This window comes from Osmerus mordax, chromosome 17, assembly GCF_038355195.1.
Source record: "Osmerus mordax isolate fOsmMor3 chromosome 17, fOsmMor3.pri, whole genome shotgun sequence".
NCBI lineage: Eukaryota > Metazoa > Chordata > Actinopteri > Osmeriformes > Osmeridae > Osmerus > Osmerus mordax.
In genome coordinates, this window is record NC_090066.1 from 2,328,786 (window position 1) to 2,392,794 (window position 64,009).

The following is a 64,009-nucleotide window of genomic DNA, read 5'->3' on the forward strand; positions in this document are numbered from 1 at the left end:
ACACACACGCATCACACACACACACGCATCACACACACACACACACACACGCATCACACACACACACATACACACGCATCACACACACACACACACGCATCACACACACACACATGCATCACACACACACACACACACACGCATCACACACACACACACGCACACGCATCACACACACACACACATGCATCACACACACACACACACGCATCACACACACACACACGCATCACACACACACACACACACATGCATCACACACACACACACACACATGCATCACACACACACACACACACACACACACGCATCACACACACACACACACACGCATCACACACACACACACGCATCACACACACACACACACACGCATCACACACACACACACACACACGCATCACACACACACACACACACACGCATCACACACACACGCACACACACGCATCACACACATGGACATACACACACACACATGCATCACACACACACACACATGCATCACACACACACACATGCATCACACACACACACATGCATCACACACACACACACACATGCATCACACACACACACACACACACACACACACACACACACATGCATCACACACACACGCATCACACATTCATCACACACACGGACATACACACACACATGCATCACACATTCATCACACACACACACGCATCACACACACACGCATCACACACAGACGCATCACACATTCATCACACACACGGACATACACACACACACATGCATCACACACACACGCATCACACATTCATCACACACACAGACACACACACACACACGCATCACACACACACGCATCACACATTCATCACACACACGGACACACACACACACATGCATCACACACACACGCATCACACATTCATCACACACACGGACATACACACACACACATGCATCACACACACACGCATCACACATTCATCACACACACGGACATATACACACACATGCATCACACACACATACACACATCACACATCCATCACACACACACGGACACACACACAGACACATTAACCACATGGCAACACTTATCGTTTATTTTTGTTTTTTAAGGGAGTTTCTGCCATCTGTCCAACAGATGGCGCTGGGATAGTATCAGATGTTGGAAATTGGTTTAATCTGTGTGTGGTGGAGAAGTCAGTCACATCGCTGTGTGTCTCCGTGATCACATTGCTTTGCTTTGACTCATATACATGAAAACGACCACATGACCACACATCTGGGGGGTCAGATGGCTGAGCGGTTAGGGAGTCTGGCTAGTAATCAGAAGGTTGTTGGTTCGATTCCCGGCCGTGCCAAATGACTGTGTCCTTGGGTAAGGCACTTCACCCTTCTTGCCTGAGTGGGGAATGTCCCTGTACTTACTGTAACTCTCTCTGGATAAGAGCGCCTGCTAAATGACTAAATGTAAATCTGATGAAACACAGAATCCTGCTAGCGAAGCTAACAAGATTAATGCTAGTGCTGGCATGAGCAGTGTGTTGTTACGGTTTAATATCTGGCTTCTTTGCACTGTGTAATACACTATCTGTCTCTCTCACGCACACAGACACACCGCAATACACCAATCTCTCTCTCTCTCTCTCTCTGACGGTTCTGGTCTTGCGTCCTGCTGCCCCAGTTCATCACCAGCATCTCTTCTTCAGCAGAACTGGGTCACTGAGTCACAGAAAGGATGTCAGCTAGAGGCCCCTCTCAATCTCTCTCTGTTACAGTCCAGCCTCTACCTCCACTCCCCCCGCCACTACACCAATCCACAGCCTCACTGGCCTCACTGACCCCAGCCTCACTCACCCCAGCCTCACTCACCCCAGCCTCACTCACCCCAGCCTCACTCACCCCAGCCTCACTGGCCCCAGCCTCACTCACCCCAGCCTCACTGGCCTCAATGGCCCCAGCCTCACTCACCCCAGCCTCACTGGCCCCAGCCTCACTCACCCCAGCCTCACTCACCCCAGCCTCACTGGCCCCAGCCTCACTCACCCCAGCCTCACTGGCCTCAATGGCCCCAGCCTCACTCACCCCAGCCTCACTGGTCCCAGCCTCACTCACCCCAGCCTCACTGGCCCCAGCCTCACTGTTTGAGATGTGCCGTTAAACAAAACAGAACCCTGGGCTTACACATACAGTCCTGTAAATCTTACTCCAAACACACACATACTCTAGTACACACACACACACACGCACACACAAGTCATCTGCGGTCATGGGAAGAACATTAGATTTTGACTTCACACGGGGCATAGCGTTTCCTGTGAGGTCCCTCTCCTCAGAGCAGCACCACATGCTCACTATTCTTCACTTCCTGTCGTGTGGTCAAGAGAAAGAGAGAGTGTGTATGTGAGTGTGTGTGTGTGTACCTGCAGTATGAGGAGCATCTGGATGATGGAGGGGGGGGTGCGGGCACGAGGCCGGGACAGAGAGTCCTCCAACTTGAGGTTCAGAGTGATGATGTTCCTGAAGTGAAGAAGAGCTAGCTGCCTCACTGAGGGTTCCTTCCCCTGGACACACACACACACACACACACACACACACACACACATACACACACACACACACACATACACACACACACACACACATACACACACACACACACACACACATACATACACACACACACACACACACACACATACATACACACACACACACACACACACCCATACACACACACACACACACACACACACATAAACACGCACATACAGAAGAAACATTTATTTTGGGTTGATATAAACCACAGCCTTATCTAGAAGGTTGTAACACAGTGTCAGCTGAACTGTGGTACAGCATCGTGTAGGGAAGCAGCTGGGGCAGAGACCAGGGGAAAGAGGTAGGTGAGTGGATCGTCCTGGTTGTACCTGGACAGGGTAGAAGATAGCCTGCAGCATGGACAGCACGTCACAGAAGAAGAAGTCCCAGGTCTCAGCCAAGGAGTCCAGCAGCTTCTGCCCTGCACACACCCAGGGGCACCACAACCAACCAATACCTTCAGCCTAAACAACATGTTAACATTAAGGTCGTTCTTTCAGAATAACCAGTGATCCTAGACTGACTGTTGCAAGGTTTGGTTTAACCTATTGTAAGAGACTAATGGTTCTCTATGTGTGTGTGTGTGTGTGTGTGTGTGCAGCAATGGACATGGAATCAGATAACACTAAATTATTGCATATTGTGAATGGTCAGGGGACATTGGCGTCAAAATGGTTCATTTCTGCATTGTTAATTATTCATCCTTGACCTGAGCTACTTCACACACAGAGAATGACGCAGTCATAGTTCTCTGGTACCAGACATCTGCAGCTTTACCATCACACGCAGGCTTGTAGCCAGATAAAGCTGGGAAACCGTGCGTGTCACTTCCTGTTTGGTCGCCGTGACGACAGCACCTGAGCCTAGATGCGTGTGTGTGTCTGCCCTGTGGTTGGAGCCCACTCACCACTTAACAATACATGAGAAACATCGATTTTAAGACCACACAAAGCGGAGGTAAACCCTCTGTTTGGACCACATCAGTTCTCCTGCCACTATCTGATCACACCCACCTTCATAGAAGCGTAGTTTATCTCTCAGTATGACCATCCCCTTCGTGAGAAGCTGGTTCTGCAGAAACAACAAACACACAACCATGACTCATCACGGCTCGTTACAGAACATCACAGGCTATTAGACTATCACCACTACGTTACATGACACCACGAGGTAATCTACACATTTCACCTGACAGTGTGCACTTGTGTTGGGTGTACCAAGTAATCGTAGAGCTTAAAGCAGGCTTTACTGTGAACAGAGGTAGAGATGGGTGGCCGTCCTACCTGGAGGTATTCAGTGAAGAACGATCCCAGCTCAGTCTTCAACAGCTGCCTGAGACAGGGAGACAGAGAAACAGACAGTATATAGAGAGACAGAGAAACAGACAGTATATAGAGAGAGACAGAGAAACAGACTGTATATATAGAGAGACAGAGAAACAGACAGTATATAGAGAGAGACAGAGAAACAGACAGTATATAGAGAGACAGAGAAACAGACAGTATATAAAGAGAGACAGAGAAACAGACAGTATACATATATAGAGAGACAGAGAAACAGACAGTATATAGAGACAGAGAAACAGACAGTATATAGAGAGAGACAGAGAAACAGACAGTATATACAGAGAAACAGACAGTGTATAGAGAGAGACAAAGAGAGACAACATATATATATGTTTATATAGAAAGAAAGATACATATTTATGTAGAAAGAGAGACAGAGAGATAGAAAAAGAGGTATTTATATATAGAGAAAGAGAGAATAATGGATAAGAAAAATGGATAGAGAAAGATAGAGAGACATAGAAAATGAGAGATTTATATAGAAAGAGAGATATATTTATAGTTATACAGAAAGATAGAGAGACATAGAGAATGATAGATTTACAGAGAAAGAGAGACATTTATATTTATAGAGACAGAGAGACATAGAGAATGAGGGATTTATAAAGAAAGAGAGAGAGCGAAAGAGATAAAGACATATTCCACCTGCCTCTCCTTCTAGTACAATGTGTTGTGTTGTATCAGTCTGTTTGCAGTGGCTGGATGAGAGGAAATGAAACTTCTGCAGTGTCCACATCTACACTGTATAGCAGTGGACAGAACAAAGTTGACCAGAAATACACACAATGTGTTGGTGTGTGCGAGTGTGTACGCGTGTTTGTGCGCGTGTGTGTGCGCGTGTGTGTGCACAGACGTAGAAGAGAGAGAGAGGGGTTTCATTTTTAATTTTTCCACTCCAACCAGCTGTTACACATCACACCTTTAAACAGGAAGCCAGACAACGTCCACTTCCTGTTCAATGAGATACGAGAACCAGATGATATGGTAATCTGAACTCGAAACTGAGAGAAAGAAACTAATAAAGAGACACAAAGAGACAGAAAGAGAAACTTAGAAGTGGAAAAAGCAGGAGAGAAAGGGACGTTTTCCCTTTCTGCCGCAAAGCAAATTATTTGCGTGTTTGCATTGACTTTACATGTAATTTTGACGCACAAATAATTGCTTTGCAGCAGGAGAGAAAGTAAAAAAAATAAACCAAGATAGAGAGCGAGAGAGAGAGATAGGTCGGGTGAGATGTGCCGGTATGAGAAAGTGTGAAGAGACCGAGAGAGTGTTCCAGACAGTTGAGAGGTCAGAGGTCACAGATTAGGGGAAGAGAGGGAAGAGAGAGGAGAAGAGAGAAGAGAAGAGAGAGGAGAAGAGAGAGGGAAGAGAGAGGAGAAGAGAGAGGAGAAGAGAGAGGAGAAGAGAGAGGAGAAGAAAGAGGAGAAGAGAGAGGGAAGAGAGAGGAGAAGAGAGAGGAGAAGAGAAAGGAGAAGAGAGAGGAGAAGGGAAACCAGAGAGTTTGAGGTGTTGGGCCTGTCCTCTGCCTGAGCTCCATAGTCTGGACTCAAGGTCACGGTCAGTTGAGAGGTCAGAGGTCATAGATTAGGGGTTCTTACCGGACTCCCTCATTGAGGATGTAAAGCTCATTCTCTCCCAGGTCTTTCTTCTGGAACACGGATATCACGGCATTGTGGATGCTACACACACACACACACACACACACACACACGCACACAGACACACACACGGGAAGAGAGAGATGCATGTGATGATATAATCTCTCTTACATGCAAACATCCATCAATGCATCCATCCGTGCATTCATTCATCTCTCCAGTACTTCATCCATTCACCCTCTATTCTCCCATCCTGTCTGCTTCTACCCACAGCGCTTGTGGAGTGACTAAGTGGTTTATCCAACCTAACCAGTACTATCCCCAACCCCTGAAGTGAGAGAGCAAGTCTCCAGTCCTACTAAGACTACCAGAGCTAGTTCCCTGTCCTACTAAGGTCTGATGAGTGCAGAGCAGTGTGCTGTCATGCATGCTCGATGCAGCATAACATTTCCAAGGACATGCCAGACAAGCCTTGGAATCACCTGGAGGAATGGACCGCCAGCAACACACACTCAGATTCCAACTAAACAACTAACACTCACGCATAGAAACACACTCTATAAATCATTCACAAATGTTGCAAGTGTGTGTGTATCTGTATACACGTACAGATACACACACACTCACACATGCATGTACACAGACGCGATGCACAAATGATCCTACAAATCCATCTAGGTGGGGTAGGGTTAGGTATTGTACCATCCCCTCCACCCAGCAGAGCCAAGCCCACTAACCTGAGCACTACCTGAACACTGTTCCTGCAGCACCCACCCCTCCACACACACACACACACACACGCACACACACACGCACGCACGCACACACACACACACACAGGCACGCACACACACACACTCGCGCACGCACACACACACAAGCACACACACACACACACACACACACACACACACATACTGCCTGTACCTGTTCCAGGTGGCGTTGGCTCCAGGCCTCCTGTGCTGTGTGGCCCTATCCTCCAAGGCTGCAGCCTTCTCACTCTTCCCCAGGTCACTCAGACTGGTCGAACTCATCAACTTCAACCTGTGGAGGGTCCTCATGGTCAGCACGACACACACACCAGCCAGAGAACCAGTCTCCTACTGCCAGGACAGACCCAGGCAGAGGAAGGGAGGGAGACAGGAGAGAGAGAGAGAGAGAGAGAGAGAGAGAGAGAGAGAGAGAGAGAGAGAGAACAAAAGTACCTAGCACTAAATAGAGAGAAGAGGAGAGATGCAGGGAAATAAAAGGAGACAAAAGCATCCAGGCTGCAAGCTAGTCTTCTTCTCACTTTCTCTCCCTCTCTCTCCCTTCCTCTCTCTCTCCTTCTCTCTCCCCCTGCTTATTGATTGGCAGGGAGGAGTCATGTGACCTGATATTGTTCTTTCTTGCTTGACAAACCAACTCGTCCCTGCTGCTAGACCTCAGTACACTTCCTCTCTCTCTCTTTTTCTCTCTTTCTCTCAATCTTTCTTTTGCTCCACACACAAGACACCCTAAAGCTAATGTACCCACATACCCCCCCACACACAAGCTTGGTACATACAGGCAGAGGAGAAAATGAGATGATGGTAGAATCACTAAATCCCATTCAGCTGAACTGACTCACACTACACATTAACAACACACATTAACAGCAGTAAACAAGCTCTGGGGGCATTCAGATACACGTTAGTGTCACTTGTAGTGGGAGAGGATCTGGAGAGTTTGTTCAGCGAAGAACAAGAGGAAGAGAAGGGTTACAAGGGCTCTTTCCTGTCTCATCATTACGCTAACATGTCTGTCAGACAAGGGACTGTGTGTGTGTGTGTGCTTGTGTGTGTCTGAAAGCCTTCAGGGTAAGAGGAACTGAACTAGATTCATTTGTGTGTGTGTGCGTGTGTATGTGTGTGTGTGTGTGTGTAGTAGAGAAAGGAAGAATGTGATCAACATGGCACTTCCCTCCAGGATCCAGTAACAGTGAATCTTCAGTAGTTTAAGAGGTATGTGATCACAGTATGGACAGCGATGGACAGACAGGGTTAGGTTAACACAGATGAAGGGATAAACGGATGGATTGAAGAAGAGGAGATACGGCCGCTCGCCGGCCTAGTTTCTTCTCATGCACGCCTCATCTCCCATGTGCCCTCTTTTCTGCTGTTCATCTTCTCCCTCCCTTTCTCTTCCCCCTCCCTCCCTCCCTCTCTCCCTGCTTCACTCTCTCATCCCCCCTCCTCCCCCCTCTCTTTCTCCCTCCCTCCCCTTCTCTCTATCTTTCCCTCTCCCTCCCTCCCCCTCATCCACTTCACCCCCCCCCCCACCCGCCCCCTCAGCCAGCCATCACCAGCCTTGACCCTGTGAGAGTTGCCAAACAATGGCTCTCTTCAGCTGGAGCTGGCATGGTGCAGCGACTGAAAGGTGGCACACAGATTTTCTCTCTCCCCCTGTGTGTCTAAATGAGGTGTCTAGGGCTAGGCTGGGTCGGCCTGGGTGCTAGGCCTAGAGGGCTAGACTGGGGGCCCTGGGACAAGACAGACATCCAGGGCTACACTGTAGGGGTCTGGGTTGAGGTTGGGCTGAGATGTGGGTCAGCAACAGTTCAGTCAGTTGTGTTGTACTAAGCCCTGGGTTTCCCTGTTTATCAGAGATACGGTCTGGTGTAATGACCATGGCCACTGGCCCAGTTTCAGGGACACAATGACATACCTCAGAAGAGCTTCAGAATGAGGTCACTGTTGTTGGCATGTTTGTGATCTGAAACGTGGGAGCCCACACACACACACACACACACTGCAGAAGCTAGGGGTCAAGGAGAACATTCTGGAGCATCATTGCTCCCTCTCATTAAACTCACCTTCCTCTGGTTATCTCTCTAAATAAACACACCTTCCTCTGGTTATCTCTCTAAATATAGCTTTGTCATGTCGACTTCCTTCATCTCCCCAAACTCGCTCCACAGTCGTGCGCTGCCTGCCTTAATAAATTATTTAAACTGCTGAGACGACTGCGTTAGCTCACTGATCTCAAGACCTCACTGATCTCAAGTGTACTGCAGAACCTCAGTCCCTGGGGTTAGCGGTAAACGCAGGTGTGGTCGTAAGAGGCTGTGTTTGTTTCACCTTGTGTCCTCAAAACCCTTTCATCAACACCACATCTGTGTCATGTTTTGTTTTTCCTCACACTGAAATGTTACAACAGAGTTCTCGATGCAGAAAAATTGTGTACATAGCGACTAGTGCATAGGAGCTTGTAAATGGCAGTGTGTTTGTGTGTGTGTGGTTGTATCTCACCTCCTAAATGGATGATCGTTTCCTTCCATGCCAGGGCAGGGGGTGGAGCCTAGATGCTGACTGAGCCTCACCTACCGACAGATATCCAATCAGAACAACAGGTTGACACCAGATACAGTTCAGAAAATCTCACTTTCATGGCAACAGTCTCAGAGGCCCTGTGATTTAACAGGATTTGAACCTGGATTAACTGCAGGGCACCTCAGTTAGCCTTCAGTCTTTACCAGCTCCAGCTCCAGTTCATTTCACGGAGTGAAACCTTGGTCCTGTGTGGACCTGCACCCCTATTTCCTTTTCTCCAGGAAGTCTCTCGTTTTGACAGGAAGTCCTGAAGTGACACCATAGGGTGGAGCCAGCAGAATAAAATACACATCAGCACATTATAACCAGATCCTGGCAGATCCCCATTTCTGATCCCTCTTTCTCTTCATCTCTCCCTTTTTCATCAAGTCATCCTCTCTCTCCCTCTCCCTCTCCCCCTCTCTCTCTCTCTCTCACACTCACCCTCCCTCTCTCTCTCTCTCTCTCTCTCTCTCCCCCCCCCCCCCCCCTGGTGTTCCAACATTTGTTCACCCACACTTCAGAAAGCTACTACTGTAAACAGCCGCTAAAAGACACAAACATACACACAACACTCTCTCACACACACACTCACACAATTCCAGGTAGGAACTCATCCCTGACAAAACTAATCCCAGCACTCAAACCACGGTCGCGCTCCACCAGTCGCCTCGAGCGGTCATTGAACTTTGGCGCCATCTGCTGATGGAAATGTGTCGCGCACCCAGAAGCGTAGAGTTACAACCATGCAGTGTAAATAATCTGCTTTCCTAATTAGTGGTAGCCTACATGTAAAGATAGATCAAGTGTTAGAGACTAGCCTACATTCACCAAAGCACACTCTCATTATGGGAATAAAATCTAGTAGCGCAAGGGGGAAGCAGGCGATGACAAGTCTTGAAGCCTTATCTGCAAACTGACCACTATACGCTAGTTTAACCACAGAACTAACCGTGGTCTCCATAGTAGGTAGTTGTTAAAAACCTGCCACTACCCTATACCATATCTCAAAGGTAGGCTAGACCAACGGCAGTGATTGAAACACATCGTTTAGAATGACAGAGTGGGCTGTAGAATGTATAAGTTTGTCAAGACGTTTCAAATGAACTTGTACACTTATTATAATAACAAAGGTCTTTCTCGGCACTGCCAAAATGTGGACCACGTTCAATGCTTTAATCATCCATTTCCTACCCACCGTTTTTAGTCTCCACTCCGTTCGTAGCAGGTTATTCTACATGCCATCGAGACGTAGCCTATCAACAGTCTTCAAGGGCGGTTCGGTCCAGACAAAACACCATCGACATTTACAGAAATGTCAGTCTCGCTTGAAGTTAGGGAACGCAAGCGGTGAAACGGACCCTTTCATCGCTTGAGTGGAACAGCCGTCTGGAGGTTGAAGTGCAGTTGTGAGCCAGACTCTGCGTGTCGAGTACAAGATTATTTGTTTGTGCGTTCAAGAAAGAGAGAGTGAGAAAGAGAGAAAGAGAGAGAGAGGGAGATATAGAGAAAAAGAAAGAGAGAGAGTAGGCTACAGTAAGTGTTCACTTCGCCGACTGTGTCCTCCCATCTGAGAACAGAGAAGCAGCAAAGTGAGCAACGGTGCGCCACAGGAAGTTCTGGACTCGCGCCAAACAGACACCAAGGTTCCAAGGCAAAAGCGGCGCCATAATTTCTACAGCAATTTATTTCATTATGATCTGTCAAAAGTGTATTGCCTAATGATGTCTTTACTGCCCTACACGGCCTTAACATTAAACTAAGTGCTGCAGAATGGCCTCACACAGATGCTCTTAGCCAGCCCTTGATTGTTCTGGTCATCAGCAACTTTTAATCACGTTGAGCACTCAGCTAATCTAAAGATAACCCCAAAAAATTAAAGATGATTATTCAGGTATTACAAACCGCATGACATCTTCAAGTAGGCTCTGCTTGGACTTTGCCTCTGGCTCTGGCAAGTGGTGGCTTCCTACTGGTCACCAGACACCCTATGGCAAAGAGGCACAAGCTACTGAAGTGCTGTGTTTTGACAAACAACAACCTTGTCTTCCTCATTCTTAGTGTTCCTGGATGTGGCAAAGACACAGAGTCAACAGTCTAACGTACTAAGGTCTAAGTCCAGATGTTCAGTATCTGGGGTAATAAAACCTGTGGCCATAAAACAGATGGACCACATCACCTGGAATGATACACAAAAGTACATGACACAACACACACACACACACACACACACACACACACACACACACACACACACACACACACACACACACACACACACACACACACACACACACACACACACACACACACACTTATAATCATACACACACGTAGTTTGTCACATGTTGAGTAACCAATGTCCTAAATGAATGACAAATGTTTTGTTGAAGGCTGCTGCAACACTAAAATACAAACCCACCATTTGACTACTTTTTACTCATATTTCTACCGGCAACTTCTGAAAATCCACTCGACACAAACCCACAGACAGGCAGATAAAACAAGACAGCACCAGTTCTGCAATTCGGAAACCCAACTTGTTTATGCATGAATAAGCTCCTATTGTATCTGCCCTCTCATCCATATTCATGACTGTGATGGTTCAGTCTATCCCCGGCCCCGGCCAGTCTTCCCTCAACTCTCGGGAACGTGAAGAGAGTTTGTCTCGTAACACTCCTCTCTAGTTTGGATTACGGTGTCGTTATGGAAACTGTCACCACGTCAACACGCCTAATCCTAAAAACGGGACAGAGGATTGGTGAAATTAGACGTGAAGATTTGGTTACTGTCTAAGGCTTCTGAGGCTTAGAGAAATGAAGGGATACAGGGTAGAGTGTTCATGCAGTATGTGTGTGTGTTTTCTGTGTGTGTGTGTTCTGTGTGTGTGGTTGTGTGTGTGTGTGTCTGAGAGAGATAGTCTAATTCTGTCATTGCCGACTAGAAAGAAAGCAATCTTAAAGAGTCTTGAGTGTCTGAGAGATTCTGTGTTGGGTAGTGAATCTTGTGAGGAGCATGCAATCCCAACAGCTGACTGTGACAGTGAGACTGCAGGCTCAGATCTCAGAAAGGGGTTTTATTCGCAATGAAAGTTTGCATGGACAAGGAATTTACTTTGGCAGGAAGGTGCATAAATTAAACATATAGGAATCTTTAAACTGAAATATAAGGTCTAACTATACTAAAGGTACATAGTGTAACTAATATTAAAGGGATTTAGAATAAAAAATATACAATAAAACATAAAGTAGCCAAATAATTTACAATATAAAAAAAAGGACTTGATATAAATACAGGACTTGATATTCACTCGTTCTGATGAAGCAATGTGCCTTGTTTTCACGCTGGGCCTAAGATGCAGAGCTCATCAAGTAGGGAGTCAGGTGGCTGAGCGGTTAGGGAAGCGGGCTAGTAATCAGAAGGTTGCCAGTTCGATTCCCGGCCGTGCCAAATGACGTTGTGTCCTTGGGAAAGACACTTCACCCTACTTGCCTCGGGGGGGAATGTCCCTGTATTTACTGTAAATCGCTCTGGATAAGAGCGTCTGCTAAATGACTAAATGTAAATGTAAGATGATATGAAGACTACCTGGCTGCCAAGACTGTTGCCATGGGGAGGTTAGGGAGAGAGAGAGGGAAAGAGAGACCGAGACTGAGACAGACAGAAAGAGATTAAGTGGGGTTTCCAAATAACAATTAGAGTGAACCATGTCTCCATTCAAAACAGACATTAATAGAAAGGAAAATGGAATGACAAGATGAAAAGACAAAAACAAATCTTAATTACTATCAGGGCCTTCACGGACATATAAAGTATCTGGGAGCAGAGACACATTGTTTTCTATATATACTAGATACATTATTACATATTATATATACATATATACTGTATTATTAGACAGTCAGCCTATTGGAATCCTGCTGTTTGTATTAGAATTGCAATTGAATTGTGTGTGTTCCAACATGCAGAGAAGGCAATAAAAGATGGGAAGAGAGTGAGACAGAGAGAGTGAGACAGAGAGAGTGAGACAGAGAGGGTGAGACAGAGAGGGTGAGACAGAGTGAGTGAGACAGAGTGAGTGAGACAGAGAGAGTGAGAGAGAGAGAGTGAGACAGAGAGAGTGAGACAGAGTGAGTGAGACAGAGTGAGTGAGACAGAGAGAGTGAGACAGAGAGGGTGAGACAGAGAGAGTGAGACAGAGAGTGAGACATAGAGAGTGAGACATAGAGAGTGAGACATAGAGATTGAGACAGAGAGAGTGAGATAGAGAGAGAGTGAGACATATAGAGTGAGATAGAGTGAGATAGAGTGAGTGAGATAGAGTGAGTGAGACAGAGTGAGTGAGACAGAGTGAGTGAGACAGAGTGAGTGAGACAAAGAGAGATACACAGAGAGAGGAAGAGAGACAGGAGATGGGAGAGTCTGATTAGTCAGTTTTCCCTCTTATCTTCAGATCATCCACTGTGTTCTCTGGGCTTTGATGGCTATCATCTGTATACAAAACAGAGCTGAAGACACACATATAAACAAACACGCACACACACACACACACACACACACACACACACACACACACACACACACACACACACACACACACACACACACACACACACACACACACACACACACACACACACACACACACACACACACACGGCAGAGATACACTGCTGTACTGTGAGAATCAGTTTGACCCTCATTTGTTACAAATGTCACGTTCTTCAGTCCAGTGGAGAAAAATCCCCAAAGCAGATGAACAGTGTGTGTGTGTGTGTGTGTGTGTGTGTGTGTGCGTGTGTGTGTGTCCTAGCAGTGGGCTGGGCACACTCCCTGCAGCACCAGGGAGCTGCTCTCCTCTCCTCAGCCCAGACCACCTGTTGTAGTGCCGGCCAGCCCAGGCCACATTCCTGCAGATCTGCTTTCACAGGAACACTTCACGGTGGGATGGATGATGCGTGAGAAATACTCTTTTGTTCTGTGTGTGTTCTCTGTGTGTGTGTGTTCTGTGTGTGTGTGTTCTGTGTGTGTGCGTGTGTGTGTTCTCTGTGTGTGTGTGTGTTCTGTGTGTGTGTTCTGTGTGTGTGCGTGTGTGTGTTCTCTGTGTGTGTGTTCTGTGTGTGTGTGTTCTGTGTGTGTGCGCGTGTGTGTTATCTGTGTGTGTGTGTGTTCTGTGTGTGTGTGTGTTCTGTGTGTGTGCGTGTTCTCTGTGTGTGTGTTCTGTGTGTGTGTGTTCTGTGTGTGTGTGTGTGCGCTCGTTATCAGCAGAGGCAGCCGGACCATCCTCTTCCTCATCGTGTGAGGATGATGACGGTCTGAGAGACACGACTCAGGGTCAGAGCTGTGGGTGGTTGTCATGACAACACGGCCGAGTGGGTGCCGTTTACCTAATCAGACCTCTCTCTTTCTCTCCCTCTCCGAGAGGGAGAAGGCCTCTTGAAAGTAGCACAGTTAATTGGTCACGAGTGACAGAGAGAGAGAGAGAGAGAGAGAGAGAGAGAGAGAGAGAGAGAGAGAGAGAGAGAGAGAGAGAGAGAGAGAGAGAGAGAGAGAGAGAGAGAGAGAGAGAGAGAAGGAGGAAGGGAGGGAAGAAAGAGTGCTTCATTCACCCACCATTCATTTAAGAGGGATTCACAACCTTTTTTGGGGTGGTGGTTAGAACGTCCTGTACTTCCAAGTGGTGCTTAAGTAAATAACCTATATTTATGTCCTGCTTCTCCAGATTGGGGTCAACACAGCTCATACTGTGCCCTGTCCCTAACCTGGCCTTAGACCTACCCTGAAGTACACAGACAGGAGGAGTGGAGGGAAAAAGAGAGGAGGAGGAGGAGCGAGGGTGGAGGGTTAGGATAGGAGAGAGGAGGAAGAGAGAGGGTGGAGGGTTAGGATAGGAGAGAGGAGGAGTGAGGGTGGAGGGTTAGGATAGGAGAGAGGAGGAAGAGAGAGGGTGGAGGGTTAGGATAGGAGAGAGGAGGAAGAGAGGGTGGAGGGTTAGGAGAGAGGAGGAGTGAGGGTGGAGGGTTAGGACAGGAGGGAGGAGGAGTGAGGGTGGAGGGTTAGGAGAGGAGGGAGGAGGAGGAGTGAGGATGGAAGGTTAGGATAGGAGAGAGGAGGAAGAGAGAGGGTGGAGGGTTAGGAGAGAGGAGGAAGAGAGAGGGTGGAGGGTTAGGAGAGAGGAGGAGGAGTGAGGGTGGAGGGTTAGGAGAGAGGAGGAGAGGAGAGAGGAGGAGTGAGGGTGGAGGGTTAGGAGAGAGGAGGAGGAGGAAAGGAGAGAGGAGGAGTGAGGGTGGAGGGTTAGGAGAGAGGAGAAGGAGTGAGGGTGGAGGGTTAGGAGAGAGGAGGAGGAGGAGAGGAGGAGTGAGGGTGGAGGGTTAGGAGAGGAGGAGGAGAAACGTAATGGAGAGAAAGTTGAGAAGGAGGAGAAATAAGCAGAGAGAGGGTTGTGATTTTGGCAACAGGAGTGCAATGAGGGAGTATGTCTGCAGGGAACAGAGAAGGCACAGCCAAGGACAGACACCCTGCATGCAGCCACATGTATGCCAACACAGGACACACAGGCCTGGTGGACCAGCAGTGTAGGTAACCTTATCCTGTTTGTCATGTAATCTGCTGCTAACAGGGTGACTACCCCCATGTAGGAGGCACTGGACCTAAGCTACAAGCATGAGAGTGACTGAGTGGACCAATCACACAGCTCCTAATTGTATGGTGAAACAATGAGTTTCCATGACTTCACAACCCTTCAATCAGTCTTGGTATTAGCTATAACCAGAGCATGTTGATATAAACAGACCATTCTGGCCAGTTTGACAGCTAAGTGTTTCCTTACTGATATAGATCATGGCAAGACAGCATTGTGGTACAATGCTGGTACAATGTGATCCTCCATCCCTCCCTCTTTCCTTCCTTCCTTCCTCCCCCCTTTTCTCTTCCACTGTCCCAGTTCATAATTTCCATGGTATCCATGACTTCTACTAATAAAACAACTTTCGCACACACCAACAACCTGCTTCCTGATTGGTTAAGGGCAGCTGCAGGTGCAATTAGACAGGTCCGTGATCTGTAAATCAAACCATAAACCAAGATCCATTCTACCAGCCACGCTGTAGACGTCCTGACTTTCTCTCCTTCCTCTACAGCATATATCCTGTCCCCTTCTTCATAACATGTTGACTGGCCTTGCCCCTCCATCAAGCTAACTGCATGGGCTTACTTTAAGTATCTCTTAGAATAGTCTACATGGAGATTTCGTGCTGTGTTGCTTAAGAGCCTCCCCACCCCCAAGTGTGAGTCAATGAATGCACACATAGTAAATAATTAGAGGAGAGAGAGAGACAGACAGAGAGAGAGATTGAGCTGATCTGTAAGCAAGGGAGGTCACTGGTAACTACATTCCCTTTCTAGGTTGAATGTGGCATTGGTGATTTCCTGACAACAACAAACAAACTAACGTGCAGCTCAGCTGGGCTCAAAGCTTTGCCTGTTTGGAGGACAAACATGAGATATGGGTGACTAGGTTACGACAGCCCAGGGTTATAGGTGTCTAAAAGTTTAATAGTAACTTGTTTAACCCTTCTGTTATCTTCGGGTCATTCTGACCCATCAGTCATTGTGACCCATTTTTATTGCAACAACTTTACTGCATACAAAAACAAAGTGAAGCATTTTCTTTTAACCGTCGGGCTGTCTCAGACCCCTCACATTGTGAAGGTTAAAAGAAAATTATTTTTATTTGTTTTTGTATTGGGTAAAATTGGGTAAACACAACGATGGTTCGTTATGAACCTTTGGGTCATGTGACCCGAAGGCAGCACAAGGGTTAACTACATGCTCTTATGGTTCTTCCCTTTGGCACTTATTTTGGTTGTTCACAATATGTGCTTCATGTTTTGGCTACCCGCAATGTTTTTGGGGCTATCTTGTTGTTATATGTGACCTATGCTCTTTTGTAAAGCTCTCTCTTGGAAGTCGCTTTGGATAAAAGCATCTGCTAAATGAATAAATGTAAATGTAAAAGCGGTCAAATATTAACAGTGTCATGTGATACAGTTTATAATAACACCATGTTCTCTGTTCACCAGATTCCCCCGAGACAGTAGGATATACTGCCTCCTAGTGGCAGGATGTCCATAAAACATTCCCGAGGATTTAGTTTAAATCACAACTTTTCCAAAATGTTTTACAATAATACTGAAACATGGCACATGATTCAATGTGAACGATTCATATTTTGAAGGACTTTTGTTTATTAAGTTTTACAAATAAGGTAACAAATTCATTTTTATTGGAGCGCAAAGCGCAGTTTTATGATGCTAGGACACCCTATACTTAGTGCAAAACATACAGGTAAACACTGCCAATGACATCCCTACATGTTTTTGGTTGCCTTTGATTTTTTTTATTGATTTTTTTCCTCTCCAAACATTTTTTACAACGTTAAATAGCATATGGAAAAACATGAATGAGGTCGCTAAATGATCTAGCGACACAGTTTCAAAACATGAGAACTGATTATTTTTTTTTACCAGAACACATAACTTAATTGCAGCTCAGTAGCACTGAGAACTCTCCACTGTTCTGTTGTAATGACTTTCCACAGGAGAGCAAAATAGCATTAAAAAGACACAAAAGACTTCAAACTGAGTAACTGAATCAACAGATTGTTTTCATCTTGTGTGTGTGTGCAAGCGAGCACGTTTGTGATCCTGTAGGTGGAGCAGGTGTGTGTATAAGCGAGCACATAGTTGTGATCTTGTAGGTGTAGCAGGTGTGTGTGTGTGTAGGTGGAGCAGGTGTGTGTGTAGGTGGAGTAGGTGTGTGTGTGTGTTTGGTGGAGCAGGTGTGTGTGTGTGTGTTTGGTGGAGCAGGTGTGTGTGTGTAGGTGGAGCAGGTGTGTGTGTGTAGGTGGAGCAGGTGTGTGTGTAGGTGGAGCAGAAGTGTGTGTGTTTGGTGGAGCAGGTGTGTTAGGTGCTGAGGCAGCATGCAGGAGCAGAAGGAACCAGCAGCCAGGAGACAGACACCAACACGGGGGCGCTCTGACGGGAGCGCTCTGACGGGGGCGCCCTGACGGGGGCGCAGCAGAGGGAAGGCCGAGGGGACTACAGCAGAGGGGGGTCCAGTGAAAAGATCGAAAAGGATCCCAAGGAAACACGAGATAACTGATATTTTTCCCAACGTTAAATCAACCGTTGGCAAACGACTCCCAACTACTCAATGTGAAGTATTCAGTTCTCTCACCACTGGCTGAGGCTGCGCGCCTCCCTCACTGCTACCTGGACACAGAACTGTCCCATCTGGCTCCGCCGTGTCACTGCAGGATGATCACCAGCTACATCATCCACACACAGTCCCACTAGGAGCACTGGTAGAACCGGGGGTTATGCTAAGTCTATCTGTGGGCAGATCCACCTCGTCATCACCTCTGACAGCAAAGTAGAATCAACGCCACAAAATCAAAGTGGCATCACGTTGAAGTTCACAGCTTTGACCTTTGACCTAACGTGCTAAGGCTGCGCTGCTCTGTGCTCTAAGGGAGGAGAGGACAACCACCTCCATCTAACCAACAAAGCAGCATTTTACAAAGCCAACAAATGAAAGTAAACTTTGTTCAGTTTTTTTTTGTATATTTTACATACTTTATAGACATCCATAATCACAACATACTATAGCGACTTCCAAAATGACAAATGTTTGCTTAAGAATCTCTATTGTTTGAAGTTGAGTTACTTGTGTAGCAGGCAGCCTTGCTGCAGACCTCTGGGTGGTAATCTGCTGTCAGATCTCAGTAGTTCAGAGTTTCAGATCCACTTCCACTTCTCTACAACATGTGACCCTCCAGCTTCTGCGGTTTATGAACAGTTTGTTTCGGGAAGATGGGGTAACTGTTGAAGCTGTGATGGTCCAGATTGGACCAGAACTTCAGAGACACAGCAGACCTGAGGGGTCAGAGACACAGCAGACCTGAGGGGTCAAACCCAGAAGGAAAAGATCCAAGTGGAGAAAGACAGAAGAGACAGACTGAGAAAGGAGGGTAACAGAAAAGGGAGGAGGGGGGGGAAAGGAGAGAGGAAGAGAGACTAACAAAGAGAAGGAAAGAGAGGGAGTCACACGAGTAGAGGAAGAGAGAGAGAGACAGAGAGAGAGACAGACAGAGACAGAGAGAGACAGAGAGAGAGGACAGAATGCTTGACTGTTGAGGTGTGTTGTCCAGTGTGACTCCACTGTGAGTGCTTCTTCAGTGTGGGCCGGCCTTGTGTCGGTGAGACTCCTCTCCCTGCTCCTCTTTTGCCATCACACACATCTACAACTACCTCTGATACGGGTTAATGCTGACAGCTGGGTACCTGAAACCTCATTCCTCACACACACGTCAACTAGTAACTAACTATGGTCAGATCCTAAGCTACTATGCCATTCACACTTATGCATTGCTCATTTCTTTTCTCTGCTACTTTCTGAGCCAGCCTTCCCCTCTGTCCTCCTCTCACCAACACAAGGCCTTTCTACAACCGTGTGTCTGGCACCACACACAGTGGAGTCTCCTGTATTAACAGCCCCTGCTAGTGGTCTACCAGCTATCCGTATATCGAACCAATGGTTCCAGCGTCTGTTGTCTGAAACCAGACCCAACTACAGGAAGGGAAGCGCCCTACTCCAGATGTGGTTGTGTTGTTCAGTTCTGGGCCTCCTGGACCTGACACGGGGCGGGGGACCAGCGTGATGAACCTGACTGGACCGGTCCACTCAGGAGGGTTAGGGACCGGTCCACTCAGGAGGGAAGCGCTCAGCTGACTACATCTTCATCACCCCCCCCTCCCCCCCGCTACACGCCTGGCTCTCCGGCTCTGAAGGATCAGCCAGAACAGAAGAAAAAAAAACATGGCACCAAGAAATGATCCCCACATCTCTCCCCAGTCTGTCTGTCTGTCTCCCCCCCAAAACAAAAGAAAGGATGCAAGGCACTAGAAGTCCAGCGAGCTCACTGGGCAGTACAGGCGCGGAGGATGAGAGCAGAGCAGTTATTCAAGTACGTTAATTGAAACCGTGTTTTTTGACGTCATTTTTTGTTGTTTTTATACATTCACATTTATCTAATATAAAGAGTAGAAAGGGACAACAAGGTAAAGTGTTTCTGTATCTAAGTACTATGTATGGAAATAGCTAGCCTTACTACCAACAGCCCTGACACCACAGCGCTTACTCATCCTCCTTTTCTTGTTTTCTAATGTTGTCCAACAACATTTATAGTAATCACAGTGTTTCAACATCAAAACTGATGGGTAAGTACAGGTCCATAACAGAATACATCTTTGTCTCTTTAAATAGAATAATAATTATAATAAGAACAACAACAATAATAATAATAATGTACACATAATCCCAGGAACAGCCCCTGCCCTAACGCTGACATGAATATAGAAGCTCTTACATTAGTCAGCCTACTAGGTCAGTTTAAAGCCTTTGTTACAGGTTCTAGGCTCTCCAGAAAAGCGTGTGTGTGTGTGTGTGTGTTAAGAGAGACAGGATAGCTGTTCGCCCACCTTATAGACCCCTCTAATCCTCACCCCCCCAGGTCCTCTCCCCCTCACTGGGCCACGCAGAGCAGACCGACCCGCTTGTTCCATCACTAACCCCTGGTCTTCCCCTGGACGCTTCTGAAAACCATCAACTTTATTTAATTTTTTTCTCACTCTTTCCTCACTTCTCTCTTTCTACCGTTCCACACCTCCATCCCTCTATTATCTCTCCTCCTGCATGTATATCTCTCTCTCTCTCATCGAGAGGGGCTGTGGAATATTGGGAGTTTGCTCTGAACCTTTGGAGAGGGAGAGGCTATGATGACACTAGGGATATGTAGTTCTTTGGAGTGACTTGAAGTCCTAGTCTAGGAGAGAGGGGATAAGAGGAGGAGTCTTGAAGGTGGAAGCCTGTCACAGCAAACCTCTCAACTCTACTGCATGAAGGCCTGCGAGAAGGGGGGCGAGGCAGTGAGGACAAACAAAAAAAAACAAATAAACAACAACAACACAAATGGAATCATAACCAACATTCTAAAAAAGAAGAACAGACATTCTGTACATGGGTTTCACTCTGCTGAAGGCCACTGGTATTGGTTCACTTTCACAACTAAGTTGGTTTTAAGGTCCTACCCCTCAGGTCATTATTGCATCAAACGGCAAGGGGGGGGGGGGGGGGGGAGGAGTGGGTGGGTGGGGTTGCAGGGTTACTAGGGAGACACCAATCCAAAAGCACATATTAATGGATGGCGCACAGCCCAAACATTGCTTGTTTCTAGTTGGTATGCCAGTGTGGGTGGAACATCAACCCTACTACTGGTCACCCAGCTAGAGAGCTACAGTCACAGCTGTTCCAGTCCTCTAGTACTCTAACCTGGATCTAGTACTGTGACGAATGGACAGCATGGGGGATGTTGGCTGGAGGTGATAGCTCAGCTAGATTGCTAGATGTGGGGGAGGCGGGGGGGGGGGGGTGAGGGGGTTAGGAGGGGAGGGGTGAGGAGAGGGGAGGAGGGATGGGGGGGGGGAGATAGAAAGGGACATCTTCTATTTCTTCTTAGGTCAGCTAGCTGCAGCCCAGCCCGAGGCTCCTCCCCCTTTAGGGCTGTCCCGCTACCACCCTGAACCTGGGCTATCATAACAAGCACACCCTCTTTGGCCACGTGAGATTGCACCCCTCGTCCATTTGGTTTTCTAGAGCATTCATCCCGCTGTACCGTCTCCTCCTGTTCCTCCTCATGTCACTGCTGTGGGTTAGGGTTAGGTGACACGCTCACTGATAAAGCCCTCCTTCCATCCATGCCCCCTTCCTTCTCTTTGTCCCATTCTCCAAGTCTGTATCAGTCTCAGCCTCTGTTCCAAGTCCCAGTGTCAGTTCAGGCTCGGGATCCTAGAGCCAGACCAGACCCCAAGTCCTCCAGATCATGTCCCTCGGGCCCCCCAGCCCCCCCAGCCCAGGCCCCAGCCCCCCCAGCCCAGGCCCCAGCCCAGACCAGGTCCCCCCAGACCAGGTCCCCAGGCGCCCCCAGACCAGGTCCCCAGGCCCAGCCTTACGTGGTCCTCAGGTTTGGCCCCCCAGGGTTGCTGACGGGCTTTTGCAAAGTGCTAATGTGGAAGGCCTGCAGGGTCGGCTGTCCGGGCCCCGCGGAGCTCCCGGAGGCGGGGTAGGGCCCCAGGGGCTGGGAGGAGGCCAGTAGGCCGGCCTGGGGCTGGGAAGAGGCCAGCAGGCCGGCCTGGGGGTGGGAGGGGGCGGCCCACTGTGCGCTGTAAGGTGCGGAGGGGGGGTAGGCGTACTGGGACTGGGCGGTGGGGGGGCAGAGGGAGCCCTTGCGAGCAGTCAGAGAGGTAGCCGGGGCGCTGGCCAGGTGAGACGAGCCCATACTGGGGCTCAGCTGACCGGGAGCGGAGAACTTCCTGCCTGCGTTGGCTGACTGGATCACCTGGGGGAGGGAGACAGAGCTGTCAGAGTGGCTCTTTTAGCAGGTGTGTGTGTGTGTGTTAGCAGGTGTGTGTGTGTGTGTTAGCAGGTGTGTGGAAGTGTTAGCAGGTGTGTGTGTAAGAGTTAGCAGGTGTGTGTGGAAGTGTTAGCAGGTGTGTGGAAGTGTTAGCAGGTGTGTGTGCGCAGGTGTGTGTAAGTGTTAGCAGGTGTGTGTGTGCAGGTGTGTGTAAGTGTTAGCAGGTGTGTGTAAGTGTTAGCAGGTGTGTGGAAGTGTTAGCAGGTGTGTGTGCGCAGGTGTGTGTAAGTGTTAGCAGGTGTGTGTGTAAGAGTTAGCAGGTGTGTGTGTGTGTGTATGTGTTAGCAGGTGTGTGCAGGTGTGTGTGTGTGTTAGCAGGTGTGTGCGTGTAAGTATTAGCAGGTGTGTGTGTGCAGGTGTGTGTGTAAGAGTTAGCAGGTGTGTGTGTGTGTTAGCAGGTGTGTGCAGGTGTGTGTGTGTGTGTGTTAGCAGGTGTGTGCAGGTGTGTGTGTGTTAGCAGGTGTGTGTGCTGGTCACCTCGTAGCTGTGACCCTGCGAGGGGGCCTGCTGGGGTCTGGAGCTCCTCTTGCCCTGGGACAGGCTGATGGCGTCACGGGCCCAGTTGTCCACCAGCTTGTGCAGGTCGTCAGTGAAGGTGCCCTTGCGGCCCTGGTGGGCAGCACTGGGGAGCTGGGCCTGGGTCGGCCCGCTGCCCTGGCCCTGGAGGCTGGTCCCGGAGGGCAGCCCGTGGTTCTGACTGGCCCCCTGGCCCGGACCGCTCACCGCATTGGTGCTGCTAGTCCCTGTGGAGGAGGGTGGGATAGAGGGAATAAGAGAGAGAAAGACAGAGAGAGAGAGACAGCGGTGGTGGGAATGGAGAGGGGGAGGAGAATAAAAGAAAAAGAGAGAGAGAAAGAGAGAGAGAATGATATTTAGATATTTGAAAATATTATAACCTCCAATGAGGGTGCTGTTTGCTGTATGGCCAGTAGATGGCGACCCTGCGTTACTACTGCTAGTGGACATGGGCTGAATGATGATGGGTTCTGCCTGAACACACCGTATTTCCTCAGAAAATAAAAATGCTGGTGCTAATATAAGCATAAGCCCCGAGCAAAGAGGGATTCTCACTGCTTGGTCAGCTTAAATGAAACAGAAAGCTGCGGACACACACTGATTTATGTTTAGGAAAGCTGTCTGGCCCAGCGGACAAAGGAGAAGTCAAATAAAAAATACAATAGCGAGTAAAATAAATAAATAATGGAGCGTAATTAAGACAGGGTGAAAGGAAGTGAGAACACAGGGAGAGGAGACACTGAGTCATGGCTGTCAGCAAGCCCAGTGGAACTCTGGGAGATGGAGTTAGAACAACACGCCATGCTCTGGGAGGGAGGGGGAGGGAGGGAAAGCAAAGGACTCCATAGCCTGACTTTAGCAATGTTTTACTGGAACCCATTCACCTAAAACACAGTTTGTGAGAGGGTCTAGAACTGAAAACCCAGCGACCGCATCGAGACCACATCAGGGTTACAGGGACTCTTACAGGGATAACTGGTGCATGTGTGTGTTTAACAGGGCTTGTGGTTAGGGCTCGCTCCATGGATACTTGAGGTGCATGAGAGAGAGTCTGGCTGTTCAAGAGCCACTGGAGAGGAACACACAACTGTCGTCTAGGAGATCTGAGTCAGTTGTCAGTTACTGTAAATGCTTTAAAGAGATCCCCCCCCCCCCCCCCCCCCCCCCCACACACACACACACACAGGTCAAAGCACACTGGAAAAGTTATCACATGCTCAAATCTGGGAACATTCATACATAAAGAATTCTACAGTTGAGAAGGAAATGCACAAATTGGGCCTGATGTGGTCATCAGTGTGTGTGTGTGTGTGTGTGTGTGTGTTTGTGTAGGAAGGATGAATGAGACACAATAGAAGAATGCTCCAGTCAGCCATGAAACAAAGAGAGAGAGAGATAGAGAGAGAGTGGGTGGGTGGGGGTGTGTGTGTGGGGGGGGGAGGGCAACCAGGGAGGCACAGACAGGCAAAGCGACAGGCACAAGGGGTCAGGGGTGAAAGGTCAGGAAGGGAGAAGTGAAGAAAGAGAGATAATTACTACAGAGCTGGTTGCAGGGGCAGACTTTTTTCACCATCTTCCCTGGGGTGAAGAGAAATGTGAGGACGGGAGAGAGGCAAGAGTTAATCTCTGATCACCCCCACCACAACACACACACACAGAGCAATCAACAATGCATTCTGGGAGGAGTGGCGTTTAGAACATGCATTACTCCTCCTCCACCACCACCACCTGAGACCAGTCTACACACCACAGTACCTCACCCACCTACCCACCCCTCCTTCACAGGTGACGGGGGATAGGGTTGGGTGCAGGAGAGTGAGGTGGGGCAGAAGGGGGCGTGGGAGTGAAACGGCACCAGTACTACAGTGGATCTGCAGAAAGACCACGAACATTCACGTAGCATGTACAACCTTCTAACTCTCTCCCCAGGGCTGCCTACTGTAGGACAGCTCCTCAGCCCCCCCCTGAGTAGGAGGGGGCCTGGCAGGTGTCAGGTGTGTTTAACAGACGAGGACCAGGCAGGTCTGACGTGCTAGAGCTAAGCTGGAAGACTGGAATATTGAGTGCTGTTATTGATCTCTGATTTCCCTGACGAGGACACAATACGGGCCCTGTGGACAGCTGATGCTTCTGAAGAGGCTCTGACATGTGCTCCGTGTGCTGTTCTCATCCTGAGAGTTGGGACGATGAGAGGCACCAGTGAAACAGGGCCAGGGGGTGTAGGTGACCTGACGGTGCTGTAGGACGGTAGGGTGGAGGAGGTGGGAAATGTGGAGTACCAGCTGTAGTAGGGGTCAGCGGTGTCAGAGGTAAGATGAGGTTTGGGAGATGACTGGGATGGGAGCCGTGCGGCTGGGCTAGTCTAGTGTACATGTCTGCTAGTGAGTGAGCCTACAATCTGGATAGACTGGTCTGCTTGAGCGTCAGGGTGAGTATGGATGGATCTGAGATGGAGATTTGAGGGTGGAGGAGAAGGAGGAGGGAGGGACCCTGGGAAGACCCCCCGGAGGTTAACGGTCAGTTCATTTAAGAGAAAAAGGGGGGTGAGAGATAGAGAAAGAAAGATAAAGCGTTACACACAAAGAGCCAAGCACGGCGTACTCAGAAAGCGCGTCCTCCTGCCCCCCGGCTTGAAGCTCACGCTCTCCGCACCACAGCTGAACTTTACACAGCCTGTGGCACAAAAACAAGACAGAGAAAGGAGAGGAGAGGAAGATAAGGAAACAGAGAGGGAGGGAGGGAGGGTGGGGAGGGAGAGAGGGTGGGAGGGTGGGAGGGAGGGTGGGTGGGTGGGAGGGAGGGTGGGGAGGGAGAGAGGGTGGGAGGAATAGATAAAAAGAGAAAGTTAGAGAGATAGAGGAAGGGTGTGGGAGAAAAAAAGAGAGAAAGAGAGGATGGGTGGCAAAAGGAAAGGAGAGAAGGAGGGGAACACATATCCACAGTAAGAATGTAACAGTCAGTAAGCTGTGCTAGAGAGACACAGAGGCAGAGAGAGGAAGAGGAAGATAGATGTAGAAATTTAAAGAGAGGCGGTGGAGAGAAGTGCCTTACAGTGAGCTGCACTGACCAATCAGAGGACGGGACACATCTATCTACAACACCCTGTCCAACGGGAGGGTTTGTATCTGACTGGCTGGATTTCCTTTCTGAGGGCGGAAGGGATCTGGGACTGAGGCCTAGTGGGCTGGGGGTGAGGGTGAGGCCTGGGGCTGGCGGCGCAGGGCGTACCTGGGGTGGGAGCACACAGACTGGGCACAGACAGTGCTGCCTCGCTGGTGTAGGCCGAGTAGAGGTTCTCGCTGGAGGGGGAGGGCTTGAGGGGCAGCAGCAGGGGGGTGCCCCCTGAGTCGGCCAGCCCCCCCGGCCCCCCGTACCCTGGGGCTTGTAGGCCCTGCTGGGGGGGGAACACCGAGGGCACGCTCTGGGCTGATAAAGTGCTGCCTAAACGCGCACACACACACACACACACACACACACACACACACACACACACACACACACACACACAGGATACACACACAGGCAGCACAAAGGGGAAGCAGTGAGGGAAAGAGGGAGAAGCATCCGAGCGTGTGCGAGCAAACACACACACACACAGACACACACGCGCGCAACGTGCACAGTGCTCGCACACACTCAGTCAGAGTGGGTAAAATGCAGGGTTAAATCATAAACAATACAGCAGACTGTATCATTTAGGGGGGAAGGGGGTGCCATAGTTGGAGAGTGGGGAGGGGGGGTGCAGAAAATCTCCCCCAGAGAAACTAAACCAGCCCAAAGCTGAGACTAGACTCCACCGTGCTGACCCAGCCTGCCAGAGAGCACGAGACACCAGGTGTGCTAGCCTACGTCTGCTCCCTGTGTGGTTGTGTGTGTGTGTGTGTGTGTGTGTGTGTGTGGGTGTGTGTGTGTGTGGGTGTGTGTGTGTGTACCTGGCTGCAGTGGGCTCCTGCTGCCCTGGGTGGAGCTCACACGGCTGGACTTGCTGCTCTTGCTCTTGGTGGGACGTCTCCTGCGCCCAGACAGTGTCACCACCGGGGGCACTATAGCAGCAGGGGGCACCTTGCCCAGCTTGGCAAACAAGCTGTCGATCTCCCCCTTCTGCTTGGAGTGGAGCAGCTGGATCTCCTTCATGTGCCTGGAGGAGGAGGAGGAGGAGGTGGAAGAAGAGGAGAAGGAAGAGGAGGATGAGAGGCTGTATGGATTCATGTAAATAATAAACACTAATTCCTCCTCTGATCATAAACAACCGGCCTACTTTTCTCTTAGGTGGCTGATTTCTCTCCTGAAGTCCTCGTCTTCAAACTCAGAGTCGTTGTCGCTGCTGATGTAGGAGTTGTAGGAGTTGTTGAGGCTGGGCAGTGAGGCCCTCAGCTCAGGGCTGCCACAAGGGGAGCTAGGCCCATTAGCCTGGGCAGCGGGTGTCTGCCCCAAGCCCAGCTCCGCAGCCTCGTCCTGGGCACGACTGACGGAGAAGCGTCCGACACGGGCCTCGGTGTTGGTGGTCACCTGAAATCGTCCAATGGTGGTGGGCTGCGGGGAGGCGGGGCCGGGGGCAGGGCTGGAGGCCTGATGAGGAGGTCCGTCCAACGTGTCTGCCACCCTTCCCCTCAGAGGGGAGGAGACCTTGTGCAGGGTGCTCTCTGGGCTTGAGAGGGCAGAGGAGGAGGAAGAGGAGGTGGAGGAGGAGCAGGGACGAGCATGGATGGTGGCTTCGTCGGTAGTCACAGAAACCTGGTGGATGAAAGAAAATACAGACAGAGAGGGAGAGAGAGAGAGAGGGGGGGGGGGGAAGAGAGAGACAGAGAGAGAGAGAGGGAAAGAGAGAGGGAGATGGAAATAAAGAGAGAGAAAGAGAGAGAAAGTGAGAGAGATAGAGAGAGAGGGAGAGAGATGGAAAGAGAGAGAGAGATGGAGAGAGAGATGGAGAGAGAGAGATGTAAAGAGAGATGGAGAGAGAGAGATGTAAAGAGAGATAGATAGAGAGAGAGAAGAACAGATAGACAGAAGAAGACACAGAGGAAACGTATTACTGACTGACAAGAGAATAAGGTTCCGGTCTGAATCTCCCACTGGGAGGTTTACTTCAGGTCAGGGTCGCATGTCCAGGAGCAGAGAGAAGCAGCGTCTCACCTGGAAGCGGCCCAGTGTTTTAACACCACCAGCAGGGGGCGACGTCACCATCTCTCCTTCTAGAGAGAAGGGAACTGACACACAACAGGAAATTATTAAAAGAAATCCACAACAAGGCTGAAAGACACACACCAAAGATGATAAACTGATAAAATAGACCAAATATAACGATTTCCGTCAAGGAGCACGACTCAATCCAGCCTGCGACCTCCAACACAATGAAATGAGCTTGTCATTGCTTTGTGAACGGTCAGTTAAAGATGTCTCTGAAGAGCTACGAGGTTGTTGTTGAACACATACCTGGCTGTCCTCCAGTGGGCATGCCTGTCAGCGATGACTGCTGTGGGAACACGGTCAGTCAGACAGTTAGCTTGGAGAGCAGCAGTTAAGATTTAAAAGGATATTTTAAGGATATAAGAGAAATACGTAAGGATGTTTAGACTAGCAGTGGATGAGGACTGTCACATAGACCTTATGAATGTATGAAAACACAAGCAGAAAAACACGTCCTCATAGCTGTTCATCTGAATCTGATAATCCTTAGACCGTAGGGTGCCTCCAGGCCTGAGGGGGCGCTGTGCTCTCACCTGGGTGGTGATGCTGCTCACAGGCACTGTCTCGGGGCTCAGGGCTCTCCTCAGCTGGGCGTCCAGGTCCTCCAGGGGCTGCTGGGACTGTGGAGGGGGGGCGGGGAGGAGGGGGGCAGGAGGGCAACATCAGTTAAACTGATGAGACACACACAAACACACACACACACGCACTGGCGCAAATGTAATGCAGACTCGCTAGCAGACACAAACTTGCACGCATACAAACTGTCACGGGAATGCACAGTCATAGTCACTGCAACATACTGCAGACAAAACATGCATGCGTAGACTCAGTCCACGTGAACGGTCTGTGCGGATATTCAAATCCTCGATGCTCAATCACAAGCAGGATGACTGAGACATGTGACTCATCCCTCTCTTCCATCCACGAATCGAATCATTAAAGCACTCGTATGGTTCGTGTGCACTTGTGTTATGATTCGATAATGGCAAATCAAAGTCACAGTGTGTTCCCACGCAAGTCTCACAAGCTACGAAAAATATCTTTCAGTCTTGAATGTAACGGTGGGTGTGCATGGGGCTGGTCACGGGCTCCTTCCTGCCCAGCTCTCTGGTCAGAGAGGAGGGGGTAGACCAGGTCAGAGCCCTGCCAGAGCTGGAGAACCAGGTCCTGCCCACATGGTAAGACTACACATTCACTTAAATCACATTCATTCAAAAATCGTACAGCACACATGATGATTTTTGGCTGTTGTTGAAGATTTGCTCTAAGGTCTGAGGCTCCGGCTGTCTGCATGCACTGATCTGTCTGTCTGGGTACTCACACAAACACCACAAGAGGGGGGGGAGGAGGGGGGGGCGCAGGAAACGTGAATAAGAGGGTGAGTGGGTTTAGAGAGAGGTGGAGAGAATAGAAAGGTGTATATATATATATATATATATATATATATATATATATATATATAGAGAGAGAGAGAGGTATATATACAGAGAGAGAGGCATATATAGATAGAGAGGTATATATATAAATATATAGAGAGGTATATATATAGAGAGACAGGTAAATATAGAGAGAGGTATATATATAGAGAGGTATATACATATATATAGAGAGAGAGGTATATATATAGAGAGGTATATATATATAGAGAGGGGTATATATATATATATAGAGAGAGAGGGCTATAGAGACAGAGAGAGGGGTATACACGGGGAGCAGCGAGGGATGAAAGGAGCTCTCAGGAAGAGAGGGAGGGGGGGCACCTGAGTGGGACAGGGTCCAGGGAAGGGTGACAGCTGCTCTGAGGGAGGAGAGACAGCCTGATCTGAGGCCACTGGCAACACCTGCTAGAGGACAGAGGGATGAAGACTTTACACAGACAGACGGACAGAAAGAGAGACAGATGGAGAGAGAGAGAGAGAGAGAGAGAGAGAGAGGAGAGAGAGAGAGAGAGAGAGAGAGAGAGAGAGAGAGAGAGAGAGAGAGAGAGAAATGCAGTGAGAGAGATGGATAGTGGGAGAGATGCAGAGAGAGAGATGGACAGAAAGAGAGAAGGAGAGGGAGAAAGAGTGTGAGAGAGATGGAGAGATAGAGAGATGCAGGAAGGAGAGATGGAGAGATGCAGAGAGAGAGAGAGATGGAGAGAATGGGAGAGATAGAGAGATGCAGAGAGAGAGAGATGGAGAGAGTGGGATATGCAGAGAGAGAGAGATGGAGAGAGTGGGAGAGATAGAGAGATGCAGAGAGAGAGAGATGGAGAGAGTGGGAGCGATAGAGAGATGCAGAGAGAGAGAGATGGAGAGAGTGGCACATACAAAGGCCACTATAGAGGCATGCAGCAGTTATCAAAGTTGTCAAATCCATCATAGATAACCTGGCAGGCTCATTCAGATAGATATTAGGAGGCCATGCAGAGATCCCAGAGAAGAGTTAATGAGGGAGGGAGTAAGAAAGGAAATCTGCAACTATGATTGTGTGATACAAATAGACGATTATGATTACTGGGTTACAAAAGTCAAATGATACCATCTTCCTTCCAGCTCACAGCCTACGCATGTGGAGTGTTGACCATGTCTAGCCTGGTCAGTGCACCTCCCACCAGTGGACTCACCGTGGTCCTGGACAGGGGGGTTTTGCCCGGGGTGGTTTGGCTGAAGGAGGCCGGGGTGCCAGTCTGCCCCTGGGAGCTGAGGGGGGGCCCGGGGGGTCTGGCCCCCCGAGCCCAGAGGCAGGCTGGAGGGGGCCAGAGGTGTGCCTGCGGAGGAGGTCGGGTTGGAGCAGACCGCAGGGGGGGTGGAGGTCCCGGGGAGCGAGGGGGGGGATGGAAGGGTCGGTGGAGGGGTCGGTCTGGGGTGAGCCCCCCCCTAGGTCCATGAAGAGAGAACGCAGCTTCTTGTCCAGGGCCTGGATATCGTCCACCTGGTGTGTGTGTGTGTGTGTGTGGGAGAGGGGGGGATCACAAGATATATAATCAATGTCACAGGGTTGTTCATGAGACAAGACCCGAACAATAACAAAAACATATTTGTGAGTTGAGTCATAATAATATTTACATTCTTAGTACTATTTATGTTCATAATACATATATATATATATACCACACATCAAATACACCTTCTCAATAACACCAGTAACCACAGTGTGTTTGAGCCCAGTGATACAACAAAAGCACAATGACCAGATGTCTCTGCATAGAGGTGAAACCCCCTGCATGGTGTCACTGTCTCTCTGGCTCCACTGACCTTGACCTGGGCCTCTGCCTCGCATTCCCCACAGTAAGCCAGCATCTGGCCGGCCTGGGTGGAGGCCTGGGCCTGGCTGGAGGCCTGGGCCTGGGTGGAGGCCTGGGTGGAGGCCTGGGTGGAGGCCTGGGTGGGCTGCAATGCTGGGACGGAGGAGGAGTGCAGGCCGCAGGAAGAGGAGGAGCCAGAGGAAGAGGAGGAGCCGGAGGTGGGAGGGGCCAGGCCGGGGGTGGTGGTGGGGACTGGGGTCGGGGTGAGGTGGGGGACCAGGGTGGTGGAGGTAGGGATGGAGGTGGTGGAGGTGGGGGTGAGGTGAGGGAAAGTGCTGGACGTAGGGATTGAGGTTGTGGAGGTAGGGATGGAGGTGAGGTGTGGGAGGGTTGTGGAGGTAGGGATGGAGGTGAGGTATGGGAGGGTTGTGGAGGTAGGGATGGAGGTAACTTCAGAGCTCCCTCCACTGGCACCCCCAGTGCTGCTGAGCAGAGGGGTGGAGGTGGACGGGGGCAGGGCAGTCAGGACCGGAGGAGAGGTCAGGGAGGTTGGGGCCAGAACACTGGAGACAGGCTGAGAGACTGGCTGAGTCTGGGGGACCTGGGGCTGAGGCTGGGGCTGGGGCTGAGGCTGGGGCTGAGGCTGGGGGGCTGGCTGGGCAGGAACAGGTGCCTGTGTAGCTGGGGTCTGGTAGATGGTGGAGGGGGGGGGAGGAGGTGGAGGCTGGGGGGGTGATGCAGACAGAGGGCAAGGTGGTGGTGGGGGAGGAAGTAGGGGGTGTGGGATCTGCTGGCTGGGCCTGGGACACAGGAGGAGAGGATTGGTCGTTGTTGGGCTGGGGCTGGGAGGGGAACTGGGGCTGGGAAGGGAACTGGGGCTGGGAAGGGAACTGGGGCTGGGAAGGGAACTGGGGCTGGGTGGAGTGTACTGAGGCCGGGGCGGTGCTGGGTCCTGGGTCGTACTGGTTCTGACGGAGCTCTGAGAAGGCCTGCTGGAGAGACACCGCCGAGGCCGACTGAGACAGACCCACCGCTGAGGCTGCTGGGAAACACAGGAGGCGGAGTTAGGTGTGCGTCCTCTCCAGGGCCCAAACCAGGGAGAGTGGCATCATGTGCAGGGGGCTCACCGGACGAGGTGGTGTGTGTGAGTGTGTAGGGGGGGAAGCCCTGCTCCCTCAGTCTGGACTCAGGCACTGGGCTGACGATGAACCTGCGGCCCGCGGACGTCACCACCTGGGCCGAGGAGCTGGGCTGCACGCCTGGGGGAGGGAGGGAGGAGAGGGGGAAACAGAAAGGGAGGAGAGGGAGGGAGGGTGGAGAGGGAGGGAGGAGAGGGAAAACAGAAAGTGAGGAGAGGGAGGGAGGGTGGAGAGGGAGGGAGGAGAGGGAAAACAGAAAGGGAGGAGAGGGAGAGAGGGTGTAGAGGGAGGGAGGAGAGGGAGGGTGGAGAGGGAGGGAGGAGAGGGAAAACAGAAAGGGAGGAGAGGGAAAGAGGGTGGAGAGGGAGGCAGGAGAGGGAGGGTGGAGAGGGAGGGAGGAGAGGGAGGGTGGAGAGGGAGGGAGGAGAGGGAGGGTGGAGAGGGAGGAGAGGGAAAACAGAAAGGGAGTAGAGGGAGGGAGGGTGGAGAGGGAGGGGAGGGAGGAGAGGGATGGAGGGAGGGTGGAGAGGGAGGGAGGGGAGGGAGGAGAGGGAAAACAGAAAGGGAGGAGAGAAAGGGAGGGAGGGAGGGTGGAGAGGGTAAATGGAGAGGGAGAGAGGGAGGAAGGAGAGATTTGAACACAGCACTAAATAGCATTCTGGAGTAGAAACTAAATCAATACACTGACATATGAGAGCCAGAGAAGTACAAGGCTCTCATTATTATGCATCAAGTGTGACTTCCTGACAAGGACAGAGCTGAGCTGTGATTGGTTACTGGAGGTTTTACCCTGCAAGGTTGACAAAGACGTCGGAGCCTGCTGCTCCAGGTCACGCATCAACTGTGGACCAATAGGAAGGCGAGTTACAAGAGCGAACGCCAATCAGAGGGTGGCATACTGGAGGGTGGTGAAGGGAGCTGATGCGGCCTACCTGGCTCCTGCCCTCCCTCTCCAGGCCCTTGTCGTCGGCGGTTACGATGACCTCACGGACCTGCTCGATGAAGGACTCTCTCTCGCTCTCCAGGATGAACTCACTCTGCACCTGGAGACACACACCCCACAGAACAGCTGTCAGCCTTCAGCTCAACTAACATGGACGGGAGAGAGAGAGAGAGAGAGAGAGAGAGAGAGAGACAGAGAGAGAGAGAGAGAGAGAGAGAGGAGAGAGAGACAGAGGGAGGGAGGGATAGAGAGAAAGGGAGAGAGAGGGACAGAGAGAGGGACAGAGAGAAAGAGAGAGCGAGCAAGAGAGAGATATACCATGATCTGTGCTATCTCTTCAGGGTTGTCTCCGTCCAGGTCGAACTTGAAGGTCACCATCTTCCTGTTGTGAGTTTCCAGCTGACACTCTGCTACTCTGTCTCCCATGTTGGAAATCTGAGACAGGGAGAGAGGGAGGGAGAGAGGGAGAGAGGGAGGGGGAGGGAGGGAGGGAGGGAGGGAGGGAGAGAGAGAGAGAGAGAGAGAGAGAGAGAGAGAGAGAGAGAGGGAGGGAGGGAGGGAGGGAGGGAGGGAGGGAGGGAGGGAGGGAGGGAGGGAGGGAGGGAGGGAGGGAGGGAGGGAGGGAGGGAGGGAGGGAGGGAGAGAGAGAGGATGACAAGATAAGGAAAGAATAATGAATTCAAGTCTCCAGATCCTATAAAGGAAGGGGACACGATAGGAAAACGACACATTATAATTCTGTCCTCACATTGAGAACGAGGAGTTTGGCTTTGGTGATTTTCTCGTGGCCAGAACGACTTCGGACGGATCTCCGCTGGTGCCGCTTGACGGAGCGGCCTTCCTGCCGACCATCCTTGCCCTCGTTTCCATCGCTCAGACCAGACGCCACGTCCGAATGACCACTGTGCAACACACACACACACAGAAATAAGAGAAGTATTAGGACCAAAAGACAGAGCAACAACAACATTCCTGTTTGTATCTGGTGTGAGTGTGTGTTCTGCTCACCTCTCTATACACAAGGGCACTTGCGGTAGCTGTAACTGGGACTGGTCCAAAGGCTGGGATGCAGGCAGACATGTCTGGAACAAAGGTAAGCAACATCACATACACGGGACTCGCAACACAGCATGTGTTAAAGCCAGGGGAGACATTCAGAGGAGAGGTCCAGAGGCAGGAAGGACAGGACAGTGTTCAAGCATGACAGCAGCTGCTGGAGGAAGGTGTATATGCTAGCCTATCATCATTCCACTACCATCACAACTTAGAAGATCTGCTGTTCATTCTCATTCACAACAATCTAGAGGCTTTAACCCAGCTAGGCCAGGGGGTAGAACACAGCGGATTCTAGAACACACACCAACAATGGCGACCTCTGTGAAACTAGCACCGTACTGTTCCAGAACATTCAGACAACATTCTACAACGTTGACTCCTTCATACATTCTAGAATTCACTCTTTCGCTCAGCTGTCTGTCATGCCAGACGAGTCGTGTGGAATGTTTTTTGGGGTTGGGGGCGTGTCTATCAGTACCTGGGGCGGGGCATCTCCAGTGTGGGAGGGCTCTGGGGGGGCTACGCTGATGACGGGCACCACGCTGACCAATGGCTGAGGCATCGTTTGTGTAGTCGGGGGAGTAAGAGGCAACCGATTGGCTACAGGTACGGACATTAAGGGGGGCGTTGACAACAGGGTCCCTGACCCTGGAGGGGTGGTCACGACCCCGGTCGTTGAGGTAACCGGGAGCGAAGGCGGAGTGAGGGGCACCTGCACCAGGGAGACAGGAAGTCCAGGTGAGGGCGGAGCTACGCCGGCGGGCTGGGGAGCAGGAAGAGGAGCACCAGGGTCAGGGTCAGGTCGGGTCACCCCCCAGCACCAGGGTCAGGTTGGGTCACCCCCCAGCACCAGGGGAGGTTCCTCCCCCACCTGTCTGGGGTAACAATCTAGCCTCTCCCCCCTGTGGGACCAGGTGAGGACAGAGGGGAGGGTCCCAGATCAGTCTGGGGGGGGGGTGGGGGTGACCTCACCCGGACGCAGCAGGAACAAGGGGATAATACACACGGGAACTAGGACCCCGGGGCAGCGAGCAGCACAGCACAACAGTTCACAAACCACGACAGGCACCTGGTCAAACACCTGGTCAAACACCTGGTCAACACCTGGACACCAGCTGTCACCAGCGGATGAAACATGTGCAAGTTCACCAGAGGGGACAGCGAGGGTTGTTCACTACCACAGGACACAAAACATAACAGCAACACAACAACCAGCAGGCTCCACACACACACACTCTCACACACACCCTCCCTCCCTGTAAGGCAGAGTACCTGGGCCAGGGCTAGCTGGGCTGCCTGGTAGAGAAAGTAGAGGTGCTCGATACTGGGCGAGGGAGACATGCCCGATGAGCTCAGATCACCAGAACACAGCTGGGGCCACACACACACACGCACGTGTATACACACACACGCACACACACAGGCATGTTTATACACACACAGGAACAAACATGCACAAGCATGCACACACAGGCAAACCAACTCACCCATACACACAAGAACATGCATACATATATATATATATATACACACACACACACACATGTGCACACACACACACACACACGGTCAGCAGGTTTAATGCCAGTGAGGATGCAGATGAGGAAAGACAGGATCATGAAAGGGTTAAGTCACCAGAAACAGACCGTCATCATCCTTAAGCGATGACCGTGCAAAACACAGTACACAATCGCTATGGTTACAAGTTAAGACTGCATCGCTAAAACAGGATTCTGTCTGTGCACATTATTGTGCTAATCTAACTGCTACCGTTATTTGTGTACTGTATTTGTGTGTGTGTGTGTGAGAATAAGACAGAAATAGAGAGACAGGTGGTTTCAGTGTGTGTGTGTGTGTTGTCTTACCTGTGGCGTCTGGCTGGCATGCAGTGTGCTCTGAGACGGGCTCTGGACAGTGTTGCCCCCTGTCTGCTGCAGAGAGACCAGCGGCTGGCTGGAGGGGGACAGCGAGGCCTGGGGCAGTGCCTGGGGGAGGCAGTAGAGAGGGTAAGAGGGAGGGGGGGGGGGGGGCAGGAGAGAGGGAATTGTAATGATTCTGCTGTACATTCACAGTGCATGTTAATGAAATGCTGTCAAATTAGGCTGGCTGCACAACTATTTGTTGTCAAATATTCCCTGTCTGACACGTAGTCTGTCGGACTGACAGGGCAAGATCGAGAAAACGGCAGGAGAGAGAGGATGACAGGAAGAGGGAGAGGCAAAACTGAGGTGAACTACAAAGAAAGACAACAAATCGGGATCCTTTTCGCACACTATCGCCCTCCGCAGGCACGGACGTCCTGAGAACGAGCGAGAGTGGTTAAAGAGCGACGAGGGAAAGAGAGAGAGACGGAGAGGAACAGGAAGCGGGAAGATTTAGCGTGGCCGTTTCAGAGTAATGATTGGGTTCTCTACCTGCGAGGGCAGCGCTCTGATGTAGTTACCTCCATACTACAAGAAACAGACAACACAGTGTAAGAGGGAGAGAGAGAGGGAGAAAGAGAGGGAGGGAGAGAGGGAAAAAGAGAGGGAGAAAGAGAGGGAGGGAGAGAGGGAAAAAGAGAGGGGGAAAGAGAGGGAGGGAGGGAAAAAGAGAGGGGGAAAGAGAGGGAGGGAGAGAGGGAAAAAGAGAGGGAGGGAGAATGAGAGGGAGGGAGAGGGAGGGAGAAAGAGAGGGAGAAAGAGAGGGAGGGAGAGAGGGAGAAAGATAGGGAGGGAGAGGGAGGGAGAGGGAGGGAGAAAGAGAGGGAGGGAGAGGGAGGAAGAGAGGGAGGGAGAAAGGGAAAAAGAGAGGGAGAAATAGAGGGAGGGAGAGGGAAGGAAAAGCAGGAGAAGGAATGAGAGAGAGTGAGAGAGAGTGAGAGAGAGTGAGAGAGAGAAAATGAAGTAGAGAGAGGCTGTACAACACATCTCAGCTGTCACACTGAGGAGGCACGTGCTCATGACCAAAACTGCATGCGTGTGTGTGGGTGTGTGTGTGGTCCTTACCTGCTGTGTGAGACCTGTGGCCGGCTGGGAGGTGGGGGTCATGTGACCAGAGCTAGGTTGGGGGCTTGGAGCCTGAACCTAGGACAAGATGGTGAGGTGAGATGCAGAGACAACAGAGGAAAAGAGGGGGAAACAGGAATCAGAAATGTGTGATGACGATACAGTGTACTTCTCTTCCAACAAAAGCTAGTCTTTCTTGTGTGTGTGTGTGTGTGTGTGTACACAAGAACCAGTCTGTCCCTGCTGTGTGGTTCAGGCCTCTTTGAGCACACACACACACACACACACACACACACACACACACACACACACACACACACACACACACACACACACACACACACACACACACACACACACACACACACACACACACACACACACACACACACACACACACGCACGCAGAGCCCAGGTACCAGGCACACACGAACATCTACAGTAGCTTCAACGGCTCACAGTGTTGGGTTAGTGAGGGGGGAGGGGTGGGTTGAATTCATGCAAAGGATCTCCTAGATGATTGGCTGCTTGTGTGAATGTTACGGCTCGATGGAGCCAAGGTCAACATGGTTGGTTGTGTCCCTTAAAAAACATCCTCTCAAACGAATCACAGGAGTGATTACGAGTGGTGGAGCCACAGTCTTCCTGTCAGGAGGCAGGAAGGCAGCAGGTACCTACCCCAGGCCTCCCCTTCAGGGAGAGAGACCGCCACAACTCTAGCTTCAGACTACCTACCTTGGTGACAAGTGTTCACAGCATTAAAGCATAACAAAGAGAAGTGGGGGACAAATAAAAGAAAAAGCAACAAAAAAAACAAAACAAAAAAATGATAAGAGATTAAGAATGTAAGACAGGGCTCTAAGGGTGACATCAGCGACCTTTGACCCCTGTGGGTGCCCTGCCGTTCAGAGGTGGAGCCTCGGTAACACTCTAATGACAAAGACAAATAAACAAATACAAACATTTTAACCATTTCCAGCCATTTAAAGTAGATCTAGTTGTATAAGTGCTGCACAACTGATACCTAACTGTTAAAGTGAGAGAGAGAAAAAATAAATCAAAATCAACAATTATATAAAAACAAATATAATCCTCCCTCGTGTGGTGATTGTGGACCACAATCACCCTGGGTCCTATAAGCACTGTCTAAACCCCCAACTTTTGTTGTATGTTTGTGTGTTTGATCATACAAATCAGCAAAGTCAAAGTGGCCACAGGATTATAATTATGATATCTTTAACGTATTTTTGGGAAAACAAGGTTCAGAGTTTCCAGTTCACTTTCCATGTACTGGGAGCACGAGGCTGTCTCACAGTGAGGAACACCTGGATGCAGGATGCTAAGCTCACTAGGCTGTCTCACAGTGAGGAACACCTGGATGCAGGATGCTAAGCTCACTAGGCTGTCTCACAGTGAGGAACACCTGGATGCAGGATGCTAAGCTCACTACAGACCAGGCCACTTAGACTTTGGATTTGCATGCTCAATATGTTGATATACCAGAGTTCATATTGGTTTAAAACACACATTGTCCCATATAGTCATATATGATACATACAGACAAAACATTACTTACTGATACATACACACACACACTCCTGTAGGTCTGTAACCAATACACATGACAGAACAAGGGGATTTAAACAGCAGGTCTGTAAGTGGCAGTTTACTCCCAGGCTGGAAAGGGTTAAAATCACAACCAAAAGTCGAAAAAAAAAAACGAGGCTGAATCATGTTGATCATGAGGGTGGGGTTGGTGGTGGGGTTGGTGGCTGGGTTGGGGGGGGGGGGATGTGGGGAGGAGGATACAGTAGTAGTGGGTGTCTCTCTATACCAGTGTGAGAGGCCCTTGCATGACCAGGCCAGAATCCGGGTAGCCTAGCCCCACATCGTGGTAGGCCATGCAGGCGTCGTGGTAGCCCTGCCCGATGTCGCCGTATCCCAGCCCGGGCTCGGTGTAGGCCAGCTCAGCGTGGAGACTGGCCCTCCTGGCCCAGGCGGACTGCAGGAGGCTGAGGTGGGTGGCCGTTCCCCCGGGGGGCTCCGCGGAGGAGGGCGGCACGAACAGGAAAGTCTGCTGGCTGGGGGGATGCCCCTGGCCCTCGCTACTGACGCCTCCCCCAGGCTCCGAGCCGTAGTAGGAGGGGTGGGGGATGGACTGGGCGGCCGACGAGTCCCCCTGGTGCGGGGGTGGTTGGGAGGGAGGGGGGGGACTCCAGGGAGTCGCTGGAGGGTTCGGGGCTGCGGTCCCTTGGAGGGGCTCCGTGCAGCAGGAGGCTCCCAGGGGGCAGAGGGAGCTCAGGGCTCATGTAGCTGCACAGCTCCTCCGTCACCGGCTGCAGGCGGGTGAAGGTGCCCGACCCGGAGCCCGAGCCCCCGCCAGCTCCGCCCTCGTCCAGGGGGAGGTCCATGGATCCGCGGCGGGGTCGGTACAGCCTGGTGCTGGCCAGGAGGGCTGGGTCTGCCAGGTTCTGGAACTGGAACTCGAACACGCTCCCCGGGGGCGGAGGGTCCATGACCGGAGGGGCGGACAGGGGGAAGGAAGGGTGCTGCTGCTGGTAGCAGATGGGGTCGGACGCAGAGGAAGGGAGGCCCGAGGGGGCGTTCATGGGGGGCAGCTGGGGAACGGGGCTGTGGCTGAGCCGCAGGTGGCTCTGCATGTGGGGGTGGAGGTACGACGGGGGGCCCTGCGGGGGGTCGTAGCCTAGGGAGGCGGCAGCAGCGGCCGCCTGCATCTGTTGGTGGAAGCTGATCTGGTTGAGCTGGTGGGCCGTCATGGGGTAGCCTCCGTACGCCAGCGCCTCAAAGTGATCCAGGAGGGCCGCTTGATTTAAGCTCCGTCTCCTCACCACCTCCTCTTGCTCCGCACGGACGTCCTTGTACCCATACAGAGGGTCCGACTGGCCGGGAAGGTGCAGGGGCTCGCCCAGGCGCTGGGCGGCGTAGCTGGGCATCATGTAGAGGGAGGAGGGGTCCACCTCCAGGCCCGAAAAGGGGTGTAGGCTGCTGGCGTAGCGGGGGTACGCCGGCTGGAAGTGTCGGGTGTGCGCCTCCAGGATGGACGTACTTTTACGGCGCTGGTTGTTGTAGGCCGCCTTGGGAGGGCAGGAGGGAGGAGGAGAGAAGGAGATGGGTCGCTCCGGGATGGAGGAGAAGAAGAGAGGGGGGTCCGGGAGTCCTGCCGGGGGCCCTCCCCCTCCTCCTCCTCCTCCCCCTCCTCCTGCAGTGCTGTATGGGTGAGGCAGAGACTGCTGCTGCTGCTGTTGTGACATAAGATACATCAGCTTCATCAGGAAGGAGACAGTGAGAGACAGAGAAAGATAGAGAGACAGAGAGAGAGAGACAGAGAGAGAGAGACAGCACTGAAGAGGTACAGCATAATAAAAAGAGAGGAATCTGACTGAGCTACTCTCAGCACAACTCCATTTCCAAAGAAACAAAGATCCTAACAAGAAACCAGGTAAGAAGGACAGGTAAGAGGAAAAGCAGTCAGGCAGTCCGTCAGTCAGAGGTACAAAAGCGTCTATGGTATGGTATTAAATCCAGGTCTGGCTCGCCTCTCCAGCTCTTGGAAGGCCACAGGACTGCAGCAGCTGCCACACAGGGGGACGCTCGCTACCAGCACTCCCTCAAGCTCCGAACAACAACGTGTGTTCAGGAAGCGTAGGGTTTATGACAGAACGCACGGCTTTGATGTGGGCCTGTGAAGGGGACCCGAGAACAATTCGAATGTTTATCCTACCAGATAAGATCCGGGTTGAACTGCCATGTTGTCGCAAAACACAATGCCTTTGTTTCAACGTTTTAATCCGGACTGATGTTCCACATCACAGGCAGATCAGAAAGAGTGGTTATACCTACATGAATCTAGTTAGTCTATATCTAATCAGATATCTGGTACCTTGTGACTGCTAGGAACACAAAGCGCTGTTGTCCAAACAGGGTCACTTCCGAGTATTGAGTGTACTGTATAATAGGAGACAACATGGGAGCGGACTAATTCCTGGACCAGAACAGGAAGGCCGTTTCTCAAAACGTCTAAAGGAAAAAGCAGTGAGGTTTCTGAGTTGACAGGGTGAAACTCCTCATTGTTCGGTGGGTGTCCTCCCTGTGTGGGGAGCAGAGCAGCAGTCTGTCCCATCCAGATGTTGGAGAGATGCCAGCTGACCTGTATTTAATGTGAACACAGGTCACCTGGAGGGAGAGAGGGACAGAGGGAGAGAGAGAGGACAGAAACAGGGGCATAATGGCTCCTAACTGGTGTCTGAAAAATTGCGACAAAGTATCCTACTGTGCTAAAACCAGTAGTACAAACCTGGCCTGTTTACGTAAACAGTTTTGTTAACTCTAGCATCTTCTGCTCTATAAACCGTTCTCAAAACTCAGTTAGAATACGTAGATGGATGCCGAATGTGAGAGGCAAGCTGTCCTATTAGGATGATTCAATCTAGGCTGTTAGCGTTGAGGAACAGTGTGTGATCAATGTGACAAAAGATCAACAGGTTTCTCCTCCATGGCGTGACATCCAACAACGCCGCTAATAGGGAAAGGAGACGACACAAAAACAGACTACTTCAGTCAGATATTCTTTCTTCTCTCTTTTTGAATTCAATTAAGGCTGACCCTGCCAGCAGAGGATTTGGAACGTACAGCGTTTACGCTGGAAGCAGATTTCGTACTTTGTCATTTTGTTTTACTGTACTTCTAAAACTGTCTCTTGTAGGACATTGTTTTAGCCATCGATTTCATCCTCTACTGACTGTGTACTGTGTAAGCTTTTACTCAGGTACTGCTGGGCACAGTTTTTTCATCTGTCGCTACGCCAACTCATCTTTGATCTGACTAGTACCCAGACTCTAGATTCAGACACCAGTGAGGTACCCTGAAACCAGGTTCACATTCAGCAAACAGCCACGACGAAACAGTTGAGACATTTTTTTTTTTATGTCTTCCAACTGAATGTGGAACGTCACATTGGATTTTTTAATGTTTATTATTATTATTTTGTTTTTGGCTTCAAAGAATCTGGGCTGTAAAGCTGAACATGCAAACCTGTGGTGACCCTTCCCTCCTCTCTGATCCTCCCTCGATCCCCCTCCCTGTCCAGGCCCTGCTTCACCCAGACGGATGGTGGAACATACAGGGCTGTGAAACAGAGCAGGGAGGCTGGCCCGGCGCTGCCGCTGCCTGGGGGGGGTGGAGTGCAGGGGCAAGACACTCTCCAGGGCCTTAGAGAGGCGGCCCGCGAACGTGTCCCTGTCGGAGGGTCCCCGCAGCGGGGACAGGAGGGCGGAGGCCAGGCCCGGAGGAGGGGTGGAGGGAGGCTTGGGAGGGGCCGTCAGGAGAGGGGGGACGGAGGAGTAGGAGGGGACGCAAACGGACATGCTACGACTGCGACGACGATGGGGAGGATGCTGTAGGAGGAGGAGGAGGTGGGGGAAGAGAGGAGGAGGAGAAAGAGGGGAGGAGGTGGAGGAGAGGAGGTGGAGAGGAGGTGGAGGATGAGAGGAGGAGAAAGAGGAGAGGTGGAGAAAGAGGAGAGGAGGAGAAAGAGGAGAGGAGGAGGATGAGAGGAGGTGGAGAGGAGGAGGTGGAGGAGAGGAGGATGTGGAGGATGAGAGGAGGAAGAGGAGAAAGAGGAGAGGTGGAGAAAGAGGAGAGGAGGAGAAAGAGGAGAGGAGGAGAAAGAGGAGGTGGAGGATGAGAGGAGGAGAGGTGGAGAAAGAGGAGAGGAGGAGAAAGAGGAGGTGGAGGAGGAGAAAGAGAGGAGGAGAAAGAGAGAAGGAGAAAGAGGAGCGGAGGAGAAAGAGGAGGAGTTGGAGAAGGAGGAGCAAGTGGTAGGGTTAAAACACTCACAAAACAAACATGACTACAAACACACATGGAACTAGAACTCATGACACAAACTAAAACAACATAGGCAATGCACAGACTTCAAACCACAACAAAACATGAAATGTTTACTCAAACGATGGAGGAGAAATCTAAATGTGTGACGTGGAACACGGCAACAGGACAGGTGTTAAAGACACGGAGCAAAGATGGGAGACCTGGAAAGACAAAACAGAGCCAGGTGCTCATGAGCCAGGTGCGTAGACACTCATGAGAAAGCGTCTACAAGAAAAGGATTTATTGCTTAGAACAGATTACAAGAGATGTCAAGAGGCCTATTCTGTCTTTGTGACAAGGGTGTTAAGAGGTCGACATTTTTGTTTAAGAAGAGGTGTTAGATAGGACACATCCAGTATCCACAGTAACTGATTTGAGTCTTACAGCAGGTGTTAGAACTGTGTTGGAACACAGAGACTTCGAGTGACTCGAAGTGAAAAATTCAGACTACCATGCTCAGTCCAAATTAGACGACTATGAGGAATAGGAAACTGCATTTCGTTGATCGATTCAGAATCGATCAATCGATCGATCATGAAGTCAGATAGATCCTTAGCGACATGTAATAAAACATCCTAAAAAGGCTTAATCCTTTTACTACCATGGCTGAGAGAAGCAAGTTGATTTACGTGACATACAAGTACAACACACAGTCTTTTGGGGAAATCAAAAAGACAATACATAAATAGGCAAAAAGGGGATCAAAATAATTAAAAATAAACAGAAAATGAAAACACTGTGATCCACACAGTGATCTGCAGCGAGCACACCGCTCAGACAACCAGCCAATCCCAGGACGGCCTCAGGGGAGACCACGGATTCGCAAGATGGTCCCATCCTTCAAAAGGACATGGCTTGTGACCACAGTAACAGAGTTGTATGTCACCGTAGTCACATACAGTACAGTATTGGGGGCGAATTTAATAACATCACTGCCTGACTAAAGCATAATGTTGGGTAGATTGGACCAATAAAACTATGGTCTAAAAGGCTGGATTCCCTCCCCCCTCCCACCCCCAGGTAGGACTGGTGGGGCCCTGACAGTGTGCTCAACCGCAGCGGTCAATGTAAACAAAAACAAACAAGAAAAACCTCCAAAAAAGCAACAACGAAACATGTGGAAAACAAAAAACCTGGGAGGAAAACAAATAAACAAAAATGGGTTCTTGGTCGGGGGTTGGGAGGGTGCGGTTTAACAAAAGAAAGGGATGGAGAGATCTGAGGAGGGGCAGAGTGATGCGTGGCTGTCGAGCTGCAGTGGAGGAGGGGAGTGGCGGGTGAGAGAGAGAAAGAGAGGCAGAGAGGAAGACGACAAACTCAAGAGGGGAGAGTTTGCTCTTCACCCAGGTGTTGGTTTCTCCCGCATGCATCGTTCTGTCGGCACCTCCCAGATTTCTGATTGCGGGTCCACGTTCGAGAGACCGTAACACACACACACAGACATGCATATACAAGTGCACACACACACGCGGTCAAACAGTTATCCGTGCTCCGCGGACCAGGGAGGTGAAGAACAAGAGTTTCCCAGCAGTCCTGCAAGTTACCTGTCCCAGAACTCACCTGTGTGTGGCGCCCCCTAGAGGGCGTCCCAGACTACGCTGTGTGACCAGTCTTACTCTACCTGCCTCTAACCCTGGAACAGGCCTGCTCGTTTTGTCTAGGAGCCGATGAGCACAGCAAGGCCCCAGGCCGAGGGTCGGGTTCCACGACCCTCTTATCTGACCCTCGACAGCTGTGACCCTGGGCTGCTCCTATCCTATCACTCTGACCTCTGACAGGAAGACACTAGGAAGTCATCGTGTCTTCGCCTCACCACAAGGAAGATGGAACCTCCCCACCCCGCTGCGCAATCAAACAGACTGGTGTGGAAAGCACAACCTGTTTGACCTCTGACTCCTGGGACCCTGGTGGCTGTCTGGAGTGGTGTCTTAGTTCATGTCGACGTAACTGAGGGCATTCCGGGTCAGGAGGAATCTAGAGGTTGTCCAACGCTAGCTCATACTATGGCTCCCTGGAGACGGGTCACTTACATGCTAATGCTAACAAAAGCTAAAGGATAGTGGTCTGCTCCCTGGAGAACTGCTCTGTAAAATGCTAACATGCTCAATGCTGGTTGATACTGTAGGTGTCTTGTGAGCTGCATTGCTAATGCTAACATGCTAACGCCCCGCGGTTGGGTAGGGCATGAAGCATATACACTATGAACTGTATACTGGTGAAAGTGTTGAACTATGTGTTCCTCAGCTAAAGACTAAATTAAAACCTGCCTTTCCCACTCACCGCATCTCTGATGAAGGTTCAAAAACATCATGCCACACACAATTCAACAAACACACACACACAGTTTAACCTACAACTCACTGCACTGTAGAAATCCCCCGTCTGGGTATGTTGAAGACACTCACCATGGCCTGCTGCTGGTAGGCTACGTGCTGCTGGGAGGAGGGGGGAGGGTAGGGGGCCTGGGGCTGGGCCCTGGGGGGGTGGCTGGGTGGGGGGGGTGGCTGTACGACATGCTCAGCTGACCCAGGTGGGAGTCAGACAACACAGAGGAACCCTGACCACTGTCCACCACGCCGTCAGCTAGATGGGAGAGAGAGGTAGAGGGGAAAGGAGGGGAGAGAGAGGGGGGAGAGGAAGAGAGAGAGAGAGGGAGAGAGAGATATAGAGGTAGAGGGGAAAGGAGGGGAGAGAGAGGGGGAGAGGAAGAGAGAGAGAGAGGGAGAGAGAGACATAGAGGTAGAGGGGAAAGGAGGGGAGAGAGAGAGGGAGAGGAAGAGAGAGAGAGGGAGAGAGAGAGGTAGAGGGGAAAGGAGGGGGAGAGAGAGAGGAAGAGAGAGGGGGGGGGGGCAAAGGACAAGAAATGCAATTCGATAAATATAGAAATACATGTCGCAAAACACGCATACAAGGTGAATTGAGACCTTCCTCTCCTGGGTTCTTACATGTCATGGAGATGTTGGCTTGATGGAAGAGCGTCTGGTGTTGATGCACCTCAGCGTCCTCCGGTTCTCCAAGGCTGGGCTGGGTCTGGAGCTGGCCAGGGGCGAGGGCCTGACTCTGGGGAGACTTGAGGGGACTCGGCCTGCTGTTGCTCCAGCCTCCTCTTCTCCTGCTCCTCCCTCACCAGCTGCCTCTGCTCTCTCTTGCGGCAGATCAGAGACACACGGTCTTTGATGGCCTTGGCCATGGTCTTGTGGTCGCCCTCGCACACGTAGCCAGACTCGACCTGGACGCAAACGGGACAGACGAGGCTGAATGCTGCTGGAGACGTCAGTACACACACACACACCCTCACACACACACACACACACACACACACACTCACATACAAACTCCAAGATACCTAATTACAATGCATGTGACCAATACAGCTAATCTGATGTTTAAACCGAGCGCATCAAGTCCTGACGAAGAGAAGAGGTCAGGAGAAACCTGGCTGGGTCGGATCAGTTCTCCGCCTCCCTTCTTACCATTTCCTGGGCCACATCTTCGGGGACATCTTTGTTGAGGTCGAAGGAGAACTCGATGGCTTCGTTGTCCTTGTACTTGCCCTTGAGCCTTCTTGACGTCTTCTATCCTGAGCCAGAGCTTGATAGCGATCATCTCCCCATCGTCCTCCTCGGCCAGCTCCACACGCACACCTGTCTCCTCCTGGAAGAACGCATGGTTCAGCAGGATCTTAATGGCATACCTGAGAGAGAGAGACGGAGGGAGGGAGAGAGAGAGGGAGGGAGGGGGAGAGAAAGAGAGAGGGGGAGGGGGAGAGAGAGAGATAGAGAGAGGAAGGGAGGGAGAAGGAGGGGGAGAAAGAGACAGAGAGAGGGAGGGAGGGAGGGAGGGAGAGAGAGGGGGGGAGGGAGGGGGTTGAGATGGAGGGAGGGATGGAGGGAGGGGGAGAGAGGGACGGGGAGAGAGGAATGAGGAGAGGGAGGGGGAGAGAGGGAGGGAGAGAGAGGGAGGGAGAGGGAGGGGTAGAGGGAGAGAGATGTAGAGAGGGAAGGAGAGATGGAGAGATTTAAAAAAAGAGAGGGAGAGATGAAGATAGAGAAGGAGAGAGGGGGAGAGATCAATGACAGTTAGTGATGATGCTATTAAATCAATACATTAGGCATGGAGTGTGATTAGCCTGTTAGGACACAAACAAGGCATCTGTTGTGTGTGTGTGCGTGCATGCGAGTGATGCTCTCATTGTTCAGACATCTGACTTGTATCAGAACGACAGCCTCGGTCACGGGGGGGTCAGAGGTCATGTTTGGATTAGTCAGGGGTCGAGGGAGGTGTTATCTAACCCAGTTATGTGACAATTCACTAAAGTGGAGGTGTGCGCCTGAATGAGTGTGTGTGTGTGTGTGTGTGCATCTCCGTGGTTACCTTTCGTCCTTATTCTGGCGGATACACCCCTCGATGATCTCCTTCACTTCTGGTATGGCTACTTTGTCAAAGCTGGCAGGCTTCACCCCCTGTGAACACACACACACACACACACACACACACACACACACACACACACACACACACACACACACACACACACACACACACACACACACACACACACACACACACACACACACACACACACACACACACACACACACACACACACACACACACACACACACACACACACACACACACACACACACACACACACACACACACACACACACACACACCACACACACACACACACACACACACACACACACACACACACACACACACACAGAAGAGGTTAATGCAGAACCAACTAGAGCGTGATAACACACATTTAGCAGCTTAGCTGCTGCTCTCTGCTGTAGGTCCAGCCTCTCTCTCACGACACACAGGACAAAGCTGTCGCCTCACATGGGACATTATAAAAGTGCGTGTTTTAGGATCAAGTAAAAACACATTCCAAGTGCTGTAGTACAGTAGACTAGCCCTTTCACCGTAGCGATTATTAATATCCAGTTAGGTGGTTAACACACATCTATCTCCATTATGCTGCCTTCATGTAGGTATAACAGCTAATCACACTTGACAGGTAATGAAGTAGTAAACTGTTTTTCAAATAAGAGCATCATGATTCTAGAACTCTAGAATTTTTTTAATTTTAATTCTAGAACTAGAATTCTCAAAACTCAAAGCAAAGCGACCAGGCAGCCCAGCAGTGATGAGAGGGAAAGATGTGTGCCTCCTCGCCTGCTATTCTAGTTCTGTCTGGTATCATACCTCCACAAACACACCACACCTCAGATGACACAGAATTACATAAACAACCTGCCACACAGAGGGAGAGAGAGACAGAGAGCGAGAGAGAGAGAGAGAGAGAGAGAGAGAGAGAGAGAGAGAGAGAGAGAGAGAGAGGAAGAAGGAAAGGCGGAGAGATAAGTTTAATAGAAAACACAAAAGAGAGTGAGACAGAGATAAGCAGAGAGATAAACCAGGAATTTGAAACTCAGAAAGACGAGATAGAGGGACAGAAGGATGGAGAGAAGGAGGGACAGAGACTTACCGTGGCTTCAGAGCGAAAAGAACCTTCGTTGACCTAACCTGGCACACAGTGTCTGATACTCTGTCCTGGAACACTGGTCTCTCTACCGAACCTATACCTCCTCCACCACCCTCCTCCAATCAAGCCCTACGACCTTGCGTAACATGGATCCCCCCCACCCCACACATTCCAGGCCGAAACAGGGTTAGGTACGACGGAAGAACTAATGGAATTAAGTTGATGAGAAGACGTAGTCCAATAACAAGGCCCTTAAAACAGCCTCATTATAGACGACACTGCTACGGGGGAGCAAGTCTCTTTTTCTCTTTATCTCTATTTTAAATCCATGGTGTCCCACCTCCTCCGACCCACCGATATAAAGATAATTATAGGTAATCATTCCGCTTTTCACTAAAGGAGGGAGTGGAGGAGGAGAAAGAGGAGGAGGAGGAGGAGAAAGTGGAGGATAAGCAGGCAGTGCAGTGCGGGGAACTGAGAAGGAAGACGAACGACGGTAAACGATAAAAAGAGAGCAATTATGACTTTATGACTCCGCGGAGTGGTAAGTGTTGCCTTTTCAAGCACGGAGGTGTGTGTGTGGGAGGGGGAAGGTGAAAGCAAGCAAGTGCTAATTGCCGGTGAGGGTCCGGACGAGGGATTAGACCGAGAGAACAAAGAGAGGCTGAAATATCCCGGACATTATCACTGGATGCCTGAGCGCCAGTGGAGCAGGCTGTCGCTGCTCTCTGTGGAGGCAGCGGGACACAATTAGCACCAGCCGACTGAGAAAGAGGAGGAGGAGGGAAAATAGGGATAAACAGAGAAGGAGAGAGGAGGAGAACAGGGGAGTAAAGAGGAGGAGCAGAAAAAGAGGGAGCAGAGGAACCACCCTGAATACTAGGGGTGGGAATCTTTTAGTACCTCACGATTCTAATCGATTTCTTGGGGGTCAAAAAAAAAATCAATTTACGATTTTTAATCATAAAAAATATAAAAGATTTTTACAATTTGTGAATCGATGTGAATCGCTAGAAGACTGAATCGCGATTCCAATGCGAATCGTTTTTTCCCCCCAACCCTACTGAATACATGTTCACAACCCTCCACACTGTCTGCCTCGGAGTTACGGATGGATGAATGAAAGGATGAATTGATGGACGATTGATTGGATGGTAGCTGCTGATCTTGAAGAAGCTGGCGATGCAGGATATGACACAGCGAATCAGATGACTCCCTGACTGCGTAGCGAACGAAACATGACATCACAGACCAGATATCAGTCTGGGAGACATCTGGAAAAAGCCGCACACAGCTGTCGAGGAGCAGATAAGCTCAGCAGCACTCGCCCACCACACCAGTGTGCCTCATCTCCCATCTCTCCTTTTTAATCTCTTTCTCGCCTTGCTGCATGATGTTAAACAGTGTAGCCATGCATGTGGTATGTGAGCGGTTTACGTGTGACACCAGAACAATGGAAATCATGGGGTCTGGAAGAAGAGAGGAATGTGTAATAATTTCCAGCATGTTGTAGCAATTAGCCTCGAAACACCTGACTTTGTGTGTGGAATATGTGTGTGCACGTGCGTGTGAGAGTGTTCAGAACTTGGGAGCTACTTTAGTTTCACCCCAGCGTGCCACAGCACAGCAGCACTGATCTCAATCGCCCCCTGTTGGTGATTACCACCTCAAGCCCCAGAACAGCCCTCCATTCTTGCTGTTACTGCTGATACTGTACGCTTTGTGTGTATGTGTGTGTGTGTGTCATATGACTGCATCCTAGTCTCCCAGCTCATGACTGCTCTATTCATCCATAGATGAGTAAACAACCATCTTCTTCCAAGAAAGAGGGATTGCAAAATATGGAGAGAGATGGTGGACAGAGAGAGCGGGAGAGAGAGAGAGGGGGTGGGGGGGAGTGAGAGAGGGAAAAGATATCCCAGTGCAGAGAGGGTACACACATCCTTCACTCAAGTAGAAGTACAGATACTCATGTTTAAAAAGACTCTTTTTCCCTCAAGTTAAAGTAAAGAAGTATGGGCTCTGACATATACTTACATTTACATTTAGTCATTTAGCAGACGGTCTTATCCAGAGCGACTTACAGTAAGTACAGGGACATTCTCCCCAAGGCAAGTAGGGTGAAGTGCCTTGCCCAAGGACACAATGTCATTTTGCACAGCCGGGAATCGAACCAGCAACCTTCGGATTACTAGCCCAATTCCCTAACCGCTCAGCCACCTGACTCCATACTTAAGTAAAAAGTATTCACGTTCTTTCGAAATAATTTAGCTTTTTCTTACCTTAACTTTTCTTAATTTTTTTTTGGTATTAAATATCTTTAGACGTTTTTTCAGGAAATATTTTTTTAACCTTTCAAAACTTTTTTCCCGAAAATATCACAGAAGGGAGAGGAGATAGGGGGAGAGAGAAAGAGAGAGACAGCGAGAGATACAGAGAGAGAGAAAGAGAGAGACAGAGAGAGAGAGAGAAAGAGAGACAGAGAGAGAGAAAGAGAGAGACAGAGAGAGAGAGAGAAAGAGAGAGACAGAGAGAGAGAGAGAAAGAGAGAGACACAGAGACAGAGAGAGAGAGACAGAGAAAGAGAGACAGAGAGAGAGAAAGAGAGAGACAGAGAGAGAGAGAGAAAGAGAGAGACAGAGAGAGAGAGAAAGAGAGAGACAGAGAGAGAGAGAGAAAGAGAGAGAGACAGAGAGAGGAGAGCAGGACTCACGCTGGTGACCCTGCGGTAGATCTGGGCGGCGTTCTGACACTCAGAGTAGGGGTACTCTGACGTGGCCATCTCCAACATGCACATCCCAAACGCATACACGTCCACCGACTCATCGTACTTCTCCTCGTACATCTCTGGAGCCATGAACTCTGGAGTACCTGCCAGACAGGACGACAGGATGGAGAAGGAGGGGTGGAAAAAAAGATAGAAGGAGAGAAAGCAGATGATGATTAGTTTCACATCAAAGCAATAAAAGCATCTAAGTCAGTTGATCTCACAGGTGGGGGGAAAACTGAGTTTGAACCAAGATGGTTGCCAGTTTCCCCCCAGGGAGTATTCTAGCACACCTGGCAGGATGAAACTGGAGACCCTGGCAGGCCGGCCTGCGCCAGAGGCTTTACCACACATGCTACTCAGACTCTGAATCACAGACTCTATAAAAAAAGGTTCTACGTTCATTTCAAACATTTTTCACTCTTCCTCCTCTGTGACTGACCGCACCCTTCCACTCAAACCCACACATTCCATTCCAGAAGTCAGCGGTGGTTACACATGAATTCTAATTTCTGCCAGCTGGGAAGAAGGTGTGTGTGTGTGTGTACCCGTGTCAGTTTGCATGTATGTCTGAGTTCAGGGGTCATGACACACACCTATGACACTCTTGGCGAAAGAGGCCCTCTTGAGCGTGGCCAATCCCAGGTCTCCGATCTTGACGGAGCCGGTGGGCCCGGTGATGAAGATGTTGTCGCACTTGAGGTCACGGTGGATGATGGGCGGGGCCCTGGTGTGCAGGAAGTGGAGGCCTTTCAGGATCTGACGACACCAGCTTCTCAGAACCTTGATCTTCATCACCTTGAACCTCTTCAGGTACCTGAGGACACACACACACAGACCGGGACACACAAACACACAGACACAAAAGGACACACACACAGACACACACACCAGACACACACATTAGCTACTGCTTGAACTAATACAAAACATTGCGAGATTAACATTAAGATTCCCTTTGTTGTCCCAAGAAGTGGAAAATGTGGCTTGGCCTTTTCACCAAAGCTGCACCCAGAAATACAAATAAACATTCAGAATAAAAGAGATCATAAACAAGTGAATTATGTAGTGAACTGTAGTAAACTGTGTATTGTGGACAGACCAGTTCTACATGGTGAACACCATCAGATAAAACCCTGTGTTTCCCACACACAGTTGCTATTTAGGAAGGTGTGTTCCATGTCACTGAGCGTCATGTTGACAGATTGGGACAGGAAGCATATCCACGACGACAGCCATTAACCCTCCGGCCTCCTGTCAATCATACAAACAGCCGGCCCCTCTCTCATCCATCAGCCTTATCTGGGCCAACTTCAAACCTCTGGGTCTCACAAGTGAGGAAAACTATTCCGTCGACAACCCAGCATGACAGTGGAGGAAGGCGTCGTGACAAAACCCTGAAAAGAGTGACAGACGATCTATTCTAAGCAGCTTTGCAGCAGGATGGAGAGGCGGGTTGGTCAGCAGACGGGGGTGGAGTGTGTTTACAGACACGGACTAGACGTGGAACAGTACGAAGGACGGGGTGTTTGAGGAGCCGAACAGGATCATGGTGGAGGAGGCGAGGCCCCTGTGAAGAGAGTTGACAGGTGTGTGTGACTGAATGTGTGTGTGTGTGTGAGTACAGTGCCTCCATGGCAACAGTCAAACACCCGAAAGCTGACCTCCCCCCCACGCCCCCCCTTCTCCTTTTCTCTCCTTTACAACAAATATATCTCCATTCTTGAGAGCTTCAACAGCGTTTAGTACACGCATTTTCCTTGTTTTCTCAGCCCTTAATGATCCGTTTTTCAGACAGCTGGGAGGAAGGAGTACATTCTAGAAGCAGAGCTGGATCTTGGTCTCGTGTGTGTGTGAGTGAGTGAGTGAGTGAGTGAGTGAGTGTTTGTGTGTCGGTGAGTAAGCGGGTCAGAGGTCAAACATTTCCAGAACTCTGAAACCAGTCTGTACTGTTAATGTGAGTGTGCTTCCTGCATGTGTATATAAACCGTGTGGTCGTCACCACCAGGGGGGCACCATGCCAGCCGGCCGCCCCCCCAAGAGCCAGGCTGCCCCCCTGGAGACAGAGCGCCTGGTGGCAGAGCGTGACCGCTGTCTCTCGGCACGGCCCGCACACTGCCAGCATAACCACTCTGTGTTCGACCCAGCAGGGCTGTAATCACAGGGGAGGAGGAAGGGACAAGGAGAGAGAGAGAGAGAGAGAGAGAGAGAGAGAGAGAGAGAGAGAGAGAGAGAGAGAGAGAGAGAGAGAGAGAGAAAGAGAGTGAGAAAGAGAGAGTGAGCAAGAAAAAGAGAGAGAAAGAGAGTGAGAAGGGGAGAGGGAGAGAGAGCAAGAGAGAGTGAGAGAAAAAGAAAGAGTCTCTTACAGTAAATGTGGACAAAGGAGCCTAAGGCATCCACTGGAGGGAGCTGCTGGCCCAGAATGCACTTGGGTGCATTTGTATGGTTCTGCCCCTGTGGACATAGTTCTAGGGAGCGACAACACAGCTGAAAAGCATGCCTGACACACTCCCTCTGTTTATCTATTAATCTCTCTCTCCATCTCACTCCCTCTCTATCTATCCTCTACCCTCCCTCTCTCTCCCTCCCTCTCTCTCTATCCAGCCCTCCGCCAGGAATGTGGAGAATCTGCAGAAGCAGCAGCTGGCACATGGGCAACGTTCCCATGATGCACTCTGCCTCCGTGGCAGGGGGAGTGGAGCTGGCCATACATTGGCACACACACACACACACACATCACCACCCACAGTGATGTGTGTTGTACTGACGAATCAGGGCTGAGACTGGCAGACTGAGGGACTGGTTGATAGAGATGCACAGGGGGTCTTCCAGGGGAGCACAACCTGGTTCACAATAGCGGCTCCACTTAGAGCAACGACTCAGAATTCCCCAAAAACCCAGCAGACAACCAAAGTGCTAAATTATATGACTCGTTATAAAAGCAGGTATTGAAAGCTTTCTTAGGAGGAAAAGGACATTGGGAAGAAAAAGTAATTTAATGGTAATTGCTGCTGTTGAACCAATTTTCACATCTCCATTGGTGGTGCTCTGGTGTGGAGGTGAGTCATGGAGGGAGAGACCCGACAGAGAGACCAGTGGGAGAGAGAGAGAGAGACCAGTGGGAGGGAGAGAGGGAGAGAGAGAGAGAGAGAGAGAGAGAGAGAGAGAGAGAGAGAGAGAGACCAGTGGGAGAGAAACAGAGTCCGGAGGGAGACAGGAACATCCGTCTGCTATAATTCTGTTTGAAGAGTGTACTGCAAAGTCCAAAAATATCCTTAACAGCCTTTGTACGAGTTCCCAGATGTGTGTGTGTGTGTGTGTCACGAGCCTGTACCTGTGTGTGTGTGTCACTCACGTTTTCAGTGTTCCTGAGGTCATGAGCTCGGTGACCAGTACGATGCACTTGGAGGCGCTCTTGCCCTTGGAGGGGGACTCCCAGGAGTCGTAGAAGCGGACGATGTTGGGGTGCTGCAGCCCCTTCAGCATCCCCGCCTCCTCCTTGAAGCGCTGACGCTCAGTCTTGGACAGCTTACGATCCTACCAGAGACACAGGGACACAGGGTCAGTACACACACACACACACACATGTACACGCAGGGACACAGGGTCAGTACACACACACACACACACACACACACGTACACGCAGGGACACAGGGTCAGTACACACACACACACACACACACGTACACGCAAGGACACAGGGTCAGTACACACACATGTACACACACGTACACGCAGGGACACAGGGTCAGTACATACACACCCACACACATACGTACACGCACACTTTGCCTATCGCTCTCTTTTTTAACTCACTCTCTCTCTCTCTGTGTGTGTCACTGTCTCTCTTCCTCTCACACTTACAAACTTAATTACAGGGTGGTGAGACTCAACCTGGCTTGGATGAGCTACAGAACAGAGACCACAGGTAAACAAGAGAAGACAGAGAAAACATAAGCAGCTGTTTGTGGCCTCCTGTACCACCTCCTCAGTGCCCTGGCTCGCGTCTGTGTGGGTCTTAATAAGAATACTTGAGCTGGCGTCGATAGCCTAGCAGAAGCAGCTCTGCTGTGGTCACTGTGCTTGAGAGACCCTCTATAAACACTGTGTTTAACAGGCTGGTGTGGGAGACTGGGGGGGCGGGGTTACAGGCTGCAGAGCCTACCCTGTCAGAAGCCTGGCTGGGCCCTGGCTGGGCCCAGGCTGAGCCTGGCTGGGCCCAGGCTGGGCCCTGGCTGGGCCTGGCTGGGCCCTGGCTGGGCCTGGCTGGGCCCTGGCTGGGCCTGGCTGGGCCTGGCTGGGCCCTGGCTGGGCCTGGCTGGGCCTGGCTGAGCCTGGCTGGGCCTGGGCTAGCACCAGAGGGTTTCAATCAGGGCCTCAGCTAGGCTGCACTCTTGACAACAAACCTATTTAATGTGCATGTGTGAAAGAGAGTCATCATCACACACGTGTGTGTGTATTGACCGAGTGACCTTGCATTGGTGAGTCACCAGGTCTGCATTGCGCCACCTCACGCTCACACTCTCTCGTGTACACAGAGGTTCAGGGGTCACCAGGAGAGCTGAAGATCCAAATACTTTAGAACTGTACAGTACACTGATCTCAGTACACTGATCTCCTAAATACAGTTATACTAGGTCACTAAAGAGTGCATTCAATCCTTAATTAAAAACGACCCTGTTGCGATGCCTATATATAACAACTGTGTAATTATACGCATGTGCATTCTGGACACCTGCCTATCTATTCAACGAGCCAAATTAGACACTGTAGTCTAAAATGTTGAAATGTTTTGCCAGGGACACAGGAAAACAGCATGACTTGGTCTCCTTTTTACTGCTTCGAGATACAAACAAGGTTCCGGGGGAGGAGTGTGTGTGTGTGTGTGTGTGTGTGTGTGTGTGTGTGTGTCTCTCCTGTGTGCACTTCTGATCATCCTATTTCCACCAGCTCGGTGGCTAACCACAAGCGACGCATATAGCGCTTTCCTGCTGCGATCACAACCCAGGTGTTTGTGCTCGACAAACAACAGCCATGTGACCCGCACGCTGACGAGATTACAGCCAGGCCAATCACACACGGCCAAATGCTGCCAAATTAGCCCCTGAATCCAGGAAATCACAAACACACCCTGAGTGGTTAGATGACAAGACAGCTGACTCCTCCTGGAGAGAAGCTGATTGGCTGCAGGGCTGGTCGGACCAGTTAGGCCCGGTCACAAGGTGAGACCGAGCCCGTGTCCTACCCCTGCCTGGACCGCACCTCTGTCGGAGGTAGAGAGATAACCGACCACGGGGAGAGGAGGATGGAGATCTAGGGGGAGGATGGGGAGACTGAAGAGAGGGATAGCGGGGGAGGACAGAAAGAGGAATGGGGGGTCCCAGTCAAGCCTTGAGGGCTCTGATGAACTATTTCGCCATCATGAAATATTCATAGAGGAGAGAGGTCGGGATCAGAGCACTTATTTCAGGGATTTGTGGCTGTGGATTACTGGCAGCCTCACACTCTCTACCCAGATTCCTCTCTCTCCCTCCTTCTCTCTATGTTCTCCCTGTCCAACAGGCTATTGCTGCGCAATAGGAGCGCTTTCAGGGGGCAGAGGGTTAACAGACAAACACACTCAACTTAATCGATTCAGATTACAACAGGATAAGGGCACATAAAGGGCTGCCCTGTCCATTAGTAGGGGTGGGGGGGGGGGCAGGGGTGGGAGGGGAGAGAGAGATGTGGTGATGTTACTGCAGAGCTGCCTCCAGTGGGCCTCGGGGCCGCGTGTCTCAGCCAGCCCTGCACATCTGTTCCGCGCCGTAGCCAGCGTCAGCGTCAGTGACCTAGGCCAGGCTGGAGAGGAGCCAGGGGCTTCGAGGAAAGCCATCCATCATGTCTCTGAGCGTGACAATACTGGACACAGTTCCAAAATAACAGTCTGCATGCTCGTATGGAAGGACGAGGGTGTGTGTGCGCGTGTGTGTAGCTCTGAGTGAGAGCTGATCACACCAGCAGGCCTGAACGTGATCATATGTTTCAGCTAGAATATATAGATCCAGAATTATATTATACTGTACTGCAGCCCATCTGGTATTAATATGATTGTCGAGTGCACACCCAAGCTCTCTCACCCAAACTCTCTCTCACACACACAGCTCCCTTCCAGCGATGAGAAGTCCTATGGTTGACCACACTCCGTGACAACAGAGCTGTCCTCGATGAAAGGAAAGGATACTGGAGGACAATTAACCAATACAAACAGGACGTCAGATGAAAATCCTCTTCCTGTGACAACAGTAACCACTGAAACTACCGTCTCTGCCATCTACTGGCCTGTTGCTAGACAACAAATACATATTGTGCCCATTTAGTCCACCATTGATTAAAGGTTATGTAGGCAAGTTGTGCGAAGCAAGCTATTTTCGAGGGAGTCGGGTGGCTGAGCGGTTAGGGAATCGGACTAGTAATCAGAAAGTCGCCGGTTCGATTCCCGGCCGTGTAAAATGACGTTGTGTCCTTGGGCAAGGCACTTCACCCTACTTGCCTCGGGGGAATGTCCCTGTACTTACTGTAAGTCGCTCTGGATAAGAGCGTCTGCTAAATGACTAAATGTAAATGTATTTTAGCTTCAATTCCAAATGATTCAAACCATAATATCCCACCCCCTCCCTTCAAAGCCACTCCCACTAAACTACAGTAACGGGCATTGAGTGGAGGGGCAGAGTGCACGCTGGTAGGTAGGTAGACAGACAGACAGCCCGTCCAATCATTAGTCAGGGTACGGCTTAATGATTTGTTGTGTTTATTACAGTCTTGCGACACCCACAGATGTCGGATTAATTTCATATTACCAACAAACCTTTATATGTATTGGTTGCTATCGAGATGTGAAGTTTATTTAGGCAAATATGACAATCTTGTCAGGTCGCAGATGCTGTGGTCTCGGATGCTGAGTGTAGTTTTTTTTTTATCAGCTAATCTGCTACTGCTGCAGTGCAGCCTTGATGAAGTAACAGGCTGCCCACTTCCTGTGACGGATGGGTAGAAGGTCACATTACTTTTCTGGAAACCCTGCTCTCTCGTTTCCCAGCAGCACTCAAGCCCAGAGCCTGACCAATCCGTTTCTTGTACACTAAACCCCGCCCTCTGGGCACAAACATATTGCATTTGTACTGCACGTCATGTTAGTATGTATGTATGTATGTATGTATGTGTGTGTGTGTGTGTGCGCGCATGTGTGTGTGTGTGAGTTTGGTTATTGGAAAAGGATGAGGAACTTCCACAAAGATCCAACTAGGTCCGTTCTCGTGACAACTGATCAGGAAACAAGCCTCCTGAAAACATCACAAGACCTCAGTTTGTCAACTCCAAAATATTATCCTCCGCTACACTGCTTATGAACTCTTACTATCTTTCTATTTCTGGCTTTCTTTTTTCGCGTGAGTTATCGGCAGAGACATAGATTTGATCTAGCAGAAGTGACAATGCTGTCTGATCGAGGTTATTTCTGAGAGATAAGATAGGAGAGAGAGTGTGTGTGTGTGTGTGTGTGAGTGAGTGAATGAGAGAGAAATGACAAAAAGAGAAAGTAGAAACGGAAGACAGAAAAAGAGAAGTGAGAGAGGGATAGAGAGGGAGAGAGGCAGGGAGAGAGAGATAGGGAGAGAGAGAGAGAGAGAGAGAGAGAGAGAGGATGAGATAAACAGAAAGAGGATGTGAGAGGCAGAGTGGGAGATGTTGCCTCAGAGAGGATGAAAGAGGTTGTGGCGTCGGTGTCATCCTTATTGAGAGGAGGGAGGAAACCAAACTAACCTGGAGGGGTTTGGCCGTTAGGTGCCTGGGCGTAAGTCTGGGTTTGGGCCTGGGGGTAGTTCTGGGTCTGGGGTAGCTCTGGGTCTGGGTCTTGGGGTAGCTCTGGGTCTGGGGTAGTTCTGGGTCTGGGTCTTGGGGTAGCTCTGGGTCTGGGGTAGTTCTGGGTCTGAGTCTGGATATCTGGAGCTTGGGTCTGAGCCTGGGTCTGGATGAATGTGGTGTTCTGTCCAGAACGGGCCTCCAGCAGGGAGGGGGCCTGAGGAGGGCCAGCCCTAGCAGGCACCCAGGGACCCGCTGCAGAGGGCCTGAGGAGGGCCAGCCCTAGCAGGCACCCAGGGACCCGCTGCAGAGGGCCTGCTGTATGAAAGACCCAGTGTGTGTGTGGTGTGTGTGGAGTCCTGTGTTCCTGCAGAGTTTACAGTGGAACAGGTCTCAGCCTCTGTACCCGATCTTCTACGTGGGGAAGGAGGATGAGAGAGACGGGGGAGGAAATGAAAGAGGAGAGCGTTCTGCTTGGGCCGAGCAGAACATCTGCTATAAATAAGACACAGCAACTTTCTTCATCTAAAAAAGATGCTAAGATGCAAAACGGCACACAGTAACTTCACTGTAACAGTCGAGGGGGAGTGCTCTTAAGAGTTCTATAAACAGACATTTCTACGCTGGGTTCCTATTAGAGAAGGAAACTTCTGGGTTACAAAGTTTAGCTTTTTTTATGTTTCTGAGGTTTTGGGTTTCCAGGCAATCAGCACTTCACAGACGGCTCCCTAACCAAGGCCATGTGTAGCTGCTTGCAGCCTGGCAGCCTGGACTCCGGTTCACCTCCCTGCCTCTAGGGGCAGTAGTGGTGATATGTCAATAAACCTAACATTCGCTTCCAGTAAAATCTCCTTGTTATGTAATGATTCTAATGGAGGTGAGGAAGTTAAGGCCTGATAGTGAGGCAGAGATTACAGCCAAAGTAAACTGTGTCTGATGTTCAGCTTAAGTTGGAGGCTGTGGGGCCCTGTGTTGGGTTTGGGAAGGAAGGCGGGGGTGGATTTCAGAAGTGGAGGGCAGTAATCTAGCCACCTGGCATCAGGGCCAGCTGCTGCAGTACTGACAGAGGACCAGTCCATCACTCACCAAGCAGGATCTCTAGGCTGGCAGAGCAGGCCATGTCAACAGAACCTCAACGTAAAACGCTCTATCCCAAATATTCCCGCTCATTCTAGAACGGAATGAACTTCTAGAACTACATCATTCACCGACCAGGATCTCCACGGAGCCGTGGCGAGTAGGATCCAGGGAATCCTCACACCGGTCGGATAATTAGCCCCAAATTAGAGAGCTGTACTACCCAGAGACAGCCTGATCTGAGACAACATTCTCCTGAGGGTGGGTGGGTGAGTGTGTGAGTGAGCACTGGCCACAGCTGATGCATGCTGAGGCCTGATGATGAAAGTGATGAATGTGCTCGCTAGCATGATGCAACTGAACCAGGTCCCAGGTGGAGACAGTGCAGGAGTCCCAGTCACCCAGGCGGGACTGCATGCTGAGACAGGTGGACTGCTCTGGTCCCAGCTGGTTTTAACCTCACCCTCGTGCCCTATACCCGGAAGGCCAGCTCACACACACACACACACTTACCAACGTGCACACACACACACACACACACACACACCTCTAGCCCCCAGTAACCTACCATCCCAGTGTTGACATTATCTTAGTGCCTCCATCCTCAAAATCCATTTGCATCAATTAGAGCTCAGAGAGGCATCCATTTCTCCCTCCTCCCCTCTCTCCCTCTCTCCCTCCTCCCCTCTCTCCCTCTCTCCCTCCTCCCCTCTCTCCCTCTCTACCACTTATTTCTCTTACCCCTCCATCTCCCCCTTCTTACAGCTCCTCATCCTTCTGTCTCTGGGCTAAATCAACTGGGCTGTCATCGATGTTCTGACTCGCCTATCGACCTTGGACTGGACTTCAACTACCTCCTCATCACACCCCCCCCCCCCTCCCCTCCCGCCCGCCCCGCCCCCCTTCCGCCCTGCACCCTCCTCTTCACATCCAGGCACATGCTGCACAAATCCTCAATGGGCCGCCCCGACTTAACAAAAGCCTCCCGGTGGATTTCTGTGCGCTGCATTGAGAGGGCCAGCCTTGGCCTGGTACTGGCAACGCGGGCGCTCCAGAACTAATAAACAATCCTGGCTGGAGAACGAAGGCTGACGGACACTATAAATAAAAGTTCAGAAAACAATGAGGCCACAGAGAAAGAGAGAGGAAAATTGAGGGCATGGTGATCCACAATAAGACCCATTTAAGAGTCCTGCTTGGAGCGTGATCTCTTTCTCTGTGTGGGTGTGTGTGTGTGTGTGTGTGTCTGTGCGGGTTGCTGGCTGGTATCTGGGTCAAAGAAACAAGGCGTCCACAGTGCGTCTTCCTGCCTGCCCTGGCCCAGGGTTCTGGGGGTCAGGAGGTCCGACCTGCCTGTGGTGCTGGAGCCTGGTGCTGGCTAGCCAACCAGTGTCACCCAGAGACAACAACTATTGTTCTGCAGACAGCAACACACCAGGCTGGGATGGAGGACACGGGCACAGCCCCGCTCTCATGACACATCATCCCATCTTCCAAGAGCCATCTCTGGATACAACAACCATCTGCTTCCCCTCCTATTCTTTCTCCTGGAAGTCTGGTCCTTGGAAAAAGTCTTCAATGCAGTCTAGGATCTGGTTAACACGCAACATTGTAACCACACCAACTGGTTAAAAGTTTAAATAATCATCCAGCCTAATACCCGGAAAGACTAGCAATGAACATTTCCAAGCATTAGAAATAAAGTAGGTCTTCTCTTAATCCCTAATCCGACACCAGCGAGCGGATATTATGGCTAATCTGCCAACTGTAAACTCCGGCCATGCCTGCTCCCTCTCCTTCCTAACTTGTAACTAGTGTAGACACACTTTTCAGCCTGTTCTGCATGAGCAACATAACTTGGACAGGACACACACACCTGCAGGTCCTGGATAACTAATATAACAATAGCGGTCATTGTGTCCCTGAAGTGGTCTTCTCATCTCACAATCCCATCTGAGATCAGAAGGAGCAAACAGGTGAAGAGACATTTGTGGTTTTCCATGATTGATAAAAACACTGGACCTAGCGAGGCTAATTGAGGTTAGACTTGAGCCAGGCTGGAGAGGCAGGCCTATTCAACGGAACCTCAAAGCATTCTACCCGGAACATTCCAGGTCATTCTAGAACGGAATGAACTTCTAGAACTCCAGCTTCCAACACTGGAGACCTCTGCCAGATGAATGATGGAGGTCATTATGTCCAGACCCCATCATATATCTTGATGCATCAACAGTCTCAAAATACGACAGGCGAGGGGAGACTGGGGGAAACGACCTCACACCTTTTACAAACCACAGAGCCAGACTGGAAATCACATGCAGAAAGGGGTCAGGGGTCGAAAGCATGGCAAGCCCAAAATGGCTCCCGCAGTTGCTGCTGAAAGCTGTCTTGATTCTAGGAGTGCTGCTGAAACTGGATACCTGTTTGCACTTGACGGGCTAGTAAGTGATGGTCCTAAGGCCTTGGGGTTGGAACTGGGGTGCTTTACAACAGGAAGGGTGTTTGTGTGTGTGTGTGTGTGTGTGTGTGTGGGTGAACTACTCTTCGAAGATGCAACAATATCAGCCGAGACTAGAAAGCAGGTTTCTTCGTCCCCTGACGACCCCCTGGTTAGAGGCAGTGTTTCCATCCAGTCAGGAGCAGCGGGCGAGGGGGTGAGGGGGTGGGCTTTGATGATCACAGCTGGAGGGTCACCACCAGAGAGACTGTCCCCTTCCTGTCCCAGACACCAGCCCAGCAGGCACACACACCAGTCATACTGTCCCAGCCTTGACCTGGTGGCCAACACACACACACACACACACACACGTAGAACAAGCACACATCCCACAAACAAAGCTGAGATCATATTCTTTCAAAACAAATGTTGAGCAATATTCAGTGCATACCCATGTGTGTGTGTGCGCGCGCCACGCGTGCGTGTGTGCGCACACACACACACGTTACTTGTTAGATGTTACATGGAGGAACTCTCTGTGTGTGTGTGTGTGTGTGTGTGTGTGTGCCTAGCCTGCAAGGAGTCACTCTGATCAGGCCCTATGGGAGCGGAGGAGTCAAACAGAACATCTCTATTATACTGTGGCCTACACCCACCCACACACACACACACACACACACACACAGAGAGAGTTCCTCCATGTAACATCTAACAAAACAGGGATTAGCTCATCAAACACAAAGAGCTGTGATTGGAGGTTTGAATCCCCTTAACATCATCATCGAGAGAAGGAGGAAGAGAAAAAAGAGAGAGAGATTTAAAATACAAAGAATAAGTAGATATATCCATCAGGAAAAGTGACAACTTCCCTCTGCCTTTCTCTTCCTAAATATCTCTGTCAGCCTCTCACTATAGTTCCCCATCTCCTTTTCTGCTTTGACCTGCATAATCTCGTGTGTTACGTGAGATCTGACATGAGTGGGACTCATTTAAGCCGTTAGTAGGATGGAGGCAGGAGAGAAGGGCCTCCGCAACGCAGCCTCATAACGTCAGC

At 50.5% G+C, this 64,009-nt stretch overlaps 2 protein-coding genes across 4 annotated transcripts in view; both read right to left on the reverse strand.

The window, feature by feature from the left end:
* The window catches only part of LOC136959896 (proline-rich protein 5-like), a 12,478-nt gene extending 2,075 nt beyond the window's left edge, over positions 1-10,403 (reverse strand). Inside the window, exons 1-8 of one of the 3 annotated variants that reach the window (XM_067254116.1) lie at positions 10,058-10,403; positions 8,800-8,870; positions 6,458-6,574; positions 5,531-5,611; positions 3,867-3,915; positions 3,597-3,654; positions 2,913-3,004; positions 2,409-2,549 (exon numbers count right to left, since the gene is read on the reverse strand). In XM_067254116.1, coding sequence (XP_067110217.1) covers positions 2,409-2,549; positions 2,913-3,004; positions 3,597-3,654; positions 3,867-3,915; positions 5,531-5,611; positions 6,458-6,574; positions 8,800-8,828 — 567 coding nt within the window. In that variant the 5' untranslated portion in view covers positions 8,829-8,870; positions 10,058-10,403. Of the gene's footprint in view, positions 1-2,408; positions 2,550-2,912; positions 3,005-3,596; positions 3,655-3,866; positions 3,916-5,530; positions 5,612-6,457; positions 6,634-8,799; positions 8,887-10,057 lie in introns of those variants that run through there. The other 2 variants (XM_067254117.1, XM_067254118.1) reach the window with 2 other exon arrangements.
* An 11,519-nt stretch (positions 10,404-21,922) lies between these two features.
* On the reverse strand, positions 21,923-60,561 carry wnk1b (WNK lysine deficient protein kinase 1b). Its single transcript, XM_067254948.1, is given in 39 exon segments — positions 21,923-22,315; positions 22,868-23,133; positions 24,443-24,484; positions 25,487-25,579; positions 26,135-26,347; positions 26,839-27,044; positions 27,165-27,640; positions 28,040-28,113; positions 28,340-28,376; positions 28,627-28,713; positions 29,854-29,934; positions 30,702-30,794; positions 30,796-30,912; positions 30,914-31,009; positions 31,333-31,657; positions 31,782-32,361; positions 32,417-32,608; positions 33,278-33,302; positions 33,394-33,504; positions 33,723-33,839; positions 34,153-34,306; positions 34,413-34,486; positions 36,326-36,445; positions 37,448-37,525; positions 39,282-39,663; positions 39,665-40,701; positions 42,589-42,861; positions 45,742-45,834; positions 45,837-45,919; positions 46,337-46,565; positions 46,810-46,896; positions 46,898-47,030; positions 47,711-47,799; positions 51,547-51,704; positions 52,197-52,417; positions 54,956-55,137; positions 55,768-55,946; positions 59,403-59,723; positions 60,528-60,561. Coding segments are annotated over 39 exon segments (7,548 nt in total). The 3' UTR covers positions 21,923-21,925.
* Positions 60,562-64,009: the final 3,448 nt, after the last annotated feature.